The sequence below is a fragment of the Pinus tabuliformis genome, chromosome 9, assembly GCF_031772625.1.
Source record: "Pinus tabuliformis cultivar Carrire ecotype Pingquan chromosome 9, CPIR1, whole genome shotgun sequence".
Lineage (NCBI taxonomy): Eukaryota > Viridiplantae > Streptophyta > Pinopsida > Pinales > Pinaceae > Pinus > Pinus tabuliformis.
In genome coordinates, this window is record NC_142307.1 from 1406385942 (window position 1) to 1406458030 (window position 72089).

Below are 72089 nucleotides of genomic sequence, written 5' to 3' on the forward strand. Positions count from 1 at the left end.
TGCATAACATACACCCTTTTCATTTATCCTGCTACTTTAGTGCTCCTTTAGGGAGGCCTGTGGTTATCTACTGCATAATATTCAAAGCACCATGATGCAAATGGCCAAGTCTTCTCTGCAAAATTTCACCACCATCTCAACTCTGCACCTTATTTTCCATCTTGCTCAATGCAACACAGTATTCCACATCTAGCTTGTATAGTTTCTTCACATGAATCCCAATCTGCTTCACTTGTCTCGTGGCTATGTCTCTCAAAAATGCTTTCCCTTTGCTGAAGATCACATCATAACCATGGTCTTCCAAAACTGCAATGGAGATGAGATTTTTCTTTAGACCCACAACAAACATCACATCCTTGAGTCTGAGAGGGAAGCCCGACTCCCTTTGAAAGGTGAATGTACCAATCTCAGTCGCATTGTACCTTCCATCATCTCTCATATTTATGTGAATCTAGAGATATTTCTCCTCCAATCACTGAAAAATTCTCTATTCCCCATCATGTGGAACAAGGCGCAACTGTCCAAGTACCACAAGCACCTCATCATTGTGTTAGCCATGCATGCAATGAGGGTAAAGTAAAGCTCAAATTGTGAAGCCAAAGATTCACTTGATGCTCCTCCAGAGGCATTCTTTCTTGTCTTCTTGTGTGGACACTTGGTGGCATAGTGCCTGAATTCATTACAGTGAAAGAACTTGATTCTGGACAAGTCTTTCTTCTTGCCCCCTTGACTAGATTCTAGTTTGGATTGGGATTTCTTCCCTTTTCCCTTCTTTTCCTTTCCATCCAAGGCACAATTTTATTCATCCTCTCCCTTGGATGAAGACTCGTCTCTGATATTCTGCCTTATTTCCTCTTGTACCAAATCAGACTATAGGCATTCCCAATTTGGTAGTTTCTTCCTCTCATTCACTGAATCTTGGTATTTGTGCCAACCCTTGGGAAGGCCTAGAAGGGCTAGGATTACCAAATCATATTCTGCAACAGTAAAACCAACTTGACCAAGTTCATCATGACATTGTGCGAACTTTCTCATGTATGAAGGAATAGTGTCATTCTTCTACATCTTGATATTTCGAAGTTTATCCTTGAGTGCCAGCTTCTTATGGTCACTACTATTCTAGAAAAAATTGTCAATGCTTGCCAAATTGTATATGGAGTCTCTTTCTTGTGGATATTTGAGATGATATGATCTCGTAATCCCTCCAATATGATTCTCCTCTCCTTTGCAACATTCTTCTTCCATTCTACTAGATTCTGAGTATAAACCGTTGCTCATTTTGGGATGTCATTATCAACAAATTCCTTCAATCCATTATCTTCTATCATTGCTTCCATGCAGTCCTTATGAGAAACCTAATTTGAGATTCCCTCAAGGGCATACTTGAGTCTTAGTCCATAGAAATTCATCCTTCTAGCTCTGAAGAATTGATCCTGCAAATCTAATCCTCCTGCAATAACAACTTCGAAATTTCTTCTCTACCATGAATCATGCTCTGATACCATGTAGAAATTATGATGTATATTTGAAATTTCTTATGAAATTTACTACATCACAAGAATTGAAGCTATTCTACTATTCTGCAGAATTCAATTCACAATCTAGAACACAAATCATAGACATGCAAAAAGAAACATCACACATGCATGCAGATTTATCTAGGGGAAAGCAACTACTCAAAACTCCTTCCTATTTGTATCGCATTAATCAAATAATAGAGATGAATACATATGCTTTCTCAAGCCTGAGCACAACCTGCAAGTGTATAGTCTATCCCTTTACCTGATTGATTGACTCTGGCCAACACTTAGCCAATTTTAAAGCCCACCAAGCTCCTACTTCCTTGCATCGTTCCTTGACGAAATTAGGCCCCCTCAATTGGATTGCACAATTCCTCTATGTTCATCCTTTGACTGCATGCACCACCTGTACACTTCGGAATACTCTACAACTAATAGCACACTAACTTGGAATGTCCATCTCAACTAGGTAACTCGAATTCTCTTCATGCATCATTTATTTTGGGCTAAATGATAAGTTAATTGTTTGATGACTGAGTGTGGTTGAAGTTACACTTCCACAACTTGACCTTCCACTAGTTCCTCCAATAGTTATAACTAGTTTAACTGACCATAAGTCAATTTAACTGAAATAGATTGCTAAAAATTAGAAATCAAACATACTGACCTGAACTCAAGCTTCCCCAACTCAAATTAACTTATTTAACAAAGTGACAAGTTCCATGTCACCTCAGTTAACTACCTCCAAGATTTCTGCTGAAATGGTAATTCGAATTTTCTCTAGTTTGACCAAGGCAAAGTCAAACTAAGATTTTCTTGCTACATTTTCAACCCATGGATTTTTGGTAAATCCAAAATAATGAAAAAATAATTATTTTCCAAATGTTTAAAGTTTTCACTAGCCCACTTTCATGAAAAAATTTAAATTGTGTGTTACCTCCACATCATTTATCATACCAGTTAGTTAAACCTGTATTATTTATCATGCAAAATAAGTTAACCCTACATTGTATCTTGTGAAAAATATTATAGGTGGAATTTTTTTTGAGGAAAAATGGAGTTTAATGTATTACAAGATTAACCTTGCTTATTACCTCCTAGTAAGGATGCTAATCCATTTCTTACAAGGATACATTTTGGGGATGGTTATTTCATTGTCTCATAATACACATATTTGGGGGTGCTCTTTTATGGAACCTTATTCAATTTGACATTAACAACAAAATATTCACTCAGTAAGAGCTACATTGCTCTCAATGCCCTTGAGCAGAAAACTTTTCAGTGTCAATTTTAGGACACCTAAATGAATATTTACCTCTTTCACATGTTGATTACTATTATCCATGGCTTCTTCCCTTACATGTTAAAGTTATATTTTTTAGTTAATAAAAATTCCTGAAGAGATCCACTTCTAAACCATTTCCCTAAATCAATATATACAAAAAAAAAAATCAAAGGAAACTGTAAATGGAAAAATTGATATGTTTTGAACCAAATATGTAGAAAAAAACAATATTGCAAGAAATCCTTCAATAATTGTGGAGCTCTATGTATGTACCTTTAATAATAATAATAATAATAATAATAATAATGCTCATGGTTGCATGAAAACAATTAATGGAAAAATCAAAAGTGGTCACTCCAAGAAGGCTTTGCTAACACATACTCATGGAGGAAATACCAAAGTTTTGTGATTTCATGCCTCCCTAATGGGATATTAAATAAAGCTTCGTCCACCATGTTTTCAATATGCAAAATTTTCAAGGTTGTGATGTTGGCTAATTGATTCATTTCCCATCTTGTGAATATTGTTGTTTTTCATTCTTATCTTATCTATATCCCTTTATAGTGTTTCTTAAGGAAATACAAGTTTTCAATATTTTCTACTTTTGACTTGGAAGATATCATTTGAACAAAGAAAAATAGGTCAAAGACCTAGTTTGGAGATCACTAATATTCATAGAAATGTGTACTTGTACTTATACCCTCCTTGAATTAAAACTAACATAGATACATCTTAAATCTAAATCTATTTTTCGCATGGGGGGATCAAAAATAAATTGAGATGCAAATCTCTTGGTGCTTGAAAGACTAGGAGTTAATATGGATCTGCATTGGTGTGTGTGTGTATGTGTGTTAATTAATGCTTCATATTATTTTCTAAAATTTCTCCTTTGCATTACAATTTCTATATTTTATTTATAGGCATGTATGTTAAACATTTCATCCATTTTAGGTGGTGTTATGTTCCTATACCAATAGGTGTCATAATTTATGATTGACTTAGTTTATCTCTGTAATATGTACATACCTTTGCTTTCTGCAAATGTTTTCCATATTCAAAAAATTCAAAAAATTAAAAAATGTAAAGATGGTATGTCCTAAAAGAAAAATCAAAGGACAAAAAGAATAAAAAAAAAGGTCAAAAAAGATGAAAAATGAACCCCAAGAAAAGAAAAATACCATGAAAGTGTGCAAGCCCAAATGCCACTACAATTTACTTTTACGCATAATAATGATTGTGTGCAACTTGTTATTTATGCCACAATCCATGGTAATGAAATAGTTTAATCTTGATTATTCCATGTTTTGAACTTCATGTTGATAGATAGAGAATAAATATCTAACCAAATAATGTAATCTTGGCAGATAAGTAGATAGGTAGAGTGAATAAAAGGAGCTCAACAGTTTAATCTGAGCCCTTGGATGTAATAAGGATAGATTTAGATAGATTTCTATTGTAACAGAAAAGAAAAAGTTTTGATAAGGGTTTGCCAGCTTAAGTGCACCCTAATAAAGAGTAGAAAAAATGGTAGGATGAGTAGATGGGTAAGTAGTTGAATGGTTGCAGAATTATGATGAATGGTTAGTTAAAAATCATATCATATGCTTCATCATCAAGTTACTAAAGCATGGATGATAATTGAGTAGTTACAAAAAGTCAAATGGTTAATTTCCCCATTCATTTCACCCTCAATTTACTAATTTCCCACAAGTAAAGACAAAAGTACCTAAAACCTTAAGTTAAAGGGGCTCAGAGCATTTCTCTGACTTCTGGAGGGACCGGACCCTCGGCCCAATAACTTATAGGATCCAAGTACTAAAACCCCCTTACCAACATTCACCCCCTTCATAATTCATTCATTTCATCTAAAAATCCCTTTTCCTAAGGTGAAATCACCATTTGCCTAGGGAAAATAATTAACCCTACATAAAACCCCTTTTTTCCACAAAAAAACCCACAAAAAGGCATTTAGCCTAAGTTATAATGTGTAGGTACGAATTGTGTAAATAAATGTTCAACACATTATACTTAGCGCAAAAACCCACTTTTCCCCTTTCATTTCATATTAACTTTAATATTCACTATATTTATTTAACTCCCTAAAATAAACCCCTTTCCCGTATATTTATTAAATCCCATATGATAATATCCCGCCCGAGGTTTGAAATATAAACCTTACTTAGTAAATTAATTAAATGGATTAATTAGCCGATCAGCGACTAGTTAAGAGCCATAACCCTCCACCAAACAAAAAGGGGTTAATTAATCAAACAGTGATTAATTAATAACCTGTTCCACCAATCAAATTGTCCCCGACGTCATTAAGTTCCCTTAAACCACAGTTGCTATCCTATCGGACCCCTCCATTAACTACCCAATCAAATCACACCCCCGACCACCATACAATCTGACCCCTTCAGATCCGACGGCTGATGTTCATATCAGGTGGCCTCTGATGCCGAACGTTACCCGCCCGATGTGAGCGGTTTCATTGTTCACCCCGCCGCTACGTCACGCCCGATGAATGGCATTGGGCGACCCCCCCTCAAAACCACCCACAACTCATAAGCGGTGCGATGGCCCTTTCAATACCGCTTCCTTACCATTTCGATAAACTGCCCATCCGTTCATTTAATTGACTTTCATGCCATATTTCGAAATTCTGCCCGTTAAACCTTATAACATGAAAACCTGTGTTTTCATGGTTTTCGCCCGTTTCACTGTGTAAACCTATGAAACCTTCCAGTGCCTCCCTAAACCTCTGCAACACGATTTCACCATCTGTTTTCAGTCCAAAACTCCATTGTGACCCCTTTCCCAGTCATCCCTGTGCCAGAGAGCCATCAAGCGCCCTTCATGAAAACCTGTATTCTCTTGAATAATATTGAATTTTTTCAAGTTATCAAACTAAGATCAGAGCTTGGATAAACAGTTCTGATACTAGTCACAGAACTGGTTTATTCCAAGAATCAACAGAAAACCTCATTTAGAACTTGTGCTCAGAGGATGAACACAATTGTACAAGGAAATAGAAAAGAAGACAACTACACAGAGCATTGACAGTTAGAACAGAGCAACCAGACAGAGAATACAGTTACAAGGTAGATGAATACAATAAGCATGGACTTAACCTATATCCACTACCTGATGCTGATATACACAAGAACAAAAGAAATTACTGATTGAAATACACAGTAAATAGTAAAATATACAGTGAAGGTAAAAGGACACAGTAAAGAACAGTCAAAGTGTATTAGGGTTAAAGAGTATCAGACTGAAGACCAAGTCAAGTAAATTAGCTAGCATGAAGATAAACAACAGGGAAGACAGTTACAAAGCATAGCATACAGTTTCATGTCAAAGTGAAGATAGATGAAAAAACAAAACGGTAAAAGTAAACTTGGATGCAGTAAGGGTTAAACAGAGATGAAAAAAATTTCACAAGCAGCAATGAATTTTATCCAAAGTAAAAGTGAAAAACAGTTAAAAGAAATTTGAGGTTAAAAGATGAAATCAGAGCAGAAATGGTACATTCTTCAAAAATTTATTGTTTAAGTCATAGTTTTTCAGAAACTATTGTGGAAAATCCAAGAAGTATTTTAAGAAACTGGAGGAGGTTGTTGTTCCTAACAAGCCAATCTACAAAAACCTATCTCACTTTTTACACAGGTATTACAAAACATGAGATAAGTGCATATCTTCACAGCCTATTGTTCGGACTGTGTAAAGTCCTATTTTAGACATCTTTTTACAGAGAATATTGTGAACAGATGGAGCTGAATTTTTGGAAACGAAGAGAGGTTTATCTCAAAAACATCCTTATCTACAATAACCACTTTCACTTTTTACATATATAGCTTGGATTGATATATAAAAGTGTATCATTGGACCTTAAGTTTTCAGAATTTCTGGGGCAGAATGCACAAAGGAAGGAGACAGTTAGTGACTGGGATGCCTCATCATCACTTAAGAGTTGCTATAATATTCGAATTTCTCTTATTTTTCACCATAAATCCATAAAAGTAGTGCCAAATAGATTCATTAGTTTGGAATGTCCTTTATTTAAGTTCTATTAATGTAAAACAGTTTGAGATATTTGTAAAACCAATCTTGATATTTCTTCAAGATATTTCAGTTTAGAATTAGTGTAAATACTTCCTCATTTGAAGTATTCAGGGTGGATTAAAATACATTTGTGTAGACGTATTACTTTTGAGCCAAGGAGCTATTGTACTCAAGACTGGACTGGTTTTACTGGAAATGAAATAAAGTTGAGGACATTTCATTAGATACTTGTGCGCATTTGGAACAAATAAGTATCATTTTCTCATGTTTAAATATTGTATTGTCTTTATATTATGAAATATTTGCGTGTGTTTCTTATAAAATCTTAAAAGCAAACAAGGAATAATATCATCAGAATTAGCTTAAGTGTTCTATGTTTTAACTGTTTGCTTTATTTATGTTTTCTTCTGAACTACCTTGGTCTGGATATTCTTATGTGCCTCCTTACTTCCATAGTTTATCCCCCTTTTGGCCCATAGTACAAGATTCTTCATTTCCCTTTGCTACTGGCCATCCTTCCTTTCTTCATCTTAATCCATGTTAAGGATTCTTCATTGCCCTTAGCCCTGGTTAGGATTTTCATTCATTAAAACCTTCAGATTTTCTCTTGTCGTGTTAGCCTCCCCTGTGAACTCTTACCTCAGTGATAAATCAAATCCAGTTAAGCCTTTCTTGATTGACTCCATAGCCCAATGGCTTAAATATTTGCTCTGCCCATCTTTCTTTTTAATTCCACCACCCAATCAAAACAAACAACCCTGAACGTTAAGAACTAGCCTAAAATCCCACCCAAAACAAAGTTAAATTATAAAGAGAGAGCCCACTCTGGACTTAGGTTGGCTAGAACCTGAGTCTAAAAGATTAGGTTTGTGGTTACCTCAGAAATTTCTTTCTTTAACCTTGAGAAAATTCTGAGTGATAACATAGTGGTGACTCCACTGGGGAATGAACAAATCCTCAGTTGAAGTAAACCTTTGAGAAACCTAAAAGTTTAATTTAAAGCATCTTAAAGGATTGTCAGAAGTTATTGTGAACATTTATAAAAGAAAAGCATTTATAAAACTGTAAATCTAGCTTCAGGGAGAACTCATTACACCAGGGCTAACCCTGATCCAAATCCTCCCCCTGTGTTTGAAAATCCCAACCTGATTCCAAGAATCATCAGAAGACAAGAGAGTTCAGTCAGCCCTAGACATTTGTTTAGATCATATTCATGCCCTGTTGAGTGGATTTTCTTAGAAGACATTCCTTTTGATGAATACTTTGAAACTTGGTCCCAGATCCAGAATTCACCAGAGAACTTGAAATTCAACGAGCCAACTTGTCAATTGATCAAAATCTACTGAACTCCCCTCAGTCATCCCTTACCACTGATAGAGCCCCTGAACTTTCTGAAATAGCTTCACTTTCTTTTAGTTCACCATTATTCCATCACCTTTCTGAAGTCCAATCCACCCCACCATTCATTCCTTCACTTCCTCTTCAGCCAATCACTACTCAACACCCTACCACTATCTCTAATTCTTCCTCCACAAGCCAGACACCCCCTGTTACCCCAACTCCAGTTCTCACCTCTACCCAACCTAGAATCATGGCCAATAGATATGCTCCCCTTGTGATGCCTACTCCTCAAGGTGCTATGCCATAGGACTATCAGAGAAAAATTGTTACCTTTGATGGCACTGGAACATACACAACATAACAGCACACTAGGAAAATGACAGACTACTTTGAACTTCATGAGATTGACATAGTAGATGTCCAAATGAGAATCTTCATCCAAAGTCTGGCCGGAGAAGTGAGAACATGGTTTAGATCTTTTCCCCCTCAGAGCATAGATATTCTAGAAGTCCTTTACCAACAATTATTGAATAGGTGGGAGAAGAAGAAGAAGCCCTTCAAATTTTATCTGAATGTGAAAACCTTAAAAGGGGACCAAATGAAACTGTTCAGGACTATTGCACCAGGTTTAATAGTGTATATAATGCCATTCCACTTGAGCTTAGACCTCCACCTGGCTTAGCCCTGATCAAATTTCTGGATGGGTTTGATACAGATATGGCTTTTCAATTAAGAGAAAGAAATCCCCCCACTCTAGAAGAAATGCAGAGTGTAGCAGTAAGCATTGAAGCTAACCTGCTTGCCAAAAGAGCCAGAGTTAGAACTGAGAGAATAATACCCTTGAAAGAGGAAACTTCACCCTTTGACCAAAGAATGGATGCTTTGGCCAAAGGAATGGAAAGGTTGATGGACATAATAGAAGTTATTGAAAGGAAACCTCACTGGGATAACCAACAGGCTAATCTAGTGAGAAATCCAAACTTTAGAAAAAACCAAAACCAAAACCCTAGTAAAAATGGTCCTGATCAGAACATTAGACCACCTTTCCAAGAAAATTATGTTGAGACTTCTAACCAGGAAGACCCTAAGACAGACACTCAGATCAACCTTATGGGTTTAGGTAATGAAGAAACTATTTTTCTAACTCAGGATGATCAATAATTATACATGCTTCAACAGTTACAAACTCAAACAGGAGAATCTTTCGACTATAAGCAAGGGTATGAATCTGCTATTTTCAAGGTTCATAAACAGTACAACTTAAGAAGCAAGAAGAACCCTGATGTTCCTGATCATAATAAAAAGGAAATGCCTAGCCAGCCTAAGAAAGGAAAAGCTACAAATCAGAATCCTCCTTTCTAGACCACATCAAAATTGTCCTAGCCCCACCATTGAAGATGTAACAGATAACCAGCCTTCTAGTGAGCAGCCTTCCACTTTAGTCCCCCTCAAATGAATAGTGGAACAGTCCCCAGAAATCATATTAGAAAATCCAATTGAAAATACTCCTAACAATGAAAAAGAAAAGCACACACATGAATGCAGGTGTCAACAATGACATTTAAATGATAAGATGGACTACCGGCGGGTTGAGCAGCCATCTGGCTCACTGCTTCATCCTGAGAGCCCATCACAGATGGATTAAAAACACCTTGCAGGCGACATTTATTGACTCCGAAAGTTGTGACGAGCTCACCCCCTTCAATACCATGGCCCCTGCAAACCGTTCTGTTACTCCTCCCCTTCTCCATGGCATTTGTTCTCCTCAAGCGGTTGAACCGTGTATCAGAACTGCTACAGGCAGTCGCTGCCTGATTCTCCCTTGCTAGGATTTTGGTAATGGTTTCCATTTTATGCACTCCCGTCATTGTCTCCTTGATTGTGGTTCGCCCACCCCTGCTCATGCTCATCGTCGCCTTTCTTCCAACTCCTCCGATGTCAATTTAGCTCACATCTATGCCATGGCTCGCCTCAGGCACCACATGCGCAGTAGGAATGGAGGTTCACGTGGAATTTTTCACTGCTTGCAAGTTTCTACCAGCTCCACCTCTGATTCCCCGAATTCTACTACTGAATTTCCCAACCTGCTCATTAACCCCACTCACAGATACCCAAATACCAGAAGCGATAGAGGTTGGAGGGACAATGCTGTCCACATTAAGGATTTCCCACTCCCTCCTCCTTCTACCCCTCACAGCACTCAATTTCACTTCTGTAGTTCCTTAAATAGGCCTACAATCATAGCCACCATAACAATTTCCTTCGAGGAAGAGTCTGCAACGCAAGCTCCTCTATCCAGTAGTGGGAACAAGAAGAACAGGGCAGAGCCTAGTTGTCATGGGATTAGCAACGGGCAACAAGGTGAAAGCAGCAAGGCTCTGCACGGCAAAGCCAAAGCTGAGGACACTGGTAAGCGACAGATGGATGCAGAAGGCAATGTGGATGCTACACCTGCTCAAGGTCGAGGCGCGTCTGAAGAGGAAGATGATTGGTATCAGTTTGCCTGTTGGATTGAGGAAGAGCCAGCTCTGGAGGAACCACCAGCCTAACACGTGGCCTCAGGCAAAGTTCTCTGGCTCCCAGGTGGATTCGTCTCACTATTTTGTGGTTTTTTGGTTTCGTGCAAAGGTGTCTGGCTTCCAGGTGGATATGTTTCTCTGTGTCGTGGTTTTGTGGTCTGGCTGTGCTCTGTTTCTACGCCAAGTGTCTTGAATTCTCTGGTTAACTCTCCACCAGGTGGAATGTCACTCTGTTTCTTGGTTATGTCCCTGTCTTTCTGGTTCAAGCTTTGCATTCCTCTTTGTTCATTTTGGAAAACCAAGGTCTACTTTGAAACAATTGTTTTGGTTCAATGGCTGGTTTCCCCCATAACAGGGGCAGTCTTTAAAGCTTCTTGGACTGGTTTCCCCTCTGTTGGGGTAGTCCATTACAAACAACTTCATTTTGTGATGATGACTGATGCTTAACATCTCTGAAATCAGGTCTCTCTGTAACTTTTTTGTATAATATTAATAGATCAATATTACTTAGAAACAAAAAAAAGAAAAGCACATTGCTCAGAACTTTGGCTCTAAACTTCCAAATATTCAAACAGATAAATCCCCTCTACCTTTCAATTTGGGAGCAGAGGTGGCCAAACTCAAAATTTTAGTGCCTTTGACAGAATTGGTTAAACATGAAACCTACAGATCTCAACATAGAAAATTTTAGGGGCGAATGTTCGCCCTTTGGTGGAATTAAGGGGTTTTAAATTTTTAGTGGGCGAATATTTTGTATCATAGCACATTTTTACAAATCACCTCAAATAGCCCACCTTATTTTAAGGGAGAGGGTAAAAAAGGTAAATTTAGCCCTTGAAACTAGGAGTTACAACCTTCCATTCGCCCATTTTCAAGAATAGGTTTTATTTAAGTGAATCCTATTGGCCAAATACCATATTTATAAAAGAGGTATGGTAAATTAATAAAAATATAAATAAATGAGAGGTATGGTAAATAAATAAAACATTTTTTATATTTACTCCATAAGTCACCTTATATACATGCAAGGGTGTAAACAAATAAAAATATAAGTAAAGTGGAGGTATGGTAAATAAATAAAACGTCTTTTTATACTTACTCAAAAGGTATGGCAAATAAATAAAAATATAAATAAACTAGACGTATGGTAAATAAATAAAACCTCTTTTTATATTTAGTCCATAACCCTCATTCTATTTATGAAGGCTCAAGAAAGAGGTTTTATTTAAGTGAATCCTATGGGCCAAATACCATATTTGTAAAAGAGGTATGGTAAATTAATAAAAATATAAATAAACGAGAGGTATGGTAAACAAATAAAACATTTTTTTATATTTACTCCATAAGTCACCTTATATTTACGAACACTCAAAAAATGCGTTATATTTAGGTGAAACCTATGGGAAAAATACTATGGGACAAATACCATGGACTAGATTGTTATTAATACCATGCAAAAAAACATTATTAACCCTAATATTAGTATTAATAAAAATAAAAGTGGCACATGGTATTGACCCATGGTATTCACCAAAATGGCACATGGTATTGACCCATGGTATTCACCTGGAATGTAGCCTATTTAAATGGGAGAATTAAACCAGCATAGATCCATCTTTACTCTGGATCTACTAACCCCCGAGAGGTATCAAATATTGTGATATGCAAACTAGCATAGAGTGAAAAAATATTTGATCCCTCTCGGGGTTTGGTGGATCAAGAGTAATTTAATGTATGTTAAACATTTTAGGTTGGTTAAAATAAAAAATAAAATAAATTCAATTATTAATTTTATTAATTTTTGTAAACTACTAATAGTAATTTTTAAGCTCCAGGTTTATGATAACCCATGGTATTGACCCATGGTAATACCATGGTATTCATGTGAGCATAGACTATTTAAAGGGGAAATTCTATCATCTTAGATTCATCTTAATTCTGGGTCTACCAATTGCTCAGAGGGATAAATAGATTTCATCCCCCTAAGAGTGGTAGATGTGGAGTTAAGATGGATATAGGTTGGTTTTTATGATAATGAAGATATTAAATAGACTTAGTAAATTATATTGTAAAAACATCTTAAGGTGAATGGTTAAAGCATAGACATTGGACAAGTATATTTGTATACTTCTGTTTTAAACTGAAACAAATCCAGTGCTAAAAGGAATGGATTGATTGCATTAGTCATCCTTCTATAACTTTCCAACATATGTTGGAGTAAACAGATTGTAATTTGGGTAATTTTTCTAACTGCGAACAGGAACATACTTGTGTATTGGCAGGGTGGTTACGAGGTCCCTAGAAGTGATGAATTTGAATTTTTCTTGGTTTTATATATAGTATTAGGTTTTTTCTCATGCTTTCTGTGGATGACACGGGTGAATTTTATCCTACACCCACTACGTTATCGATATGTAATTTCAGTAATTTCGATTTCAAAATATATTTTAAAGAAATGCAATGATTTCATTTGTGTATTCAATAAACACAATATTCTAATGGAATTCTGCATTTGTGGTTTACCTATATAGATTCCATGGAGAAGTGTTAGTGGTGTGACATCAATTGTCCTCAAGCAGAGGCTTTAGTTTTACTCTTTTTGGAAGCAAATACTTTCTTCCAACATTTTTGAGTTCCATGAAAAAATTGAAAGTCCTAATAGTATTCAATTATGGGTTCAATAGAGACATAGTATTCAATTATGGGTTAAAGAGATGCACACTGAATGATCTATCGGCCTTATCTTCACTTAGTTTAAGACTATTCACTTGGAGAGCCTGCATGTGACCCCACTTCAAGAGCACAGTAAAATCATGTAGAACTTAGAGAAGCTATCTTTAAGATTTTAGTGAAGAATGGAAAAATGTCTAGGTTCAATAACAACCAGTCGAGCATTAAGCTTCCAATAATGCTAGTTTTGAACCTAGAGCACTTTTGTGATTTGGAGGAGATGCCCCCTCATATTTCTGACACATCTTCAGTTGTGAATTGGACTATTACTAACTGTCATTTCCTTCGAAAGTTACTTGATGACTTGGGGAACCTCAACTCTTTAAGAATGTTAAGGAAGGAAAGAAAGTACATTATGCTAAGTTCTCTTATGCTTTTCAAGTTTTTCTTGGATATCTACAACGTTTCAGGTAGGAAAGTACATTCTATTAATGAAAATTTGTCTTGATAGAAAGGCCCAATTTCAAATTCTAATGCTTTCAAAAAACATTGTATAACTGTAATGTTTCTAAAAGAAAAACATATTTTTTCAATTTAAGTATCATGATCCCATATTCCAACTTATTTTTCTGTAACCCATTAGGCTTTGTAGCTTTGAATAAATCCATGTCTTTTGATAAGATCCTCTTCCAAATTAGAATGCAGTATCCTTTTGGCAATAACCACGTACAATGTCTTGATTTTGTTATTGAGAAAATAAAGGTTGTGAAACAAGCTTGTGCCATACAAGGACTTGATTCATTGATTATGTATCAATTATGGCTCCTGATGTAATAATGTCTTGATTTTGTTGCTTGAAAATAGAGGTTACGCTTTACTATTTCACAGAATTTCTTACAATCTTTCCATAAGTATTGATTTGTAATCTCAGTCACTGAGGGATGACAGTAATGAAAAAGGTAATATTCCATGGTTTGAACTTACCCTCTTACTAAATATTTAAATATATAACCACAATTTAACTGTTAGTTAAAGGAATTGTATTTGATTTGTAAACAATTCATTGCTTGATTTATAGATTTTGATTTTTTCCCTTTTTTATTTTTTTCTTAGATTTGGTATGAGATATCTTCCAATATTTGGGTTCCCTAGTTTCCCCACCATAGCTATGAGGTTCAGATGCTATCATTAAATATTCTCATAACGTTACAACTTTTCTAGTAAGTGTACTTTGAAACATTGTTGTTGCTTTTCCATGGTGTTAATGCAAATAAGCACTACAACTAGTGCCATTATTTAGATTAAGTGCCAAAATCTAGGTGGTCTTGTAATGATGGAGTGATTGTTTTCTAGCTACTAAGGCCATATGCATTTTTATCTCTTATGTTTTCCTGAGATATTCAAATTCAGAATAAGAATTAAGGTCTCGTTTCCACTGTAGATTGCAGTCAGTTTCTTGAACATAATATATAGTAGATTATATTTTACTATTCAACTGTGGATGTGATCCCTCACAGGAAAGGAAATTCAAAGTGACTTTGATTTCACATTGATTTGTCAAAACATCCACACAGGAAAGGAGATTCAAAGTGACACTGATTTCACATTGATTTGTCAAAATGGAGGCAAGACAAAAGGAAACTTTGTATTCAACAATGCTCTTAATTTCATATGTACATGCATAGACATATTAGTAGAAAATATTGAAGGGTTGCCTAAGTAATATTTTCCATTCCACTACATTCTTTACAGCTTGTAAATAAATAACTCAGAACAATTCATTACACTACTTGTTATTCTTTATTAATCAGTGGTTAAGATTTTGATATTGAACTGGATAAGATTTTTCTTCCTTCTGTGAAATTGTGTGTTCTATAATGCTTCTTTTCCATTCACTATGTATAGCATATAAAGTGTGTCTAATGGAGTAGGAAGATTGGAAAGTCTTGTGATCCTTGAACTATGTTACAAGGCAGAAACCCAACGGGTCAGGGTAGGTGCATCCCCACAAAGGGGTCACAAATACCAAAGTTGGTATTGGCTAGTGCCTTGAGCTAGAAAATTTCCTTTACCCTTGTATTAACAGTGAATCTGGAGAGGATTCTAATATTATCTTTATAAGATTTATATTAGTTAAGATTGATGAATAAAATTCATGAGACATGAGCTAGGATGTCCTTGCAACGTGGTTGTTGATTATTGGAAGCTATGATGGCCATTATGTCAGGCTAGGTGGTCGCACTACCTTGATCGTGAGCACGATTGTGATCAAGATGGAAGACTTCATAGTCTAGATTGATTGTTTAACGGTGATAATTAGTGGGCTCATTCACAAAAGCTTCTATTTCACTAATCCTTTTTATAGAGTTGTTAGATTCAATTTCCAAAGGTTCTAATTACACTATAGAGTTGGGTTCTGAGAGAGTTGTGATTTACAATGTTAAGTATAGCAGCTATGACACTTGAATGAACACAAGCATAGTAGATGTATCATACTCTGTTATAAGCTTACCTGCATATTATAAGGGACTTGGTTGGATTTTTTATAATTTTATAAACAAGTTCCATTTTGTGGAAATGTGAAAAAAATAGTGATATTGCCACCATGTGGCTCTTATCATATATGGTTTTATACTTTTTCAAAAAATTCTCTAAGAGTTCACAATGCTAAGATTCACTAGGACCTTACAAAGTTTTATTATTTAGTGAAAGACTCACCAAGATCTTACAAGATTTTATAATTGAGTAAAATATTCACCATGCATGGCGAGAGATTCGCCAAAAAATTATATATACATATTATATTATTGATAAAATCGCCTTCCATTTTTCCTATATACCATGGAGATTCGCCCATTTATTATACATATAAATTTGGGGGGGTTCTTAAAATTTTCCCTGGATCTCAAATTAGTAAATCTCTAAACTGTGTTGAAAATGAAGATTTTGTGAATCTATTTGATGACCAGCTTGAGTTACTTTTCGAACCAGATGTTAATGGAAAGCCAGCTGAAGGAGGGATACCACCTTTCTACATCAGCCTTAACATCCACGACAAAATCCTACACAATGCCATGCTGGACTCTGGAGCCTCACACAATCTTATGCCTAGGTCTATAATGGAAAATCTCAACTAGGATTTTATAGAGGTATAATTGTAGAAATCCTTAACACCTTTTTAGAAACCAAGCTTGCTGCTATCCCTAGAAAACATAACATGCAAGCTCACAGTTTGGCCATGTTTGCTAGTACCTATAAGTTTCCCTTCCAGCCCAACCATCAGTACACTGCTGAGGTTAGGCACAGACCAGCTATTCCTGACAACTTAAAGAACTGGCAAGTATTTGAAAATGATAAACAGATTAACAATTTTTTAACTTTAGATAATGAATTTGTAAATACCAACATAGACACTGACATAGCAATAGATTTTGATTGCTCTAATGAAGTAGAAATTAATAAACTAGAAGAAGATCAAATAAAAGACAGACTTCATCCTACAAAATTCACAAAATTAGATATTCAAGATTTAAAACAAATGGAAATTGATGAAGTAGTTGATGATGAAACTGAAGTCATAAACCTCAAAGATAATTTCTTACCCAAGGGATTAACTCCTTTGGAGGACTTATTCGACTCAAATGATATTCCTAAAAAGCCTAAAATGGAACCTTTGAAATTAGACATTGACGAATGTAATATAGGATCTGAAAAGAATCCCAAGCTAATAAAACTATCAAAAACATTACCTCCCAATTAAAAACTGAAATATATGGAACTTATGAAGGAATTCTAGGATGTTTTTGCCTGGAGTTATGAGGACCTAAAATCCTATGATACTAGCATCATACAATAGACTATCCCTTTAAAAGAAGATCAGAAGCCATTTAGACAGAAGCTTAGAAGAATTAACCCTGTTCTACTACCTTCTATCAAAAAGGAAATCAAACGAATGTATGAAGCTAAGATTATTGCACCCATTAGGTTTTCAGATTGGGTATCTAATCTTGTCCCTACAAGAAAGAAAACTGGAGAAATAAGAATGTGTGTGGATCTTAGGAATTTAAATAAAGTTTCACTCAAAGATAACTATCCCTTACCTAAAATGTATCACATATTGCAAAGGGTAGTAGGTTCCACAAGGATCTCACTATTAGATGGGTTCTTTGGTTACAACCAAATACCAGTCCATCCAGATGATCAAGCAAAGATTGCTTTCACTACCCCATGGGGTACCTTTATGTATGTTAAAATGCCTTTTGGATTGAAAAATGCAGGGGCTACCTTTCAAAGAGCAATGGATATCGCCTTTGCTAAGGAAATCCATGATTTCCTAGTTATATACCTTGATGATATCACAATGTTTTCCAGATCAGATCAACAGCAACTGGATCATCTTAGGCAGGTATTTATTAAATGCAGGAAATATGGCATCTCCCTAAATCCAAAAAAGTCTTTATTTGGTTTGGAAGAAGGAAGATTACTAGGCCACATTATCTCTAAAGATGGGATCCGGATTGACCCAACCAGGATTGAAGCTATTTTGCAAATACCCCACCCCAAAAACATCAAAGAACTTCAGGCATTTTTAGGAAAAATAAACTTTTTAAGAAGATTTATCTCTAACCTAGCTGAACTAATTAGACTATTAAATAACATGTTGAAGAAAGATTCAGCTATTAAATGGACCGTAGAGGCTAAAAAATCATTCAAAGATATAAAATTAGCCTTGACACAAACACCAATCCCCATAAGTCCAATATTTGACAGAGAATTTATCATTTTTTCCTTCGCATCTGAACATAGTATTGCTGCAGTTTTACTACAGAAGAATGATCAAGGATTTGAACAACCAATAGCCTTCTTTAGTAAAGCTCTAAGAGATGCACCTTTGAAGTATAACATAATGGAAAAACAGGCTTTTTCTTTGGTAAAATCCATCAAATATTTCAGAATCTATATTTTGTACTCTCACATAGTAGCTCATGTTCCCAATGTTGTAGTCAAAGACATTCTAACATAGAATGGAGTTGATGGAAAAAGGGGAAAGTGGATAGCTACCATATTAGAGTATGACATAGAGATTAAACCTACAAAATTAATCAAAGGCCAGGGGTTGGCCAAACTTATGGCTGAAACAAATTGCCAAGCCCTGGGTATAAATTTTATTGCAGAACTAGATAACAAAGAGGAGATGGCGACTCCACAGATCAGTCAGGCCTTTTTAGATTCACCTTGGTATGCTGATATAATATATATTTTACAAAATTTACAAGCTTCTTCAGGGTTGTCCAAGACTAAAAGTAGGTTTTGAAAATGAAATCTTTGAAATTCTGCATAATTGATAATACTTTATTTTTGAAAAATCATGAAGGCATTTTATTGAATTGTTTATTAAAGGAGGAATCTGACAAAGTACTCCAAGAATTTCATGTAGGTGATTGTGGAGGAAACCTCTACTGGAAGACAATAGCTGATAAAATCCTCAGAGCTAGATTTTACTAGCCAACCTTGTTTTCTGATGTAAAAAAGTTTGTAACCTCCTGTCACAAATGTCAAATCTTTGAAGGAAAAAGAAAACTTCTACCTTTACCTTCGAAACCTATTTCTACTTAAAAACCATTTCAACAATGGGGTCTAGACTTCATCGGTGAAATTCACCCCCCCCCCCCTCTTCTGCTCAACATAGATGGATACTGACTGCCAAAGATTACTTTACAAAGTGGATAGAAGCCATTCCCTCCAGACAAGCCACTGATACTGTCATCATAGGATTTCTAGAGGCCAATATTCTGTCCAGATTTGGGTGCCCCAACAAAATTATCATAGACAATGTTGCAGCCTTTAAATCAAAGAGAATGATTGATTTCTACCATAAATACCATAAAACCCTTGGTCACTCTATAGTTTACTATCCTCAAGGGAATGGACTTGCAGAATCCTCCAACAAAAGCCTAATGAATATTATTAAAAAATTGCTAGAAGACAATAAGAAAACATGGAACAAGAAACTGATCAATGCTTTGTGGGTAGACATGCTTACAACTAAGAAATCTATTGGTACCAGTCCCTATCAGTTAGTCTATGGGATGGAAGCAGTTTTCCCTTCATCATTAGGAATCCCAGTGATGAAACTACTCCAGGAATCCCAAGTTGAGCCAAATGATATTCAGAGGAGAATCAATCAGACCATTCATTTGCAGCAAACCAGGGAGGAAGTATACATCAGAGCCCAAGTACTGCAGGAAAAACTCAAGAAAGTTTTTGATAAAAGAACCAAGGCAGAAGACTTCTATCTTGGTGATAAAGTTTTGAAGTGGGACTCCAGAAGAGAAGACAAAGGGAAACATGGGAAGTTTGACTTCCTGTGGAAAGGTCCATACATTATATATGCCTTTAGAGGTAATAATGCTTACTTTCTCAAAGAATTGAATGGTGCTGAGGTAGAAGGAGGACCAGTTAATGGTCAAATGTTTAAGCACTATGTTGATCCAAGTTACTAATTTTACCAGTTTCAGTTGCACATACTATATCCTTCAGAAAGTTTAGTTTGGATTGGATGGTAAAGTTTGGAGTTGAAGCTCGAAGAGAAGGCCCTAAGCTTCAAAAGTGTCACTATCATAAATATCAATAAAGAAGCAAAATAAAGGGAAAATTGCAGGGTAAAATCACAGTCTTTCAGAAGGCCATTGATCTACAGTTCTTGACTTTCCACCAGGGAAAGCCATCCCCAAGTGGAGTCACTGTTATGTTCCTATACCAATAGGTGTCATAATTTATGATTGACTTAGTTTATCTCTATAATATGTACATACCTTTGCTTTCTGCAAATGTTTTCCATATTCAAAAAATTAAAAAATGTAAAGAGGGTATGTCCTAAAAGAAAAATCAAAGGACAAAAAGAATAAAGAAAAGGTCAAAAAAGATGAAAAATGAACCCCAAGAAAAGAAAAAGACCATGAAAGTGCGCAAGCCCAAATGCCACTACCATTTACTTTTATGCATAATAATGATTGTGTGCAACTTGTTATTTATGCCACAATCCATGGTAATGAAACAATTTAATCTTGAGTATTCCATGTTTTGAACTTCATGTTGATAGATAGAGAATAAATATCTGACCAAACAGTGTAATCTTGGCAGATAAGTAGATAGGTAGAGTGAATAAAAGGAGCTCAACAATTTAATATGAGCCTATGGATGTAATAAGGATAGGTTTAGATAGATTTCTATTGTAACAGAAAAGAAAAAGTTTTGATAAGGGTTTGCCAGCTTAAGTGCACCCTAATAAAGAGTAGAAAAAATGGTAGGATGAGTACATGGGTAAGTAGTTGAATGGTTGCAGAATTATGATGAATGGTTAGTTAAAAATCATATCATATGCTTCATCATCAAGTTACTAAAGCATGGATGATAATTGAGTAGTTACAAAAACTCAAATGGTTAATTTCCCCATTCATTTCACCCTCAATTTATTAATTTCCCACAAGTAAAGACAAAAGTACCTAAAACCTTAAGTTAAAGGCGCTCAGAGTATCTAACTTCTGGAGGGACCGGACCCTCGGCACAATAACTTATAGGATCCAAGTACTAAAACCCCCTTACCAACATTCACCCCCTTCATAATTCATTCATTTCATCTAAAAATCCATTTTCCTAAGGTGAAATCACCATTTGCCTAGGGAAAATAATTAACCCTACATTAAACCCCTTTTTTCCACAAAAAAACCCACAAAAAGGCATTTAGCCTAAGTTATAATGTGTAGGTACGAATTGTGTAAATAAATGTTCAACACATTATACTTAGTGCAAAAACCCACTTTTCCCCTTTCATTTCATATTAACTTTAATATTCACTATATTTATTTAACTTCCTAAAATAAACCCCTTTCCTATATATTTATTAAATCCCATATGACAATATCCCGCCCGAGGTTTGAAATATAAACCTTACTTAGTAAATTAATTAAATGGATTAATTAGCCGATTTGCGACTAGTTAAGAGCCATAACCCTCCACCAAACAAAACGGGGTTAATTAATCAAACAATGATTAATTAATAACCTGTTCCACCAATCAAATCGTCCCAAACATCATTAAGTTCCCTTAAACCATAGTTTCTATCCTGTTGGGCCCCTCCATTAACTCCCCGATCAAATCACACCCTCGACCACTGTACGATCTGACCCCTTCAGATTCGACAACTAATGCTCATATCAGGCAGCCTCCGATGCCGAACGTTACCCACCTGATGTGAGTGGTTTCACTGTTCACCCCGCCACTATGTGGCACCCGATGAATGGCATTGGGTGGCCTCCCCTCAAAACCGCCCATGACTCATAAGCAGTGCGATGGCCCTTTCAATACCACTTCCCCGCCATTTCGATAAACCGCCCGTCCATTCATTTAATTGAATTTCAAGCCATATTTCGAAATTCTGCCCATTAAACCTTATAACATGAAAACTTGTGTTTTCATGGTTTTCGCCCATTTTACTGTGTAAACCTATGAAACCTTCCAGCGCCTCCCTGAACCTCTGCAACACGATTTCACCATCTGTTTTCAGTCCAAAACTCCATTATGACCCCTTTCCCAGTCATCCCTATGCTAGACAACCATCAAGCGCCCTTCATGAAAACCTATATTCTCTTGAATAATATTGAATTTTTTTCAGGTTATCAAACTAAGATCAAAGCTTGGATAAACAGTTCTGATACTAGTCACAGAACTGGTTTATTCCAAGAATCAACAGAAAACCTCATTCAGAACTTGTGCTCAGAGGATGAACACAATTGTACAAGGAAACAGAAAAGAAGACAACTACACAGAGCATTGATAGTCAGAACAGAGCAACCAGACAAAGAATACAATTACAAGGCAGATGAATACAATAAGCATGGACTTAACCTATATCCACTACCTGATGCTGATATACACAAGAACAAAAGAAATTACTGATTGAAATACACAGTAAACAGTAAAATATACAGTGAAGGTAAAAGGACACAGTAAAGAACAGTCAAAGTGTATCAGGGTTAAAGAGTATCAGACTAAATACCAAGTCAAGTGAATCAGCTAGCATGAAGATAAATAGCAGGGAAGACAATTACAAAGCATAGCATACAGTTTCATGTCAAAGTGAAGACAGATGAAAAAACAAAATGGTAAAAGTAAAATAGTAAAAGTAAACTTGGATGCAGTAAGGGTTAAACAGATATGAAAGAACTTTCACCAGCAACAATGAATTTTGTCCAAAGTAAAAGTGAAAAATAGTTAAAAGAAATTTGAGGTTAAAAGATGAAATCAGAGCAGAAATGGTACATTCTTCAGAAATTTCCTGTTTAACTCATAGTTTTGAAGAAACTATTGTGGAAAATCCAAGAATTATTTTAAGAAACTGGAGGAGGTTTTTGTTCCCAACAGGCCAATCTACAAAAACCTATCTCACTATTTACACAGGTATTACAAATTGTGAGATAAGTGCATATCTTCACAGCCTATTTTTCGGACTATGTAAAGTCTTGTTTTAGACATCTTTTTGCAGAGAATATTGTGAACAGATGGAGCTGAATTTTGGAAAACTGAGAGAGGTTTATCTCAAACGAATTCTTATCTACAATAACCTCTTTCAAGTTTTACATATATATCTCAGATTGAGATATAAAAGTGTATCATTGAACCCTAAGTTTGCAGAATTTCTGGGGCAGAATGCACAAAGGAAGGAGGTAGTTAGTGACTGGGATGCCTCATCATCACTTAAGAGTTGCTATCATATTCGAATTTCTCTTCTTTGTCACCATAAATCCATAAAATTAGTGCCAAATAGATTCATTAGTTTTGAATGTCCTTTATTTAAGTTCTATTAATGTAAAACCGTTTGAGATATTTGTAAAACCAATCTTGATATTTCTTCAAGATATTTCAGTTTAGAATTATTATAAATACTTCTTCATTTGAAGTATTCTGGGTGGATTAAAATACATTTCTGTAACCATATTATTTTTTAGCCAAGGAGCTATTGTACTCAAGATTGGAATGGTTTTACTGGAAATGAAATAAAGCTGAGGACATTTCACTGGATTCTTGTGCGCATTTGGAACAAATAAGTATCATTTTATCATGTTTAAATATTGTATTATCTTTATGTTATGAAATATTCACATGTGTTTCTTATAAAATCTTAAAAGCAAACAAGGAATGATATCATCAAAATTAGCTTAAGTGCTCTATGTTTTAACTGTTTGCTTTATTTATGTTTTCTTCTAAACTACCTTGGTCTGGAGATTCTTAATTACCTCCTTACTTCCATAGTTTATCCCCCTTTTGGCCCATAGTACAGGATTCTTCATTGCCATTTGCTACTGGCCATCCTTCCTTTCTTTGTCTTAATCCCTGTTAAGGATTCTTCATTTCCCTTAGCCCTGGTTAGGATTTTCATTCATTAAAACCTTCATATTTGCTCTTGCCGTGTTAGCCTACCCTATGAACTCTTACCTCAGTGATAAATCAAATCCAGTTAAGCCTTTCTTGATTGACTCCATAGCCCAATGGCTTAAACATTTGCTCTGCCCATCTGTCTTCTTAATTCCACCCCCCCGCCCCCGCAATCAAAACAAACAACCCTGAACATTAAGAACTAGCCTAAAATCCCACCCAAAACAAAGTTAAATTATAAAGAGAGAGCCCTCTCTGGACTTAGGTTTGCTAGAACCCGAGTCTAAAAGATTAGGTTTGTGGTTACCTTGGAAATTTCTTTCTTTAACCTTGAGAAAATTCTGAGTGATAACAGGTGGGATCATATATTACATGATGTCTCATTAGCATCAAACACATACATTACATATCTCCCTCATACTAGGCTATATAATATACTTTCTTCTTTCAATATAAAGAATCTTAAATTTTTCTTTTCCCAAAACTTATTGTTTTAGTGGATACATGTTGATATTGTTTCCTATGCATTACATTTGGATTCAGATTAATGTATTATTGGCATCTGAGTACTTGCAAACCCTACACTCTTATAGATAGAGTAAGTTGTCGTGTGTTTACTTGTGTGCAATTTTGAATTGAGCTTAAATCTGTAATAGTTGCTTCTCTTGTTAATGCTTAAGAGAAGAGAAGAAATCCTAGCTCTCATCAGATACTTGCGAGAATTCAAAGTGAATTTTATGAGGGATGCAGCCACTCATTTATAGTATTCATATCCAGTATCTGGTTATTACATGACCGGTGAGTGCCGGTTAAAAGTAAAGATTCAGGTACAAGTGGACAACTTGCATTATCTCATCCCTTAAAGTCTTTCGACATATGGGGACCGAATCAGACACATTATTACGAGCCCACTACTGCTTCTTCTTTAAGCCGAGGGTCCACTGCTTCACATGTGAGAAGGTCTGCCACGCAGTTGAGGTATTCAGGCTTATGTTCGATACCAAAGTCATAACCATCTAACCAGACTTCCCATCACATGATGTGGACATTATTATCGGCAAGTTCATGGTTTTCTTTTATCATGCCCAACATGATTTTGAGATCGGTTCGAACAAAGAATTTAACAGGTTTTAAATAAATCCTGAAATGAGATATACTTTTCTTGATTGTGAGTACTTCTTTATGGCTTGAAGGATAATTGAGTTCAGCTCCATGAAAGGTTCCTGAGGTGTAGCCATAAATCTCTTTAGTGCCATTTATGCGTTCAAGAAGAATGCCTCCCCATGCAAAATTTGATGCATCTGTTTAAAGGACACAAAATCCTTCATCTACCGGGAGCTTAAGAGGAGGAAGGTTCTGGACTTTCTCCTTAATGTATTTCACCGCCTGGGTCATGGCTTGGTTCCATGGGATTGGTGACTTCTTCAATCTTTGTTGCAGGAAAACTAGATTTTGGGCTTGTCCTTTATAGAAACATCTAATGTAATTCAGACTGCCTAGGAATCGTTGTAGTTGGGTCTTGTCTAGGATTTGCTCTGGAAAATTTTGTAGGTTTAGAAGAACATGATCTTGTAGTGCGATACTACCATTAGAAATCTTTAAACCTAAGAAACTTACATCTGTTACTCCAATTTCAATCTTGGATTTTGACAAAGCTAATCCATGTTTAACACAATGCTCACAAAATATTTGGAGATGTTTCTGATGTTCTTGGATATTCTTGGAACAGACAAGTAAATCATCTATGTAGATAATTAACCAATCTATGCCATGGAAAACATCTTCCATTCTTTTTTGAAATTCACTAGGAGCATTCTTTAAATCGAAAGGAATTACCTTCCATTGATATTGTCCATGTGGGACAACAAAGGCCATTTTATAACGATCTTTAGCAGCTATTCCAATTTGGTAGAAACCTGATTTAAGATCGAACTTGCTGAATATGTTACATCCTTTCAGTTTTTGGAGAATTGTTGCTTGATTTGGCATAGGATATGCCATATTTTTTAGCACTGCATTTAAGGGCTTGTAGTTGATCACCATGTGAGGTTGGCCTCTTTTGATCTCTGAATGCTTGTTGACATAGAATGCTTGGCATGCCCATGGGCTCTTGGATGGTTCGATTAGGCCCTTGTCTAAGAGATCTATAATCTCTTTCTGATAGTAATCCAACTTGGTTGGACTCATTAGAGTAGTTGATGCTTTATGTGGTCTGATTTGTATATCATATGCATATGGTAGATCGATCACATGATTTTCTCATGCCTAGAAAACATTGGGGATATCTAAAGTACACTAGTGGATAATATTTTAAGAAATTTCTTTCAAATAATATTGACGATGGGCTGTGTTGAAAGAAATGATTCTTTATTTTTTTTGGACTTCTGCATGCTTTGGCTATTCTAGTTTTTCCTTGTGAGGGACGGATAATGTACAAGAAGTTTTGAGAGGAATCTGTACAGGCTTACCAGAAATAGTCATGGAAAATATGAGTTTGTGGTAGTCAATAGAAATGGGAGACCAACGGGTAAAGAATTTAGAACCTAAAATAATGTTGGTTGGGATGTCATCAAGTTTGAGGAATGTACATTGAACTGGATGGTCTTGGATGGATACAAGGAAATCAATTACCTGATGTGGGAGAGAAAACATTGAACCAGTAATGCTGGCACCGCCCTCCATTGATTTCTCCCAGTAGAAAGGGGGAATAGAAAGATGGCGAGCTAAATTAAGTTGAGTGCCCAAATCAAGTAAACAATCTAAGGAATATGGTTTACAATCGGGGGGAAAGGTAAGAGGAATATACAATTTAGGTTGACTGGTGAGAGAGAGAGACTTACTAGGATAAAGTGCAGACAAATTAGGTGAATCAGGTCGTTGGGCATAATCTAGTGTAGGTGAGACAGGGGAAGATTGTTCTGGACTGTCTAGAGCCTTAGTTGCTAGATGGTCGAAATCATCATCAGAGGATTCAGCAAATTCTTTCTCGAGCTGGTGCAATTGTGCTTTGAGTACTTGGATTTCTGCAGCAAGGGATCTGATCTTTGCTTTCTTGTCATGGATCTGCATACGCATGGATGTGTAGGAGGCATGCTTGACAAGTTGTCACTCTGGATGCTTGGCTGGATGGTCAGCGTATAACTCAGTCGGATGCCAGTAGGAGGGAACAGAATAGGCTATCTCCTTCTCCTTTTGTTTGGTCGTCATTTAGCTGGATGATTGAAGTTCTGGATGGTTTAAAGTATTCATGGTGGCATCGATTTTTTTTATCTCATCATGAATGTTCTTGTAGAGATTTATCTACCGTGGCAGTGTTTACTCAAGCTTTTACCTTAAGTCTGCAAGCTTCTTGTTAGGCATAGAAAACATACAAAAGTGGTAGGACTGCAAACTATCTTCATCATCAGAACTGCCATGGAAACTAGGAACATGGTTTCCATCTTCTTCTTCTGCCTTAGAATCATCTTCTGGATAATAAATTTCTCTAGTAGGGTCTTCGTCATAATCATAGTAGAACAGATCCCACATAGTAGGTTCTAAGGTATTTGTGAATAGAGCTGCTAGCTTTGGCTTCCGTGCTTTTTGTGGACATTCATTTGCCCAATGACCTTCCTTATTGAAAATAAAACATTAGACTAATTTAGCCAGAGTCTTTCGGTATCGAAGGAATGGTCGTTTTTTCTAGAAAGGCTTCTTGTAAGCTTCTGGCTAAAACTTACTATCTGAGGACCAATGCTTCTTGTGTAGATCTTTGGATTTACAAGAGCATTTGGGGTCACAATTGAAGAGTACCTTACCCCAGTTGGGCATTTGGCCAACTGTTGTGAAAATATTATTTGAAAAGATCTTGTTGTACTCCTTGAAGTCAGTCATAACACGTTTAGCTAAACAGTGTTCTTCAATGACTTTCTTGATGTGGCCATGGACCATTGCTAAGGTCATGCCTGACAGGGAAAGATGTTTGTCTTCAAAATATTTGTTGATGGTGATGGGAAGAATGCCAGGCATACTCTAGATATACCTCTTGAGGTATGCTGTATTAGCATAGGAATTGGATCGAATGAGCCAATCCTGCATTTGACAAAAATAATCTTCCATAAGACCAAGATTGCCTAACTGGTTAGACATAAAAAATTCATTGTAATGGTCTGGATCTTCATCAATTATAAGGTCAACAAACTATGCACGTAGAGCAACTAGCAACTGAACAACAGGATCGTTATGGCCAAGGCTTCTTGTGCTTTTGTGGATGCGTAATGCCACCATGTATGTGCTAAGCCACAAAATCCATTGATAATGAGTTGTGCAATGCTACGGAGAGAAAGGGTAGGGTCATCAATCTGTTTTTTCGTTTCCCAGCTATTGAGGAGACTCATTGCATTCTCCAATTCGATCTTAGGCTGGAAATTTGGAAAAAACATGGGTTCTTGTGGCATAGCTTGGATGGCCGCACTCATAGCTAAAACTCCAGTCATTGTTACTGATATAGGACGGGATGTTTTGCCAACTTGGGTAATCTGCAAAGGGATACCTGGTTCTTACTTAACATAAACAAGGAACTGATTTATTTGGTCCTTTGAAAGGGCAGGACCCTTTTCTTGCACCTATTGCAAGAAGGATGTTGTGACCAAAGTAGCTACCTCGATCTCTTCTTCTTCGACTGTTTGAATCCCAAAATTCCAAGTAGGTAGCTTATGACTAGCTATGCTAAAGCTGAAAGTGTGTCTAAGCTTGTTCTTGGGATTATCTATAAACATAGCCGACTTTGATGGTCTATCCAAAATAGAATAGTCGAGGGTCTGAACCTTAGATCCTAACTTCTTGATGATTGGGGTAGTTATGGAAAAAACCTGAGATATAGATGCCAGCCTTTGGTCTAGCTTTGTATTGGTTGCTGTAAGGACTGATATGTCAGCTATCTTGTGATCTAGCAATTCTAATCTTGCTAAAATCTTCTCGCACAATTCCTTTTCTTCAGAGACTGCATGTTTAACCTTAAGGACGTCACTATGCAAATCATCAATGTTCTTTGACTCAAGGTCGAGCTGGAGATTTGCATAGTTAAGTTGTGCAATGTTAGTACCAAACGTAGTGGTTGCTGGTACTATGGTGTAAGGGATGAATTCCCTTTTCTTTTGACCATCATCATCAAACTATCAGAAAGATATATAAGGCAAGTTCCTTCCTAGAGTGTAGGATTCTTCTCTCGTGCTAACTTTGATACTTTTAGCTATTTCTTCTCGCGGTAGCTGAGTGAGCATGATAATGTGAGGTCTTTCTAGCTTAGTAGTAGTACTAAGCTTTTGTATCAGCTGATTGTAGGCTGGACACTGTTGGTGCTGACCTTGGTGTTCTGTAGTAAGCTCTGTTGAAGAGCTTGTGGGATGGTTTTGGACCATCTCTGCAACCTTCTCTCGAAAGGTTGTTTGAACTTAGGTTGGTAACCAGAAGGATTTCGTAGTAGCATTAAATGGAATTGGGCATACTTTGGCAATCTTCTAGCTGTCTTTGAGTAAGGTTGATTGGTGGTATTGTTCATATTTGGCTTCCTAAAGTTCAGGATATTGGATTCCAGTCCATTAAAATGTAATAGGAGTTGTAGATTTACCAGAACCAGATTCCACCTCACTTATGAGTTGTGAAGTATGACGGATATGGGACTATAGTGGGGGCATGCTGTCATTGCCAAATCAAACAACAGTGAAAGTTTAGAGTTGAATTATTTTAGATAGGCGTTTCATGTCAAAACCTTGGCGATGAATATAAGCTTGAAGAAGGTCATAGATGTAAGGGTCATCTAATGACACAGAAGACTTGGGATAGACAGTACCAAAGGTAGGGCCGTCATGCAAAGGACTGGAAAAGCCTCCTATTATGGCATCGTCTAATTGGTTATGCCAAGTATCTATCACAACACAAAATCTATTGATATTCATGGATGGTTGAATGAGAGAGTTCAAGCCAAAATGGATTGCACCCAGATGGCAATATTTGAAACCTTGGGACTTTTCCCAGTCGATCTGTGACTTTTCAAGCAAGGGGATTTGGGTTCATCTTGAGATGTAAAACTTACGTCAACAGAATGAAGCCGAATCTGAGATAATATTGGTGGGATTTTCCAGTTTGGGTCTGGGTCGGTTTTAGAAATAGAAATAGTAGAAGTCGAAACTTCTCTATAAGAAGACTTTCGGCCTGTGAGAGAAACTAGAGGAGTTGGTGCTTCAATCTCTACCTGGTTTATTGTTGATAAATTTTAATCCATTTTGTTCTACACCTAAATGCCTTGCCTTCCACCTACAAAAACCTTCATGTTCCAAAAATCCACTCTTATTAGAAGACAAAAACATTGAAATTGTGTTCTTGTGATAACTTTCCCCCCTATTCTAAACACATGTCTGCTATAAACTCCTAAAAACACTATATGTACATAAAGAATCAAAATAAACCAAAATAAATAAAGGAACATATCATCATGTTGTGAAACAAATTCAAGTGTATCCTAATGTTCTAACCATGTGCTCACCTTGTGCCCTTTTCTTCACAGGTTCCATGCTAGTATGGTATCTTTCTTCACTAAACAAATCAATCCTGATGGAATTTTCCTCTAGGTTCATTACTCAAGAATTTAACACTAACAATTTAGTCCAAACATTTGTTTGGAGTTGCTTCAAATTAGATTGTTTCTAGTATCCATGAGAAGTTGGATGGACTTTCACACATTTTCCTCTACATATTTTCCATGGTAGAGATTGACCAATAATGCTTCAACAGAATCAATCAAGTGTGTCAACAAACCATTGAATTAATCGACATCCTAAGATTGACCACACAAAGCTGCCATAACATAGTGGTGATGCTTCAAACTAGAAATTGAGATGAAAACAAACCACTTCTATTCACAAAAGTGTATCCTCAACCGCAACATATGTGCAACTACACTTCTTCAATAATCTCGGCTCCTTCTGAACCACCACCCTAAGCCAATGATATACCAAAATCCTACATTCGTTTATGTGGATCATCGAAATCCAAGAATTATCATGCGAGAGATACATAGGGATAGGAGAATTAACACCAATAAATTAATTCTCTACCATCACCGAGGCCTTCAACACTAATATAGTCTCATCCCACCCTTTGAGATTTAACACATGATGCCACTTGTAAATTCCATTCATAACTTCTAATCTCCATCTCTTAAAGTGATTTCATAGATGAGGATTAATTCCCTTTAAATTGCATGGTTGTGTTATTAATTTTGAAGACCTTCCCTTACCTATTTGTGTTGACCTTCGAGTTGAGTACACAATATTGGCTTTCACCTTTAAGGTGTGTTCAAAGTTCCTTATGAAAAGAGGTTTTGTAAACCTTATATTAATTTTTATTTTCTAACTCCATGTTTAGGGGATAGGAGAATGAAAATTCAATCCACGGTCGAAAACTAGCTTCCCTTGCTCCAAAGTATCTCCTTGATTAGCCATGGAATTTGTTACTGTGTTTAACTATCTCAAGACATGGAAGTGTTGGACACAGATTGTCATTGTGTCAATATGGAAATATTCGAGGAGCAGATAAGGACGAGAGGAGCAAACAGAGCCGAAGAAGAGGAGTGAAGAGCAAAGGTGACGATGGGAACGAGAGATCAAGTCTACGGGAGTGTTAGCAGTCTGGTGGTGAGACCCTCAGACAAAAAATGAGGAGGAGGGAACGATTACGAGCCCGGAGAGATCAGGCACGAGGCACCACGCCGCGCCAACAGTCATGGCCGTGCATACGATCATGCTACTTTTGGTGACAGATTACCTCCGTCCTTAGGATACGACATGAAAGGATACAAAACTTCAAGTACTACAAGTTCTGATTCACCATTGAGACATAGGAAGGTAGAACCATATGCACATGATTATGATCGCAATGGACGTGACTTTAATCGCAATGGATGGCAGATACAGCACGATGGGCAGATCCAACGGTCGCGGGTGATAAAGATGCATGCAGGTTAACGAGAGGGATGCGGGCCATCGAATTAGGGTGCGGTGGATCCAATGGTGATTGGGAGAGAAAGTCGCACGGAGGTTAATGGCCGGGGGACAGGCAATTTCGCGGGCGGGCGATATTCCTCGCACCGCCTACGGAGCAACGGCGGTATCCGTATATGGCCGTGTGATCCAATGAAACAACGACATGTGGCCAGTGCGATGGGAGCGAAACCGCTTTCCCTGTGGGTTATCGTGGGCGTGGCTTGAGGGATGAGGGCTAGCAAACGTCGTTAAATGATATGGTGGATGTGATCGAACGGCTGGGATAATTGCACATGTTTCGGGGTTGATGCGATAGAGAAAGCCGCAGGCCCGAGATTTTTGTTAAAGCTTAGGGTTAAGCATTGGATGATATGAATACCTTGTGACCACTATTCAACCTAATTGCAATCCATCTTGAATCCGAAGTGTTCTGCTGCGATTGTTCAGAAATTTGGGCTTATATCTTTTATTATCAGTAGTCTTTCAAAGGTAGAAAATAGAGACATCTACATTGTTTATTGGTGCTACCAGCCGAAGCCTCTTTCAAAATAATAATTTATAAAATCCTTACCTAATGGCTTTTAGACAGCTCAGCATTCATCGGCATATTGCCAGGAAACATCTTCACTCACCAGAGAATGCTAGTGGGTCACTTTTTGGCCCAGCTTATTTCTTTGAGTCATACTCCAGATTAGTCCCACAAGTACCCATAAATTCCTCAGAAGGACAAATAGAAGACAAAGACAATAATGAGAAGAATTGGTCACAACGATCAAGGAGGGAAGCTGAAATATCAAGCGAGTTAGAGGAAACAACAATGACTGATGAGGAAGCCTAAGAGACGATGTAAGCATAAACGAATGGACAAAGGCATGGGAATGTATAAAACAGTAGAAACAGAGAACTGTTGGTGTGGTTATGATGGTGAAGAACTCGAGGGTGAGATAGTAGAAGCAGCAGAGGCTGTAGAGGCAGCAGAAGCAGTAGAGGTAGGAGAGCAAGAGTGAGACAACCTCAGCTGAATAGAGTGCAGCAGCATACCTGTTTATACCAAGGTTGGGTTGGAGACCAAGAGGTTGGAGCCTCATAACTGAACAGGACTAAAGTCATTGGGGTAGGTGCTCCTAAGTGCATAACCACTGCAAAATAGAGTTGGTGCTCTGGAGGTTGGAGCCTCATTGAAGTCCAAGTTGGAGCTTGGCAACTATTCATAATCAGATTTATACTTATATTATATCTATTTCTTTGCACTGTCTTGAGTTTTAATAAAAGCATTAAATGCAGTTGTTGATTTCTGTGTTCTATGTATACATATACATATACATATCTATATAGGTTGTTGGCAATCACTAGAACAATTAAAAAAAAAAAATAGTAAGAAATACTAATTCACCCCCCCCCCCCCCCCTCTTAGTATTTCCAACAATTGGTATCAGAGCAGGCTTCTTCATACTAGCCTAAGAGCTTGAAGAAGGATCCGCAGCCATGATGAGAAAAAATGAAGCATCAGGAAGACCTCCTTTGTTCAATGGCACTAACTTTGGTTTCTGGAAGAAAAGAATGACTTACTACTTAATGTCCCTTGGACCTGAAGTCTGGCATTTTGTTCAAATGGAATACAAAACTACTTCCAATCTTCCAACAGACCAAGATGAAAGGAAAGCCTACATTGCAAATGCAAAGACCATGAACTCCATCACTAGTGGAATCACTGATTCCGAGTTTACAAAAATCATGCACTGTACCTCGGCCAAAGAAATGTGGGAGAAGCTAGTTGGCTTGTACGATGGAGACTCAAAAGTCAAAAAGGCAAAGCTTTAAACTCACAGAAGACAATTTGAAAGTTTGAGGATGGAAGATGAAGAAGATATTGCAGCATACCTCCTCCAAGTAGCTAAAGTGGTAAATTCCCTGAAAGGATTGGAGGAAAAAGTTGAAGAAAGTACCATTGTTCAAAAGGTATTAAGGTCTCTTCCAGACAGGTTTGACTCCAAAATAAGTGTTATAGAAGAAGCAAAGGATCTAGATACCCTCAAAATGGATGAACTCCATGTAATTCTCACTGCCTATGAAATGAGGAAAGGTGGCCGAAGCTCCAAAGATGTAGCATTCAAGGCCTCAAGGTCAAAGAAGGGGAAAGAAAGGAATGACTATAGTGATGAGTCATATGTGGAATCTGAATTGGCTCAATTTCTACGAAATCTGAAGAAAGGATCTAAGCTTAAAGGCAAGTATCCTCTTATCTGTTTTAAATGTGGTAAAATAGGCCATTATGTAGCAAAATGTCCTCAGAAACATGATAGTGATGATGAAGGAAATTCTAAAAGAATGGCACATAAAAAGAAAGGGTTCAATAAGAAAAACTTCTTCTCCAAGCAAGATGAGTCTGATGAGGATGAGTTTATGGTCATCAAAAGGAAAACAGATGAGGAAAGCGATCATGATGAAAGCCAAGAAGCATTATTCATGGCACTCGCAGATGATGATGACTCAGGGCTGGAAGGAAATGTAGATGAACTATTAATAAGTGCCATTGAAGAAAATGAGAAACTACGGAACAAAATCATTTCTCTCAAAGTGGAAAACGAGGAAATAAGAAGGAGAGAAGACCTCTTGGAAGTAAAGCTTAAAGAAAAGGAAGAGACTTGTGAAGAACGCGAGACCGAAATAGTGTCTTTGAGAAAGGAGTTGGAGCAAATTAAAAAGGGCTGTAAAAGCTCTCAAATACTTGAGACTATTCTGGAATAGGTTTCAAAGTAGAATCCTCAAGCACTAAGAATAATGCGAAAAGCTATGCCAATGCACTTTCCTGCAATCCAAAAGATGAAAAGTGCACCCCAGATCCCAAGAATGAAGAGAGAATCACTCCAAAGAAGAATGTGGAGTTGAATCATGGACACTACAGCAAATACAAACTTGTACTCCACCAAGGGCCCACGCAAATCCAAAGAACGAGGGAGGAGTAATTCCCAGGAAGGAAATCGACTCAAACCGTGGTTGCTTCAACAAGTACAAAACCATCTTTCTTAGACGCTGCTTTCATTGTAAAAACTTCGGTCATCAAGCCAGACATTGTATGGCTCACAGAAGTGAAAAGACAAAGCTAAAGGACAGAATAATCAACTCATATGCCCCCAAAAGGCAGGGACAAATCAAAACCTTTAATTCATTTGATCCCTTGACCAAATTTGATCTGATTTGCTCTTTCTGCTACAATAATGGACACTATGAACAAGACTGCCCACTCAAAGGAAGAAAGACAAGTAGCAAGAACTCCAGCATGGACAAATGCGGCCTGGCTCTATATGCTCAAAATAATGGAAACCAGTGGTTTATAGATAGTGGGTGCTCCAGACACATGACAGGAGACAGAAGGAAGTTTGTCTCACTGAGCAAAAAGGAAGGGAATGTGTCCTTTAGAAGCAGATCTGGCAGAATTGCAGGAAAAGGAATAGTTACTCTGATCAATGGAAAAGGAAAAGCTCAAGATGCTCTGTTGGTTAATGGACTCAAACACAAACTCTTGAGTGTCAGCCAAATCTGTGATCAAGGACATAAGGTTGTTTTCAGCACCAAAGACTGTGAAATAAGGAACTCTGCCTCAGGGAAACTTGTGGCAAAAGGGGTGAGGACACCAGAAAACATTTACATTCTGAACAAGATTCAAGAAAATAAATGCTACCTGAGTCAGAAAGATGAGAGTTGGCTGTGGCACAAGCGACTTGAACATACAAGCTTCGAAAATCTGATCAATATCAGCAAGATCAAAGCTGTAGGAGACATCCCAAGGCTGTTCAAACCAAATCAAGCAGTATGTGGTCCATTTCAACATGGAAAGCAGACCAAAATCAGCCACAAGACAAAGGAACACTCTACATCGAAGCCCTTAGAGATCATCCATGTAGATGTATGTGGGCCAACTTGAAATCAAGAACTCCAAGGAGAAAGGTGCTTTGTGTTATTTGTTGATGATTATACTAGAATGATGTGGATATATTTCATAAAGTATAAATCTGAAACTTTTGAGTGTTTCAAGAATCTAAAAGCTCTTGTAGAAAGTGAAAAAGATTCAAAAGTCAAGTGCCTCAGAACAGACAAAGGAGGAGAATTCACATCAAACGAGTTTAGTGAGTTCTGTAATATTCATGGAATTAAAAGGGAATTCTCGGCTGCCAGAACACCTTAGCAAAATGGGGTAGTTGAAAGAAGAAACCGAACAGTACAAGAAATGGCAACAACTATGCTATTAGCAGCAGACTCATAGCCCAGATTCTGCAGAGAAGCAGTAGGGACAGTTGTCTACACACTGAATCGAACTCAATTAAGACCAAATTGTGATAAAACTCCTTATGAGCTATGGAAAGGAACACCCGCTTCAGTGAAGTACTTCAAGATCTTTGGAAGCAAGTGCTTCGTAAAAATAAATGATGGTTCACCAAGAAAGTTTGATTCTCGGGTTGATGAAGGGATATTTCTTGGATACTCTACACGGAGCAAGGCTTACAAGTGCTACAATTATCGACTGAAGAAAATAGTGAAAAGCATTGATGTAAAGGTTGATGAAGATCTTCCAGTAAAGGAAATTGAAGAACATGAAGATGACTCTCTTATTGAAGAAGAAGAACCTAAAGAAGAATGAATAGATGAGGAAGAAGAAGAAGAAGAAGAGGAAAGAGAACCACCTAATACCCCTTCTAAGGCTAAGTATGTCCAAAGACACCATCCAAAAGAGCAGATCATTGGCGATAAAGATGAAGGTGTGCAGACCCGAAGAAGGATAATAATTACACCCAAGAGAAAAGTCATTGCCCTCCTATCTATGATAGAACCAGAAACATTTACAAAAGCAAGTAAGGATCCTCATTGGGTAAAAGCCATGGAAGAAGAAATGACCCAAATTGAGAAGAACAAGACATGGGAGTTGGTACCTCGTCCAAAGGACAAAACCATAATAGGAACCAAATGGGTGTTCAAAAATAAAATGAATGAGGAAGGACAAGTTATCAGAAACAAGGCAAGACTTGTCTGCAAAGGCTATTCACAAATTGAAGGAATTGACTTTGAAGAGACATTTGCACCAGTGGCCCATATGGAAGCTATCAGGATATTCTTGGCATTTGCTTGCTCAAAAGGATTCAAAATCTATCAAATGGACGTGAAATCAGCATTTCTAAATGGGGAACTCAAGGAGGAAGTCTACATGGAGCAGCCAGAAGGTTTTGATCTAACAGCAGGAAAGGACTTAGTTTGTAAGTTGAAAAAGGCTTTATATGGGTTGAAACAAGTTCCTAGAGTTTGGTACGCAAGACTAGATCACTATCTACAACAACAAGGCTTCAAAAAGGGAGTGGCTGGAAGCAATCTATACATAAAGACAGATCAAGGTAAGTTACTAGTTGCTCTTGTTTATGCCGATGATCTGATTTTTACTAGTAATAATGATGAAATGAGCCATGAATTTTCTCAAAACATGTCAAAAGAGTTTGAGATGTCAATGATAGGAGAGCTGTCCCACTTCCTTGGACTTCAAATATCTCAAACTAGAGCACGATTGTGTATATCTCAAACCAAATATCTAAAAGACATGTTCAAAAAATATGGAATGGAGGATTATGCACCCATGAGCACACCTATGACCACAAACTGCAACCTCTAGTAGATGCAACTCATTACAGGTCAATGATTGGATCCCTTCTATACCTAACAGCTACACGACCAAACATAATGCAAGCAGTAGGAATGGTGGGAAGATTTCAATCTGTTCCCAAACAATCCCATTTATTAGTTGTAAAAAGAATTCTCAGATATCTGATGGGAACTTCTGATTTTGGTCTTTGGTACCCAAAGGACTCAACACTGACTGTAACTGCATACACCGATGTTGATTGTGCTGGAAGTATAGATGATCGGAAAATCACTAGTAGAAATGCATTCTTCCTAGGAGACTGTTTGGTATCCTAGTTCAACAAAAAACAGTCATCCATATCATTATCCACAGCCGAAGCTGAGTATATTTCTGCAGTAGACTGTTGTTCTCAGATACTATGGATGAAGGAAGCTCTAAAAGATCTCGAAATATGTACAGATCAACCAATTTCCGTCTATTGTGACAACACAAGTGCTATCAGTCTCAGCAAAAATCCTGTGATGCACTCAAGAACCAAACACATACCAATCAAGTATCATTTCCTCCATGAACAAGTAGCTAAACAAAACATCATCCTGGAATATATCAGTACTAAGGAGTAGATAACTGATATTTTCACAAAACCTCTTCCTCAAGAAGAACTCGAACATCTGCGTCAAAAGATGGGGGTTATTTCTTTATCATCACTCAAGTTCATTCATAAAGATGTCGTAGGATAGGGGGAGTGGTTTGACAGGGGGAGTCCATATGCATCCCTTTGTCATTGATGTCAAAGGGGGAGAAAGCAGAAGAATATTTCCATCAATAACAAAGGGGAGATTGTTGGACACAGATTGTCATTGATGTCAATATGGCAATATTCGAGGAGCAGATAGAGACGAGAGGAGCAGACAGAGCCGAAGAAGAGGAGCGAAGAGCAGAGGTGACGATGGGAATGAGAGATCAAGTCTACGGGAGTGTTAGCAGTCTGGTGGTGAGACCCTCAAATAGCGAAGGAGGAGGGAACGATTACGAGCCCGGAGAGATCAGGCACGAGGAGCCACGTCGCGCCAACGGTCATGGCCGTGCATATGATCATGCTACTGCTAGTGACAGATTACCTCCATCCTCAGGATATGACATGAAAGGATACAAAACTTCAGGTACTACAGGTTCTGATTCACCATTGAGACATAGGAAGGTAGAACCATATGCACATGATTATGATCGCAATGGACGTGACTTTGATCGCAATGGACGGCAGATACAGCATGATGGGCAGATCCAACAGTCGCGGGTGATAAAGATGCACGCAAGTTAACGAGAGGGATGCAGGTCGTCGAATCAGGGCGCGGTGGGTCCAACAGTGATCGGGAGTGAAAGTCGTGTGGAGGTTAACGGCCAGGGGACAGGCGGTTTCGCGGGCAGGCAGTATTCCCCGCACCGCCTACGGAGCAACAGTAGTATCCGTATATGGCCGAGCGATCCAGTGAAACGGAAACATGTAACCGATGCAATGGGTGAAAAACCACTTTCCCCGCGGGTTATCACGGGCGCGGCTTGAGGGATGAGGGCTAGCGAACGTCGTCGGATGATATGGTGGACGTGATCGAACAGCTGGGATAATCGCGCACGTTTCGAGGTTGATGTGACAGAGAAAGCCGCGGGCCCGGGATTTTTGTTAAAGCTTAGGGTTAAGCATTGGATGATATGAATACCTTGTGACCACTATTCAACCTAATTGCAATCCATCTCGAATCCGAAGTGTTCTGCTGCGATTGTTCAGAAATTTGGGCTTATATCTTTTATTATCAGAAGTCTTTCAAAGGTAGAAAATAGAGACATGTCCGTCGTTTATTGGTGCTACCGGCCGAAGCCTCTTTCAAAATAATAATTTATAAAATCCTTACCTAATGGCTTTTAGACAGCTCGACATTCATCGGCATATTGCCAGGAAACTTCTTCACTCACCAGAGAATGCTAGTGGGTCACTTTTTGGCCCAACTTATTTCTTTGAGTCATACTCCAGATTAGTCCCACAAGTACCCATAAATTCCTCGGAAGGACAAATAGAAGACAAAGACAGTAATGAGAAGAATTGGTCACAATGATCAAGGAGGGAAGCTGAAAGATCAAGCGAGTCAGAGGAAACGACAGCGACTAAGGAGGAAGCCTAAGAGACGGTGTAAGCAGAAACGAATGGACAAAGGCATGGGAATGTATAAAACAGTAGAAACAGAGAACTGTTGGTGCGGTTATGGTGGTGAAGAACCCGAGGGTGAGATAGTAGAAGCAGTAGAGGAAAAAGAGGCAGAAAAAGCAGCGGAGGCTGTAGAGGCAGCAGAAGCAGCAGAGGCAGGAGAGCAGGAGTGAGACAACCTCAGCTGAATAGAGTGCAGCAACATACCTGTTTATACCAAGGTTGGGTTGGAGCCCAAGAGGTTGGAGCCTTAGAACTGAACATGACTGAAGTCATTGGGGTAGGTGCTCCTAAGTGCAGAACCACTGCAAAACAGAGTTGGTGCTTTGGAGGTTGGAGCCTCACTGAAGTCCAAGTTGGAGCTTGGCAACTATTCACAATCAGATTTATACTTATATTGTATTTATTTCTTTGCACTGTCTTGAGTTTTAATAAAAGCATTAAATTCAGCTGTTGATTTTTGTGTTCTGTGTATACATATACATATACATATCTATATAGGTTGTTGGCAATCACTAGAACAATTAAAAAAAAAAATAGTAAGAAATACTGATTCACCCCCCCCCCCCCCCCTCTTAGTATTTCCAACAGGAAGAACTCAGTTTTCTCAATTTTCATTGTTTGTAAGATAATTCATTGAAGGATTGAAGGATAACCTATTCTTTGTGACTCTTTAGCTTATCACAACTGACAAATGATAATCATTGATTCTCCCTAGATTGTTAGTTTCATAGTCTTCCTTTTCAATGCGATTTGTAGGTCCTACCAAAGTGCTAAGTATTTAGCTTGGTTATTGGATGCAAAACCCAAAACCTAGTCATATTTTTCTTTGTTTGTTCATAGCAGAAAAGAATAACCCCTCCCACTCTTGCCACCCCCATCATATGTTACACTCTTAACCTCATTTACTAGGAATGATATTTTATCCATGGTTTCATCCATCACATGATGAAACCACATTTTTGATGAAAAATCATCATGTAGTCTACTTATAATCCATTTCCCAAATCAACACTTTCCAAAAACCTTGAAGGAAACAATAATAATGGAAAAACTGACATGTTTCCAACAAATGTGTTGAAAAAAGGGAATATTTCTAGTGATCCTTATATGTTTGCAGAACTATGCACATTTGTCTTGAAAAATCATAGCCATGTAATATATTGAAGACTAATGTACACACATGAAAACACATATTAAAAGCTCAATAATAGAACTGTTAAAGTGATGAATTCGAGGAGACTTATTTTGATACATAGCTATGGAGGAAGTTACTAAGTTTTATGCTTAACTATCTTTCTAATGAGATATTTTTTTTTAAACCAGAATGAGAAAATATGTTAAGTAAAAATATGTGTGTGGAGAGAAAAATTTAAATCAAAGTATATCATATTAGAAAGAGTGCTTTCTAGCTGACTTAGAAATAAGATATCTTTTGATCAAACTATAACTTCAAAATGCTAGCTTGAGACTACATCAAAACTAGACAGTGGGAAAGTGAAAACTTTCAAAAATTCCAAAAATCCTACAAATTTTGAATTACTTACTACTTAAACATCACGAAGAAAAATAAACACATATGGGAAAAAATCCTTTCCTTATCTATAGTTGGTTCATTTTTCTAAATAACAAGTTGAGGAGAGATAACAAAGGTACATGCTGAGCAAGGTTCGAAGCAATGTTGTCCCAAAGAAAGATGAAGTTATTCCATTTTCTAATGCAGGGTAAAGATTTCATCCTACAACTTATTTATCATATTGTAATGCTCTAATGATTTCCATAGAATAAGTAATGAAGTAATGCAAAGCACCCATGAGTTGAGATTCAATTGGAGAGCAAGAATTTCCTCCTACTTGTTTTGCAATTTTTTTGTGTAGAGTCATATTTTGGTCTCAAGCCACAATTTTGATTCATGGTTAAGTGAGTTTTTCCAACTCAATTTTTCTTCACCTTCGAGTACCCCCGGATTGCACTGTTGGTTTGCTGCCTATAACAAAAAACTCCCTCATTTTAATTCAAAGGACACGAGATCAACATTCTATAAAAAAAGATATCATGCATTACAAACCACCAATCAAGTAGACTATATTGTAATTTCCCAAATATATATCTTCATCTCTGTAGGTTTTAACCCTGTACATAAATTACCTGCTTATGAATTCTAAAACACAGAAAATAAACAATGCGAGAGCATAACACATAAAACACATATACACAGAGATTTTCCCTTGGATCCCAAAACTGGGACTACCAGCTTGATTTTCATTATTTTCCTTTCAATGTTACAATACATATTTATACATGCCGAAGAATCCAATACCATGGACCGAAAACCATCGCATCCAAAACCATGTGCGAAAAATCATGCACAAACCATAGGTAGGTCCGCCCAACCTAATATAGGGTCCAAAAACAAAATTTTCTGGGGCGCTGCCCCGGACCCCGTAGAGTGGGGTTACCTATACCCCTCAAATCCCCTGTTAACCCCCTCCCCGCTACACAAATGGTGCAATGAAGGGGGGGCTCTGCCCCCATTCTAACCCACCAGTTCGATTAGTCGTGGAAAGAACATAACACAACCCAAAAATCTCCAAATTTATATATGCCTTCATAAAGGTAGACTAATGCCAAACCTAGTAGGAATATAGATTCATATACACCATACAAGCCAACATATAGAATTACAAAAAAACCACCATGCCACAGATATCCAAAAATATAGAGAAAGTCAACATTAAGAATATGACCAAGAGATAAGAGTCAATATGAAGCACCAAATGTAATAGTAATTTCGTTGTGCTCAATGTAAGTCAAGTGTCCAATAAATTTCAAAGCTCCCAATCCATCAATTGCCTGTAGCTTTAAAATTAGAAAGAATTTTGTGATCATCTTGAGATGTCATTTACTGCCACTTCCATGCCCTTCTCAACGTTGGAATGTTTCTTGATTTTTTGGCCCAAACAAGCTTAAGTGAATATGAACCCGATTTCAAATCACTTGAAATTATTATGGGGAAAATTGGATATTTCATACTCTTGCACATATCGTTATCGAACTTGATAGACATTCACACAACAAAGAAATATGTGCCATGGGTTGCCAAAGGTGGTATACAAGAGTATCATTCATAATTTTTCATAATCCCTTATTTCATCTTCTATTGCATACTTGGTGAAAGGAGAAGAGCCATTAGTTAGGGCCCATAACTCACTTCCAGTCCCCTTGTTTTCTAGAGTATCCTAGATCAACATATCGATGAAATTCACATCATCGCAAGACATATACCATGCAAGACATCCTAAAGATATTGAGTAGTCCTTTCTAATGAGATATACAAGAAAGAACCCTCTTCCATTTTTTTCATCTCTCCATTCCTTTCTATTAGATCTTGAGGAAAAAAAAGCTCGTTGTTTTCTTTCTCTCCCTTTTTTTGGGTTTGCATGAGATCTTTAGAAGAGGAATGAACCAATGAAGGAGTTGGTTTGGAGAATACCAACATATGTAGAAATGTATATCTACACTCTCCTTGATTTAATATGAATATTATTATGTTCCTTTCCGAAAAATAATTATCTAAATGGATGTATATTGATTTTCTTTTCTTAATGTTGAATTTTGTTTTTTCTAATGTAATTTTAATTTTTGAGAAATAATTGTAGATTCTTAAGTTGTCCAAATAAAGTGTAAAATGATGCATGATTACTTTTGTGTATATCTTGAAGTGATAATTTATCACAATTTGTTTCTTCTACTACTAATACTCAAGGAAACAAAAGAGAGGAATGATACTTTAGGAACTCATACTACATGCATTTCTTTCTCCTTCTCTTGTTCTCTAACTTCAAGAAAGATTCATTCTCTATTATTTGATGCTTTAATTTTTTTAATAAAACTCAAATATGACATGTTCCATAGGTTTCTAGACCATTTTGATTGTGTGGAATATATCCCATTAATGCCATGAATTTTATTTGTAACAATTACACTTACTCTCTTATATGTGTTAGGGATTTGGGGAGCATATATTTGGACAGAAAAATAATATTAGATAGAAAGGGTGATTTCGTTGATGCTATCCAATTATATCAATGTGAAGAGATTGGTTCCTTAAGGCATCATCCTTATAGAGTTTTCCATCACTCCACTCATTTCTTTAGAGATCTCCCATAGGTTAGCAATGATACATAGGATTAGTAATATGTCCAACTCCAAATATGTTTATCCTAGGTATCTATATCTAGCATGCAATTCCTTTGTGCATCATGTAAATTGTGGGCTTGACTCCTATTTACATGCTAGATCCCATTTGTTACTTTTCCTAATTGATATTGATATTGATATGACACCTATGCACAATGAGTATGATCCATACCTTTCTAAGAAGGAGGTAAAAAAAGGAATTCAATATGAGATCTATAAGCATTTCCTTCAATCCATGTAATTTGAGAATTGATTTTATATATTCGCTTCAATGATGAGTTGATCAAACCTTTAAAGTACACAAACTCTAGTTCCAATGCAATCTAAGAGTCTATTTGGCATAAATTATAGTGTGTTCCCATCATCTTAACATTAAGGTAGGCCACCATTTTCCTAAGAGTTGCATACTTATTGGATTTGTTTTTTAGATCTTAGGACCAAGAATATTTTGCATTTATATTAACCCTATAATAGTAAATAAAATGGTGGTTCGTTTATATCTTTAGTACTTTCCTTTCATGATATGTTTGGTTAAACCATACATTTTCTAGAGACAAGTCTTCCATAGTGACATGCACCAAGGTAATTACTTCCTACTTTGATATGACCAAAGGGGGGCATATATGGCATTAAATGCGTATAATATGACCTTATAGAAGGAATATTTGGGGTGGGGGGTATATTTGGAGTGAAATGTATATGTAATGGGGTACATGTATGTGTAATAGTAGTTGGTCTATTAAAGGCTCCACATGTGCACTGAGAGACAAGGTATATATAAAGATTATGTAGTAATTATAGAGGGGAAAACTGATTTAGATATTTAAATGTATTAGGGTACTTGCAAGAGGTCTTCCTATTTTTTAAGGAGTTATTGTGTAACTTATCTCGGTTATCTATATTGGAGTTGTGCTCCCTGCCCAAATTTGCGTACATGGTGTGTACTTTGGTTTCTTATGATATTTAAAGGTATTGGCCCATAACATTTAGTTTCATAACACAAATCCCCTAGGTTTGACTCCTTCAAACGAGTCATATCAATACTTTTTCTATAATGTGTTTTTTAGGAGTCTCATAAACATAGTAAAGTGTTTGTGGCAAAAATTTTAGATTCTAGTTCACTATACATTTGGAAGTACAGACTATGGAAATCATGGTTTTTTATTATTCTTGAAATTAATCACAAAATTGTGTTTTTTGTAAAATAGTTATATATGAAACTAGAGAAGTACAAATTGAGTGCCACTAGTTATGCTAGAAATACGATAGATCATCGTATTTCAATTCACATTTCAAAAATAGATCTAAGAAATTGGACAGATGGAAATCCATACAGGTTCAATCTCTTGAAAGGGACAAAAAAACAAGTTTTGGTAATTTTATTGTAAATTTCTCATTGTACATAAGAATTTGGTCAAATACATGGCATTCTAGATAAGACATATCAGTGTAATGTAAGTTGAAATTTTAGACTTAGAGGGGCTTAAATGTTGGAGTCACCTTAGGTGGAAGGTTGGCTAGCAAGACAATATCTAAATCAAAGTTTTAAAAGGTATGCTAACTTGAAATTAGCATAACTTTTGATTGGGATGTCCAATTTGATATTATTCAAAATTTGTTGGAAAATAGGAGAATATGTTGGAAAATGCATAATAACTCATTGGTATCATCACTGTTAAGATATTATGGATGTAAGTTGAGGGGTTTGGATAGAACTCAATTAAGTAGTGGCAATGCCTAAATTTAGAAGAGATGGAGATGAAAATTACTTTAGGAAAATTTTAAAGCTCAGAAAGGAAACTTGGTTCGTTAATGAAAAACTAACGAGGGAGGCTAGAATATAAAGAAAAGAAAATGAGGATTCAATGGATGAATTGGAAAATAAAAATGAAGAAATAAAAAGGTTGAATAACCATAATATATAACTTATTAACATGTTAAGAATGTGAAAATGAAGTTAAATAGTCTAAACTAAAGAATACATATGAAGATATTACTAGAAAAGTTCAAGAGGGCACTGCCAAAATACTTGAAGAAGAAATTCAAGAAGGTTGAAGAAGCCCTAAAGATAGATGAGGTAAAATTAGAAATGATATCTAGAATTGAATAAGAAACATATTTATGGAAAAAATCATCATTCAACTTCAAAAGGATAAGGAAGACGGGATTCAAAAATATCATTAGAAAATACTTAAAGAAGTGGATCTTCAACTTGACAATGTCAAAGTCAAATATGATGGAATTATCTCGAAAGCAGGTAGTATTAAAGACTTAGCATAAATGATAGAAAATTATATTGTATTTGAAAAGAATACTAATGATATGGATGTGTATAATGAATGAAAACCATTGAATGTGAAGCCATATTAACACCCTCATTAGAAGGAATGATTTCAAGGATGACAAGAAGATTGAAATCAACATTATCAAGGAAAAATATGGAATACTCATCCATATTCATGGAATATGGCATCACAAAACCATTATTCAACATGATATTATTAGAGACTAATAAACACAACAAATTGGAGAAGTTAAACAATAATACAAGGAATCAAAAGAAAGAAACTTATGCCTAAACTAGTTATCAATGATTAAGACCAAACAAAATTGAGGTTGGATGGATGGAACATCATAAATGGAAAGAAGAAAGGATAAAAATATTAAAATGTATAATACTTGGTTTCATCATATGTAAAGTCTTTAACTACAAAACTTTGAGGACAAAATGTTTTGAATGAGGGTACTAAGATATGACCCAGAGGGACATATGTTGCATTAAATGCATATAATATGATCCCAAAGGGGGAATATTTGGGGTAAAACATATATGTAAATATACATGTAATAGTGGTTAGCATAATGAACAATCCACATGTGTAATGACAAAACATGTATATATAGAGATCGCGTAGTCATTATTGAAGAGAAGATGTGATTTGGATGTAAGAATGTACTAGGGTATTTGGAGGAGGTTATCCTATTATTTCAAGGGTTATTGTGTAACTCATCTCTCTTATTTATATTTAGTTGTGCTCCATGCTCACATTTGGTGTACATAGTGTGTGGCCAAGGCTTTGATGCCACGTTAAGGTTTTATATTACACCAGAACCTACCGATGTTAGTAAATTTCCAAATCATCAACATCACCGTGAGTGGGCAGTCAGTCCCACGTTCTTAGGGTGGTGATTAGTCCATGGGATTTATTCCTATAGGTGTTGCAATTCGTCCAATAATAAACTTCAGTCAGTGTTTAACCCTAATGATGGGGAATGTGATCAATGTAGCTACAAAGAAGGTGTATCTTTACCAACATTGATATACTTGGACAAAGTAACTATTGGTGATGCCATCAATACTATAGCTCATGGTAGTAGAATTATGGGAAGAGGAAGTGTCTTTCATGAGCATGTCATGGGATTTAGGATTATAGTACCCAATCCTATTAAATGAGGTTATGTAAAAAGTTCATAGCCATTCATCCAAAAGAGTAGGAAAATGAAAAATATAGAGGTGTTGTATTGTCCCTAGATGGGATGTTAGGAGTAGCTCACAAATCACATTTTCATGAAATTTGATGCTTAAGTAATCTTTGTTGGATGTTGATGGGGTTGAGAATATGATACTAAGTTTTGAGAGAAAGAACAGGTTTTTTTATGCATGGTAGCACCCTACATATCACAATGTGCTTTCTGGGAAGATGGATCATGTGGGTGTCAAAGTTGGTGGAGACAGTGTAAACAAAACGTTATAGATTGGCCAGTTCACAACAGTAGTAGATGCCCATTAGCTTGGAAAATCGTGTGTGTAATTAGATTTGACTAAATTTTCTCTAGCATTTAAACTCCTTTTCATGGGGTTAGACGAATTAATACATGAACAATTGGTCCACATATAAACTAAAATAGTTTGGTATGCTTTCTTTAACCTATATGAGTAAATGTTAGTGAAAATAAAGTTGATGTGTTGTGTCTGAGTTTAGGAAGTAGAAATAAAAAACTTGAATCTGAAAGCGTGTGATTCCTCCTAAAAAATCACAAGTTTCAATCTAGAGGAGAGTGAAATATCTACACCTCCATAAACTTTAGTAATGAAATCACTGCATTGTAGAAAATCCCTTATCTCATAAATAAAAGCTTTGCGAACACCAATTTAATATTTAACTTAACTATAAATTATTATTATTATTATTATTTAATTAAAATATTATTATTATTATTATTATTTTAAAAAATTAAAATGGAATTATAACCAATATCCATAATGCTTAGAAAAAAAACAACAATCAGTAAATAATAATCCATCATCACAAGTCACAAATGATAACATGATAGGAAAGAGAATGAAAAATGATGTGTTAATGCTATGAATTCATGACAAAGAGTGTTCGAGAGGCTATGATTTCTAAATATTATATTGAATCACGAATAATTGTTATGAGGCCCTTTAGCATCAACCCTTTGCCACGAACTCCATGGGACTTAAACAAAGTGGAACTTAATGATAAGAGTACCAATTTGTTTTGATTTTATAATTAAATGATGGCAGTGAGTGGACATATAGCCACCACCACCTACTAGATACAACATTTATTATGTGGTTTGAAGGTAGGCAAACCATACCCCTCTGCCAGTGTCATGATGCATGCTCATCCAATCCATGCCACTACTTGTATTAGGTATACTTTGGAACATTCCTCACCTTTGCCACTACTTTTGTAAAGTTTGGAAGATACCTTACACCAACATATAGAATAAACATAAAACAACTGCAACCACTGGTTACAATACTCCAAGGAATCAATGACACCATAGCTCATGAAAGGACAAGCACGTTTGTACCCGAACCAAAATATTGCAGTCATAAATATTCCATTTGTGAGATATGCAATAATTTTCAAGGTTTCCCTTAATAATTTCTTGCTTCCTTAATTCTCCACAAATATCATTTATTTAATCAATTAAATAATGTTGTTGTAAATACTTTCCTTTTTCCACGAACTGCTCTCCGCTAAACTGGTCAGCACGTACATTCATGCTAGCGTTAACCACCCAACTCAAGGTTTCCATTTGTACACATAGGGTTTCTTCAAAATTTTCAATTGAATGGAGAAAATATTTTAATGTTACATTGTTAAGCTCTCAAAGATAGATTATTGATTTTTTTTATTCTTTCGATTAAAATAAAATTCGGGTTTGATATGTTTGGTGAATTATGCATCCACCAAGTCGAGTGGTTAATGCCCTGTGGCTAGGCTAGTGTGGTAGGCTATTAAAGTTTACTCACACTTAAATCTTTGGCTCATTAGAGGTTTACTTGAAGTTGGACAGTCCCATCTAAAAAACTTCACTGCTCTTGGATTAAATGTATCCTACGGAAGTGTCAACCATATGAACTACATTGTTGGTAAATAAAGTTGAGGGTGAAGTGTTTAGAAGTAACTCCATGTGTTAGGACAAGGAGGGGTTCACATTTATAATGTGAAATCCTTATTTTAGAAAATATTATGAATTAAAATTACTTTTAATTTGTTGATTGCAATTAGGCTTTGCTTCAGTGGTTAGGAAGATGTGTTTAAAGACATTTAATAAGGTGAAACTTTGTTTAAATAGTTTTTACTAGAATATTATTGTAGAGTTCTAATCATTTATAATGAAATATAATGATGAACAGTAATTATTTTGATATTATTTAAGTTAGTAATATTTTTTCTTAATTAAAAAAAATGTTTGAAATTAAAGGTTCTTTTAATTCTAGTAAATATTAGCTTTGCTTCCCTTATATGCAAATTTGAGAATAATTTTGTCCACATGGTCTTTTAGGAGTTACGATAGTCACCCTTCGAGAATAATTTTGTCCACGTGGTCCTTTAGGAGTTACAATAGTCACCCTTTGAGGGGTTTTATAAGTCTTCTAGTGAAGACTATTGTGAATGGGATGTTATTCACTTTGTAGGCATTTTTCAAGTAGACAACATCAACTTTTGTGATACCTTTAGGTATTTACTATTCTCTGTTCTTTTTTTTGTTTTTTTTAGATTGTCTTTGAATTTGGTCTCTACCCTTATTTATTTAAGGAATCATTTCTTAACAACTAGTTTCAATTCATCTCTACACATTATTTGTTTTAGACATGTTGTAGATCACCTTGTCTAACATGGGATATCAACTCTTTAGCTAGTATTTCCACCTTTCATATTGTGCACTTGTGCTTAATTTAATGGCATCCTTAGTTTGAAATAACTTGAGCATCAACACAAACTAGAATTCACTACTTGTATGATTAGGACTAACAAAGCTTAAATATTGGGTGCATTCTCAAACATGAATTTGATGTTATTTACAAACCATTTGATATTCCCCTTGTTGCTAGTATAAGCAAAGATAGGTTCCCTACTCTCAATGTTTCCTTAGTGTTCACCATTGATGAGGTACTTGTGCCAAAAGATTTTGTAATCTAACATTTCTTGAATTCTAGTAGGGTATGCCTCTGTTTCACTTTTTCCAAATGAACATATGAAAATTTCAATCTGTTAGTATAACTCCTTTCATATTGGTTCCCAATAGAGGAAGAGCTCCATGATATGAGATAAAGCCCCTTAGTGTCATGAAGACACTAATGAACAAACTAATAAAGTAAGAACATTTGCTTGAAAAGGCACACATCTTGTATAGTAATTTATTTTGATATTTATAATAAATTACAAAATTGGGGAAGTGGTTAAAGTGCACTATAACAACCCTAGATTAAAGTTTCACATAATAAAGGATAATAAAGGAAAAATAATACCAAGGTCATGGGACATGTATTCCAAGTTGAATGTTGGACAAATATTATAGTGGGCATCACTTGTGGCTTAATAATGGTTATGGAAATTAGCAAAGGCAAAGAGGTAATAAATGGCATTTAATTGTGAAAATAAAGGAAAATAGGAGAAAAGGAAGGCGAAGAGACACAAATATGCATGCAAGGAAATTAGAGGGAAAATGAAGGAAAATGATGAAAAAAGGGACATCAATAATAATAAAAAGGCCTTAGATAAATTGTTCACAACTTTTGTCCGTTCAGTTTTGGCTCTCTCCTTTCAGTTGAGAATTTAGCATTCACTTGGATTTGGAGAAGGAAGAAAAAGGACAAGCAAAGGAAAGCAAAGGAGCACAAGGTGAAGGTTGGTTCAACAACTTCAGTAAGAAAATTTTGCAAGTAACAAGTTGCATGTGTGATTTCCTTATTGGGATGTGAATGCATGGTACATGCATTTGTTTATTTGGTTCATTTGTTGTCATTGGGATGGGTTTCAGCTAGTTTAATAGTGGTTTAGCCTTACCTTTCCATTTCCTGGATAGACATGGTGTGATGGGATTCATTCTTGGTTGAGCTTTGGACTGCTGGAAGGTTTTGGAACCAGGTGAGGTGGTCTAAGGAAAATCCCAAGGGTTAGGGGTGGAAATGGTTTTCTCTAGGAAGTCCTTGATAGGTGGGTGGAGATAGGAAAATTATTTAAGGTATGGTGAAGAAATTCTGAGGCATCCAAGCTTGGTTTGGTTTTTTGATCTCGAGACCGGTTTAGGTGAGATCACGATAGCTTGAGGGTGGAGGTGGTTTAACTTGTGGATTCCTTGGTTGAATATGTATTGGTTTATCCCATGAGATCCCATATTCATGCTTGGAATATGGAACACGGGTGATTGACTGAAAGAAAGATTTGGTTAAACCCAATCTATGGTCGGGTGGTACGTGGAAGTCCCTAATTTGGTTGGCTTTGGTTAATATGAGCTATTATTATAATGTAATTAATGAGCACATGTACTTATTATTATGTGGATTTTATGGTTGCTTTGACATGGTTCTATTCTAGTTATATGCTAGTTATAATCATGGTTCTATGATGTGCTCTAGTTAAGGTTGTTGTCCATGATTTGATAGTTTAATCAATTGTTGATGAATGCATGGGCTGACAAGTGTTGTTGCAGCTAACTTGCGAGGACATTGAGCCTTGGTGATTATTAGATGAAGTTTAGAAGTTTATGATCAGATATGCATTCATGACCTGTAACTTTCATGTATACCATATGTTTAATGAAATGTATACCATGTACTAGGCATGTTCTGGTCAAGGTCTTGCTCAAATATTGATTGTTTAGCATTATTATCATCATTTTCATGATTCTGGAATAGTTACATGAAGTTCTGGGTATTGGTCTAGAGGATTTCCTGAAAAGGTGGCATAGATCTCATGACCACATTCACATAATATGGGATTTTTGTCATAATTGCATACAATCAAGCTTATGGGTGTGGTTGGAACCTCATAATCACATGCACAGTGTATCAAGAGTGTGGTTGGGGTGTTAAGTTAGTGAAAAAGAGTTCCAGCTTAGGGATTGATCACTTGGGGTGGTTTTCAAGCTCATGAGTGATTTGTAGTCCTTGAGGGATGTTAGTAAGATTTCAGTTTGTGGGCCCCACTTCCATAACTGGAACTTGGAGGTTGGGTCATGTCATAGTAGCACTCAGCTCATGTTTAGCCTGGAGAGTTTGTAAAAGCAGGTAAATATGGCAGGGGTGGTTACATGGACCATGTATTTGGCAACAAATTAACAACTTTTTATTTAAGATAATATCAAAGAGAAAAACCAAATTAAGTAGGACAAATACAATCCATAATTACATTTATATGGGTTCCCATATCATTTCCTTCATGTTTAAATGGGAAATGTCCTAAGTGTCCTCCCTATTTAGGAATGATTGTATACATGTTTGAACTTGATCTTGGTTTTTATTTCCATTCAAGAGAGCATTACATGTTTTAAGGGAAACATGTAGTGCCACATGGAATGAGTCGATCTTGCAGACAAGATAGACCTTCCTAGAATCTAACGATATCTAGTGACAAGCAAGCCAATCAAAAACTATCTTTCTCTAAATATGCATTTATAAACAAAGGCAAACAAGTGTTTAGGCTTACCTTGGGTCCAATGCAAGTTTGTGGAAGCCTCACTCCTTTGATCCAAATGAGCTCCCTTGTCGCGAATCTGTAAACACAAACAAGAAAACAAATTAAATAGCACCTGAAAAGCCAATATCATAAAGCATACTTAACATGATGATCAAGGAATTCATGAAACAAATGACATAGGACAATTTGTTGAGAAAAATGAATCTGATTGTATTAATTCAAATCAAAGAAGAACTTTACAACCTATGCCTTGATGATGCACAAGCTCCTCCTAGGGTCCAACAAGAAGTCTCCTCTACTTTGACAAATTTCACTCTCTTCCCAATGAAGCCAAAAAGGTATGTGATCTCTCCTCTCAAGCTTAACTAGGAAGTCTCAATTCCACCAGCATTTACCCTCAAAAATGTTCAGCTTCTAACCTCCCTAGCAACCAGCCCAATTCCTTAATTTATAGTGCAATGGAGGGAAGTTACTAGGTCCTCCTTCAAAGGGATAAAGCCCTCCTTCAAAGGGATAGCTCCTCTCATCAAGGGATTAGCTCCTTCTCTTTTGGGATGCATGAACCACCTAAGAGCGACCTATCCACATCAAAATTCCTTCTAGAATCATCTAGAATTAACCCAAAGTGAGTTTTTTAGAATAAACCTGCGCCTTTTTTACTTTCATAGGGTTCCGCACCCACTCCCTTAGGGACAGAGCGGGCAGGTCCGCAGTTTTTATGAACAGGGGGTGCGGGACTGCAGGCAACAGTGAGAGAAAGTGCAGAACCAGAGCTTTGTTGATTTTCAATGTCTTTCTCTCATTTTCAAAGCTTGACTTGAAGAGCTGAGGTCTGAGACTTGCTTAGGAGGACAGTACAAGTGATGATAGACCCATACTGACTGCAAATAATCATGGTGACGATATTTTTGTGTAACAGATTGCCCCCTAAAGTGCGAAGTCTGTAGTAGATGAGGATTTCATTTATCATTTAGGAAGAGTGAAGTACTTTATCATTTCAAGGATCATCTTGTGGAGAGCCCGGTCGGAACCTGTAAAAGCATTCAATGCAAGATATATATATGAGATCATATCATCGCTGAGGTAGGCATTCCCATACTCAGATCAAAACTGACTTAGAAAACTAACTACTGCTCTGATATAGGAATGATCTTGTAATACATCACAAGTATAGACACATGTAGACACAGTATGGACGCAGCCATCTGTTTATGAATAGTCCACAATATAATGAATACAAAATTCCTGGATTGCGGAAACTAGATCCAGGGTCTTCATTTCTACTTCCCGAAACAGTACGATTCTGTCCATGCGAATGAATGTGTTGAAGTCGAACATGGTAGAAACCACTTGATTACCAGTCAATGATGTAAATTGTTAACAAGTGTGAGAGAAACCACCAGTGATGTCAATGGTTCTCAAAGTACCCAGTACAATCCATAAGATGTGAATAGATGTGTTGATGTCGAACATGTCACGGAATCCTTTGATCAAAGGTCAATGATGCAACCTATCGTCAAAGGCGAGAAACCTGCCATTGAGGCATGCAGATCCCAAGGTACTGATGATTTCTAGATCATCTTTCTAGATAATGAGCTGAAGTCGATAGAAAGTGATCCGTCGCAGGCAAGCCCACAACACGAAATCATAGATCAAGTTGAAGAAATTTAGTTGCAAGGACTGACTTAGGGATGGTCAAGATGGATGACAGATATTTTGCAGATGAAAGGCTTTATTGGCAGTTACCTCTTGAACACATAACGACACAACAGATGGTTTGGTGACAATTGACCCAAAGTTAATACCCAGAAACCGGCTGAAGACTTTCAAATGTGGTTTGATCAACTGTTAGGCAAAGGATTTCCCAACCCAGGTGAATAAAAGTGTCATGTTCAAGAGTGGTTACAAAGTATGACAAACAGGCTCATTTTTCTCTCTTTTCCCCCACCATTTCTGGCAAGTACCTCTTTATTTTTGACAAGCTTGAGGAGGATAACATTTGCTTGATTATAAGCTCATCCTTCGGATGAGTCCAACTTAGTTTGAATTCCAACCCTAAGAAGGAGTGGTTCGTTCCTGTTTGTAATTGAATAGGTCCTTTACTGTTAAATTTTAACAAGTCCAGTATAGGAGAAACTCGCCGTTTTTCAATTTTAGAGGGTCTGAAAAAACTTAAGAAGACTCCAGGGTTGACCTTTTTCGTAAATTTGTGTCTCCCAAGCCCGAAAAAGTATAAAATAATACTTGAGAGAACCACTTGATCTTTACGACCAAGGAGTACTTTTCGTAATTAGTGCCCCTGATCCGAAAAAGTAAAAAAGCGATCAACGACACGTCGTTTTATAACCAATATCAAATTTGAAACGACAAAAATCTGGCAATCTTTTCATGTTTTTACGGTCAGAAAAGAGCTGTAAGTGGACCGTCTTTTTAGTTCTGTTTTAACGAGTTAAAAAGAAAAACTTGGCGATCTTTTCATGTTTTAGGAGTCAGAAAAGAGCTTAAAGGTGACTCTAAATGTTTTTTCGTCGAAAATGATCGATTTCGCCTAAACAATCCGTTATCCTGAACAAAAATTGCAAACATTACTCATACCTATTTGAGATGGATAAAAATGCTGCAAAAATTACCTTTCTAAAGTGAAACATAAACAAATTTACAATTCATTTATTCAAAAAACTTATAAAAAGGGCTTTCGTCAATTCATTTTTACCGTTGAAGATTTGGGTGAGAAAATAGTGCTTTTGTTCAGAAACTTCCCGTGAAGATTGCAAAAAATCCATCTGTCGGAATCGAACGTCGTCTCCTCCAGGTAATCCACATCATCCTACTCTTCAATTTCAACCGTTTCAATTTGTGTTTTAGGGTTTTATTTCATTTTTTAGAGGGTTTTTAGGCTAGAAACCCGCGCGCGGGGGCCCGCAGGCATAACACTGGCAGCCCGCGGACCCCGACTTTTTCTCAATGGGGAAAAAGTCAGGGGTCTACACCTTCCATGAAGGCAAGGTGCGGACCCACGCACTGTCTCTAATAGAGAGGGTGCGGACCCCGCAGCAAGGGTTTTTAACCCAAAAATTCTCAAAATTGACCCAAACAATTTAATTTCTTGCATTCTAATTTGCCTTTTTGTTGGATGTAGAGTGTACATCATGCTTGATTGGCAAGAATGGGAGCATGAGGACGTGGATCTTGCCGCGTTGAATCACCAACCTTCGATCGATGCATTGAAGGCATGCGGCTTGTACAAATTCTGGGCCATACCTGGCATGAGGGCCCAGGTGGACTTCTTGCAGTGGCTGGTAGACAGGTGGAGCATACAGGACCAGTGCTTCTTCATTGGTGGCCACCAGCTCGAAATTGAGCTGGCAGATATATACTTTTTGACCGGTTTGCCTAAGAGAGGTGAAGACTTGACTCTATTCGGGACTCAGCCAGGTGGCCAGTCTGTCGATAGCCTCCGGCTAGAGTTCTGCAACAGCCAGGCTAGAGACAAAGGGATAGACATTAAAACCATATCCCGTCCTGAACTCATGGTGATTGCGTTTACTGTTACCAGACTTTGCGGGAGTGCCACACTACATATTGCCACCGGATCCCAGATGCGGATGGCAGTTGACTACTTTCGAGGCACCATCTGCAACTGGTGCGATGTTGTGTTGGCTAATGTAAAAGGCCAACTGACCAGAGCCAAGAACGGACCACTGAAGACCTTTGGTTATGGGGCTTTGGTTGTAAGTTTTGGTCTGGAGAGGGTTCCAATGTTGGTCCCGCAGCACCTTACTGTTGGAGCTGGGCTTCCTTGAGAGCCCAAACTAATGCGATGGGTCACAGTTATGGCCTGTCATCCTGACGAGGGGACAAAGGTCATTCGATTCAAACCTGAGTATTTCCATTGGTTGGAAAACCAGGTTTTTGCTATTCAGGACTTCCCTTATGCTGGGGTAGATTTTCACGGTGACCCAAACATGGCTCTTCCACCAGGAGAGCAATGTGATGACTCAGGTAAAATCATTTTCAACATTTTCCTATTTTAAATTTTTTTGTTTTTATGTCGTCCCAAAACTGATAGTAAAAGTTTCAATGCAGATGTGGGTCCACAGCGACCAGCCGCTCTCCGGCCTTACGAGAGGAAACAACTAGCTACAGCGGCGCTAGCCCCACAGGACAAATTAGCAGAGACCTTGGCCGATTTGGAGAGTCATCTAGAGCGCTTGACAGGGGACATTCCAGAGACCGACATAGATGACATCTCTCGTCGACTACAGCGCTATGTGATTGAGGTCCCAGGACCTTTTAGGAGGTTCCTTTGTAAGGTGGCCCGTATAGTGGTTTCTTATCGAGATCATCACCAGTGATAGGATGATCGCCTATTGTAGACACATATGACATTTTTGCTTTTTGTACTTATCATTTTTGCCGACCATAAGGTGTTTTTCAACCTATGATTGAGGACGATGTATTTTTTGACACACTCCTATATATATCACTATTACCGGCTTATCTTGTAAATCATGTTATGGAATGCTTTTAAATTTACATGTATGATTATTGCAAATGTCTACTTAACATTCGAGAAGCAATTGCATCTGCTAATGTATTTAAAGATCTTGGAATATGCTGATATTCAATATAATCAAATTCACGTTCCAAGAGACGCACTCTCAAAAATAATCTCAATAACACTGGATTTCTAATGGCATGCACTCTATTAAGCTGTAATACAACGAGTTCAGAATCTAACCTCACTATCAAACTCCGAATCCCAAATGAAATAGATTCAGATAATAACTCAATCACTGCACTATACGCGGCAATGTTGTTCGTTGTTTGACCGAGGCTTACCCCATGTAGGAATTTACAGGGTAAGTTCCTCAGAAAGAATACCAAGAGGACACCGCTCACAACCAGATCTCAAATCAATACACCAGTATTTTTGACGTGGTTAAAACCCTCAGAGTGCAAGGAGGGAAACAGTCCACGGCCTGTCCCAACGTGGGTACAGACAATTTATTAATCAAAGAATGAAAATTTACATAAGCTTCTCTCATGCACAGATTACCCGAACAATGACCCTCCATGCGCTTTAAATAGAACTCATGGACCAATCGGGTGTCAAGCCACGGATCAAGTGTCGGTAATACCGAGGTGAGAGTGAACCGTCGGATCACTACATATCGTGACCGTCGGATTGTAAGTTACAAAATGTACAACGGTAAAGAAACACACTTTACCTAACTCTAACCTAACTCTATACTAGACCAAGTTGAACTTAACTATATCCTATGTGTCGGAATATCCTAACATCCCCCCTTAAGAACAACTTGGGATAGGATTGAAGGATTTACAAATATGACACAATAGGAGAAGGAAGGAGGCACTAGAGCCTATCCCCCCTTAGTGACAACTTCCTGAACTCCAAGCATATATCGAAGTTTAGTGAACTTCGCCTCTGTGAGAGCCTTTGTGAAGATGTCTGCAACCTGATCATCTGTGGGACAATATTGCACTTCAAGAACATGGTCATGAATGAGCTTTCTGATGAAGTGCATGTGTAGTTCAATGTGTTTGCTGCGCTGATGCTGGACTGGATCTTTGCATAGCTGAATGGAACTTTGATTATCACACCAAAGTGTGGTTGGATGCTGCTGCTCAAAGCCAAACTCTGATAGGATCTGACGAAGCCACAAGGCTTCCTTACTAGCTTCCACGGCACCACGATACTCTGCTTCTGCTGATGAAAGAGAAATGGCAGCCTGTTTCTTACAAGCCCATGTAATAGGTCCTGAACCAAGAGTGAAGACATAACCAGCAGTAGACTTCCGATCATCAAGGTCACCAGCCCAATCAGAATCAGTGAAACCAACTAACAGAGGAGCTGCTTTGGCACTGTAATGAATCCCAAACTGTACTGTACCTCGAACATAACGAAGTATTCTTTTAGCTGCTTTCCAATGACTTTCACGGGGGTTTTGCATAAAACGAGCAACAAGGCCAACAGTAAAGGAAAGATCAGGACGAGTATGGGTTAAATACAAGAGTTTTCCGACAAGTTGACGGTATAAGGTAGCATCAACTTCAGGAGAAGTACAAGAGACTGAAAGTTTGACTCCAGACTGAAAGGGAGAAGTGGCTGGCTTACAGTCTTCCATGTGAAAATGACGAAGAATATCACAAGCATACTTGGACTGGGAAAGGAAAATACCCTCTTGGGATTGCAAGACTTGAAGACCGAGAAAATAGTGTAAGTGTCCTAAGTCTGTCATTTCAAATTTCTTTTTAAGGCTGGACTTCACATGGTTTATAAGGTTGGGATCACTACCAGTAAGAATAAGATCATCAACATAAAGAACAAGGATGATGAGAGAGTTGCCCACTTTCTTGGTGTAGACAGTATTGTCAGAATGACACCTAGAAAAGCCAGATTCTAAAAGAAAGCTATCCATTTTGGCATACCAAGCTCGAGGAGCTTGCTTGAGGCCATAAAGGGATTTCTTAAGTCGACAAACGAGGCTGGAGTCTGTTTGTATGAAGCCAATGGGTTGTTCCATATAGATTTCTTCCTGCAAGTCACCATGCAAGAAGGCAGATTTAACATCCATTTGATGGACTTCCCATTTTAAAGAGGCAGCAAGGGAAAGAACAAGGCGGATAGAGTTCATTTTGGCAACTGGAGAGAAGGTTTCAGTGTAGTCAATGCCTTCAACCTGTGAAAAGCCCTTAGCAACTAGACGAGCTTTATGTTTATCAACTTTCCCATCCGGTCCATACTTGGTTCTGTAAACCCATTTGCATCTAACAAGTTTGCGTCCCTTTGGTAGAGGAACAAGATCCCATGTATCATTTGTCATCAATGAATGATATTCTTCATTCATAGCTGTTTCCCAATGTGGATGGCCTGAAGCTTCTGCAAAAGTGTCAGGATCATGATTTACTGGAGCTTGAGCCAGTAAAGAAGAGGCTCTTTCAAACTGAGAACGTGTACGTCGCTGATCTGTAGGATCACCGGCAAGATCACCTGCTGCATCCCGAGTAGCACGGACCCATCTTGGAAGTTGAGGATCCTGAGAAGGTGGGGAAGGATTATCATCCTCGCTTTCATCATCAGAAGAAGAAATGTTTTCAAAGATAGAAGAGATAGGAAGAGGTGGCACATCCGCCGGACTAGGCTCGCAGGCCGATTTATTTTCATCAAATTTTACATCTCTTCTAATGATAACATTTTTGGACTTAAATGGAATAAGTCTATAGCCTTTTACATCTTCAGAATATCCAACAAAAGTACATTTCTCACTCTTAGGTTCTAAGGCTTTATGCTTTTCATCTGGAATATGGGCCCATGCTTCACTTCCAAACACACGAAAGTGACTTACATCTGGTTTAATGGAACTCCAGGCTTCTTCTGGAGTGATATTCTCTAGAACCTTAGTAGGAGTGCGATTGATTATATAATTTGCACAATTAATTGCTTCGGCCCAAAAACTAAGACTGAGTCCTTTAGATTGCAGCATACAATTAGCCATTTCCTTTAAGGTGCGATTTTTCCTTTCAGCTACACCATTTTGTTGTGGAGTGTATGGAACAGTATGTTGCATTTGAATTCCATTTTCGGTGCAAAAGTTGATGAATGCATTTTTAACATATTCTCCACCATTATCAGTTCTTAGCTTAAGAATTTGATGTCCAGATTGTTTTTCAACGAATGCTTTGAAGGCCAAAAAGGTGGTAAATACTTCGCTCTTGAGTTTTAAGAAGTATACCCAAGTGCGTCTGGAGAAATCATCAATGAAAGTTAAGAAGTACTTGCAGCCAGAGAATGAAGCAACAGGAAGAGGACCACATAAATCACTGTGCACAAGCTGTAAAGGGGCTGAGGCGTGCCAAGAGGCACGTTTGTCAAAACTGTCCCGATGATGTTTTCCGAGTACACATCCGGAACAAACACCATCTTTGCAAGATACCATAGGAAGACCTGTCACCATGTTTTCTTTACATAGATGCTGAAGGGAGCGATAGTTTAAGTGACCATACCGCTCATGCCAAAGTTTGCTCACTTCATCATTATGAGCAACAAATACTGAGGGAAGATGGGATGACCCAAAGTTGTGAAACTTATACAACCTTTTGGAATCATCAGCAAGACCAGTAGCTAGAATCTGTTTAGGATCTTTTAGATCCTTGATTACAACATCATGAGGTGAAAATTCAACAATTTTACCTTCACCTGAATGAGTTATCTGATAGACAGATAGAAGGTTGCAGGATAAGTTTGGAACACATAATACATCATTGAACTGACCATTGTCTAGATGAACAGTTCCAGTCCCTACAACATTAAGAGATCTATCATCACCAACATATATATTTTTGGTGTTACAATCATTTAAAGAAGAAAACATGGCTTGGTTTTTGGCCATGTGACAAGAGGCTCCAGAATCAATGAGCCACTCATGAGAATGAGAAGAAGAAGAAGATACATTTAATGCATAACCAGACTGAGATGATTGAAGATGACATGCAGAAAATGCCGTTCCGGAAGTTGAAGTTGAAGTAGGCTCCAGATGGATGTTATGTTTCTTCATTGCGGCTTCCAAGGCTTCCATCTTCTTAAAGCATTTAGATTCTAAGTGGCCATCTCGATTACAAAAGGTACAATGTCTGTCAGTCTTCTTCCATTTGTTTTTATTGGTCTTGTCATATTGCTGAAATGATCTTTCATCTTGAGGCTGAGTTGGTTTAGGACCATTCCTTTGAGGATAAGACTTCTTAGGATTCTTTGAATTTGGTTGCTGCTGGGCGGCTAACGCTTTCGAGGAAGAGTTTCCAAGATTAAGAAGACCAAGGTGTAAGAGTTTTTCTTGTTCTCTTATTAAGGAATCACAAAAGGAGTCAAAGGAAGGGGGCTTGTAGTCTTTGCCTTGACAAATGAAAGCTTCCCTGGTAGAATGGAAAGTGGAAACAAATACAGAGTAGGCTGGTCCCAACTTAGTAAGGATGGAATAAATAAGGTTACCATCTTCTTTCTTAACTTTAACACCTTCCAAGAGATATCTAAGGGTCTTGAATTTGGACAAGAAATCTTCAATGCAAGAAAAATTATTAGGATCCAAAGTAAGCAACTCATTCTCAAGTTGATGGGCTCTAATTTCATTTTTAATCCCAAAAATTTTAGCAAGTTTTTCTAATGCTTCATGAGGAGTTTCAATTTCTGCAATGTGGAATCTAAGATCAGGAGAAACAGACATTCCTATCAAACCACGTGCTTGATCTTGTCGATTTTCCCATTTTTCGGCCTTGTCTTCATCTTTGGGTTTCTTCTCTTGGTCTGTGGCTATTCTGAAGAGACCTTTACTTCTAAGTAAATCTCCCATGTAGGCTACCCATTGGAAGTAGTTAGTGCTGTCAAGAATGACTTGGCATGGACTTTCCATTTTTTGAAAAACAACTGAAGCTGAAGATGCTGAAAGTAAGTGGTCCAATGGATAGATCTCGAAAAAATAGGCGGTTTTTAAAAAAAACGGCTCTGAAAAAGGCTTCCGGATGAAGAAGTTATGGCTTTTTGAAAAAAAAATTGTTGACGTTGCCGGCAAAGTGCGCGAATGTGCGGGAATGAAAAAATCCGCCCCCACAAAATGGAGACTTGAACCCAAGACCTCTACTCTCTTAAAAGGTCTTTGAACCAATTGATCTATACAAAATATTTGAGAGAGAGAGAGAGAGAGAGAGAGAGAGAGAGGGGGGGGGGCCTCGATTTGCGTGCTTGCCTTGGGAAGACTCTTTTCCCCTACAAAACACAAAACACAAAACCCAACACGAATATCCAAAGAAAAACGAACCTTACGGCTCGAAGTTAGCTTTAGCCAAAAAACTAGAAATTTTAAAAAAAATCTCAAAGTTAGCTTTTAGCCGAAAAACTAAATATTTTTCTCAATGTTTCTGATTTTCCGAGATCACACTAAGGTGCAGGGAAAAGAGCATACGCATGAGAAAAATCCTTTCTTTCTGTTTCTGATTTGCCCAGATCACACAGAGTCGCAGGGCAAAGAGCATACGCAGAAATGAAAGGTATAGATCCGGAAAAAAAAAAGGCTAAATAAACCGAAACCGAAATAAGCAGAGAGAAAATGACAGTAAACTGCAAAAAAAACACTGTATACCTCCCGATCTGAAAAATGACGCAGCTAGGGCTACCGGAAACCTTTTCGCGTGAAACGAAAGGGGTTCCTCACTGAAACAGATGCTCCGAACGCAACAGAGCAGTCCTCTCGGCCCGAAAGCAGTCAGAAATAGCAGATCTAGGAAACGACAGCCGCATGCAGTTCTACCGGCTTCAGATTTGGATCACCAACGGACGCGGCCCTCAAATAGCTCTGATACCATGTAGGAATTTACAGGGTAAGTTCCTCAGAAAGAATACCAAGAGGACACCGCTCACAACCAGATCTCAAATCAATACACCAGTATTTTTGACGTGGTTAAAACCCTCAGAGTGCAAGGAGGGAAACAGTCCACGGCCTGTCCCAACGTGGGTACAGACAATTTATTAATCAAAGAATGAAAATTTACATAAGCTTCTCTCATGCACAGATTACCCGAACAATGACCCTCCATGCGCTTTAAATAGAACTCATGGACCAATCGGGTGTCAAGCCACGGATCAAGTGTCGGTAATACCGAGGTGAGAGTGAACCGTCGGATCACTACATATCGTGACCGTCGGATTGTAAGTTACAAAATGTACAACGGTAAAGAAACACACTTTACCTAACTCTAACCTAACTCTATACTAGACCAAGTTGAACTTAACTATATCCTATGTGTCGGAATATCCTAACACCCCATGCATAGATACCAACTCGTCAGAGGGCAAATAGGTAACCCAAGCTGCGGAAGAAATGTTCCGTGTATTATGACAACCACCATCAGCGAAACCAATGTATGTTTGGAGAGGCATCGACATCTGCAATATCAAGAGTAAAACCAAGATAAGCAAGAATAATGACGAAAAACACTCTCTAAGCTAAGCACACTTTTTAAACTAAAACACACCAGCTAAAAAGAAAACTATCCTAACTAAAAAATCTCCATACCCATTCTTTAAGCATAATACCTCTTCAGGTAAAGACCATTTCTGGGTTTACCTAAAGAGTCCCCGTCAAAGTCTACCAATTCATAGGCCCCTTTTGCTAGCTTTCGCTTGACAACATAGGGACCATGCCACATAGGAACGAATTTTCCAGCGCCTAATTTATCATTAGCTTGATCGTACAATAAGACTAGATCTCCTTCAGAAAAATTTCGAGGGGTCACATTTCGATCATACTGAGCTTTAATACTTTTTGCATGAGTTTCGATCGCCAATGCAGCATCACGTCGATTCTTAGCTAATTGAGCCAAGTATAACAAACGTTTTTCCTCTGCGGAAGTGGCTGGAAGTAACTTGATGGCCATTTTCAATGACGGGATTTCGCATTCAATGGGTAACACAGCTTCCAGACCATAAACTAGTTAGAAAGGAGTGAATGCTGTTGACGTTTTTACTGAGGTTCGATACGCCCAAAGCACTGAAAATATCATGTTATGCCAATTCAACCGATGAATCCCAATGATTCGTTGGATCATGATGACTAAAAATTTGTTGATGGATTCAACCAGACCATTAGCTTGTGGATAATAAGGAGTTGAACTATCGTGACGCAAGCCAAGCTGGCCTGTAAGTTCGGTCATCATAACGTTTCGAAAATGACACCCATGATCAGTGATAATCGCTTGTGGAACACCAAACCTAACAATTATATGATTGAACATGAAAATTGCAGCTGTTTTGCCGTCTGCCTCAAATGTAGGCATCACCTCGGCCCACTTGGTAAAATAATCTACCGCAAGGATGATATACGCATGCCCCCCGGCCGAGTGAGGGTTACATGTAATAAAATCGATACCCCATTTCGCAAAAGGACCAACGGAAATTATAGGGTGGAGAGGAGTAGGTGGAGCGCGCATCTTTTGATCAAAAATTTGGCAGTTGTGGCATTTTCGGACTGCGTTAATACAATCTTTAAACAAAGACGGCTAGAAGTAGCCAGCGCGCAATATCTTTTGGGTTGTGGCATACCCAGACATATGACCGCCACATGCTCCAGAGTGACAGTCATTTAGAACCCTTTCAGCTTCTTTGTAAGTTAAACAACGTCGAAAAACAGAGTCCACCCCACGGCGATAAAGAGTATCTCCAATAATTCTGAATTGTTGGGACTGGAATCGTATTTTTCGACGTTCTGAACTTGAAATTTCTGGCCGAAAGGATTGGGTCTGGAGATAAACGATGATATCCCCATACCATGGATCTAAAGTGCTGATTAGAAACAAGGATTCGTCCACAATGGGCTCCTCCGCCACAGTTTCCATGCCAGCACGCGGGAAGTCACACATTAACTCCGCAAAAACTAAAGATTTCTTAGACTTAGATTTTTCAAATTCCAAGTTGAACTCCTGCAGGATCACAATCCATTTGGAGTACTTGCCCCCTAGCAATTGCTTGGTCAAAATGTAGATCATAGGGTTGCAATAAGAAATTACTGTAGTTTTACGTAGTAAAATGTAGTGATGAAAACGTTGGACAGCTTGAACAGCTGCCAATGCCAATTTCTCCACATGTGAGTATTTTAGCTCAGTTGGATTTAAAGTTCGACTAAGGTAATATATCACATGTTCAGTACCGAATTCATCTTCCTGAACTAAGACCATTCCAATGGTGGAATGAGAGGCGGTGAGATACAAGAAGTAGTCCTGGTTGTAGTTGGGCGGATGCAATAACGGTGCATGGGTCAACGCGTGTTTTAATGCATCAAAATATTTCTGAGCTATCTCATCCCAATAGAATGGAGTATTCTGTTTCAACAACCGGGTAAAACCCTTTGTAACCTCAGCGTAGTTAGGAATGAATCGTCGTAAAAAGTTTGCTTTCCCTTGCAAACTTTGGAGTTGGCGAAGACTCGAAGGAGGAGGCAATTTGACAATAGCTTCAACCTTCGAGGGATCGACGCGAATGCCAGCTTTCGAAACAACAAACCCCAGCAATCGACCCGTTTCTATACAGAAAACACACTTGTGTGGATTCAACCTAATCCGATAATGCCTACACCTCATGAAGATTGCTCGTAAATGGATGAGATGATCAGCTCGATGTAATGAATGAGCAGGCAAATCATCGAGATAGGGTTGCACAATGTGCTTGATGTCATGAAACGCATAAGACATGGCCCTTTGAAAAGTTGCCACGGCATTCTTGAGCCAAAAAGGTAATTTGCAATAAGCAAATATCCCCCATGGACAAATGAACGCCATTTTTGGTTGATCGGCAGGTAGAATATTGATTTGATTGTATCCGGAAAAACCATCCATGAAGGAGAATATTTCGCTGCCGGCACAATCATCAATGATTTGATCGATATAGGGAGTTGGGTGATTGTCCTTTGGACAGGCTCGATTAATGTCCCTATAATCGATACATATTCTTATTGTCCCTTGTTTTTTGTTAACCAGAACAATATTTGATACCCAATCCGTTAACGGAATCGGATAAATGAAACCTGCTTTGAGTAATTTTTCAACTTCTGCTTTAATAGCAACAGCCTTTCTTGGGTGAATCTGACGCAAACGTTGCCGGACGAGTTTAGCGTCCGGGTAAGTCTTGATTTCATGAACAACAATTGCGGGGTCAATTCCTAGCATTTCCTCATACGACCAGGCAAACATGTTGCGGAATTCTTGAAATAGGGCCTTATATATTTGAATTTCATCTTCTGTACACGAGGCACCTATATGAATGTTTTCAACAATTCCAGGCTTACCGAAATGTCAATAGGAATAGTTCGAGAGATGTTTCCCAAATTTAACTCTGAATCAGGATTTTTCATTGGATTATGAGGTTCCTTGACATATTCAGTTGTAAAAATTGATGAAAAATCATTTTCAAAATGATCATTCTCGGGTAAGAACGAAGATATGTGATGGAGATCTTCCCATGGTAAATCATCTACACATAGGATTTCACAAATTTGATCATCAGAGTGAACAAGTTCGGAAAACGTTGTTGAACCTGAATTTGATGTGAAAAGTGATTCCTCATGGACCACATTCATTAAGTCAATTTTGGTTGAAGATGGGTCGGTAAACGATTGCACGGCCTCATACGCAATTTCATATGGACTCAAAGGCATAACATCACCAAATGAGTCTTGTTAGTGTCAGTCTTTCCAACCTTCCTCCAGTGATCAAATATGCTCTTACAAAGTGATTTTGAAGTTTCAAGGTCAAATTTTGTCATTTCAGTGAGTCTTCAAGCAAAATTTGGTCACTAGGCATTAGGTTTAGGGTTTGCTTTCACTCTTTCTAAAGTTGTCCAAATGTCAGTCTATGTCACTATTCAGCTGAGTCTATCATCATTCATATTGTTTTTATCATCATGTCAAGTTCCATTGGGTCATTTTACAACTTATTCATGCTTCAGTTGTGCCTAGGTAAGGTCATTTCCCTCTCCTAGGGTTTTGAAAGCTAATTTCTCTTGGACGGCCAAATCATTAGCAAAACTTGTATCCAGATGTTCATACACCTTCCCCTATCCTTAAAGTACCTTATAAAATTCTTCCCATCACTGAGATCCCCCAAATTCCTCATTTTCGCACAAACCCTAGTTTCTAGCTACAACCTGGCAATTTTCTAGGTTGGGCCTGTGTTTTGCCCTTTTAGACCCCTTCCCCTCACTCAATCTCTGAGATTCCACTTTCCCTTGCTTCCTAACATCCCTCCCTACTTCCAAAAATTTCCCCAAGAATTTAGAAGCCCCCTATCCCCTTCATTTCGCACCATTTCGACAAAATTCCTTGTTTCACACATCGGGACAAGTCGCACTCAAATGATGTTCCAGAGCAATAAAAGATGAATTTTGGAAAACTGAGAGAGGTTTTTGTCCATAACATGCCAAGGAAGAAAAACCTCCTTCACTTTTTTCACAGGAGTCATGGTTTTAAAGAAATGTCAAAAATACCGGCGAGAACGAAGGTGCTCCAAGGACGGTTGGCCAAAGCACAAAAACGAAGGAAAACGCCCGATCCACTCCAAATTTTGGCCAAAGCCTATTTGACTGAGCATGGTACTTGATTGGGGACTCCCAGCCCAAATTTCAAGAAATTTGGAGAAAATTTTGTCATTTGTGAATTTTTTATGCCAAACACAGGTTTTCTCCATTAACGGGTCTCACCCCCCGCGCGACCCTTCATCCTGGCAACTCCATTTTGCAAAAACTCAGCATTTCCAGATTTTTCATGAGAAGTTACATATGCTCATCAATGGACAAGAGATTTTATGAAGTTTTGGGCCTCCAGAAAGTCAAAAAACAAGCAAAAAATGACTTTCTGCCACATTTTTGAGACACAGAAAGCAGTCTTGGGAGATTGCAATTTTGGAGGGGCAAATGACCACCAAATTCAGAAATTCTAGTTGGGTTGGAAAGTAGACTCACAGAACTTTCCAACAAGCCTACTCTTGCTCAATTTGGCCACCTGAAAGTGCCCCAAAAGTGATCCCAAAGGCGCGCGACCCGTTAGGCAGAGGCGCGCGACCCGTCAGGCAAACTTCTCCAAATTTCAGTGTACAGCTCAGAAAAACGCAGTTTGACCCTGTTTGACTTTTTGGGGTGGATTATTATCCTCTTTGATGTAATTAATGTACTTTTATGACACTTTTACTCTTATGTACCTCTTCTAGAAGATTCATTCATGAAAAAGGTGAAAATTAAATGAATGAATTGGTTTCCTAGCTTATAGAGGCAAGTTGTTTTGACTACCTTGTTTGTAGTGCTTAGTTTAGAAGTGGTTGAAACAGCTCCTAGGATAGTGAGCTCGACCCATGGAAGCAGGGAAAGAGGTTAGATGATCTATATTATGTACTTTCTTGCTCATTTTCATGGTTGGACTCTTGAGGGAGAAGCTATCATTGTATTATTCACTGTATTTCTGCAATTTTTGGCTAAGGAAGACTAGGGTTTTGCAGTCCTTTTTGGGATTCTTGTGGTTACATGTATTGATGGTGTGTTTCTCTATGTACTTGTAAGTGTGTTATGTGAATCATTTCCTTTCTTTTCCTTCTGCACATTAAGCAAATGAAGTGTTAAAGTAAGAATTCATGGCTGTCATGCTCTGCTTTTAAGTTTGTTTAATTTCAATGTTTTCTACTGTTTAAGGAGAATTCAAAGTTAATGTTTGCTCTCCTTAGCTCCTCACCTGTCACTCCTAACCACCCACCTCAATCAAAGGCATCAATACTGTCTCCTACCTCGCCCCAAAGAACTCCCTGCAGAAACTGTGTCCAATCCCCGCACCCAAAATTGCCATCCCCTCAATTTGCCACCAAAAACCCTAAAAACCCTAAATCAACCCTTTTGATCATTTTACTAGCCTAAAATCAGTGTTACCCTATTGGTCATCTCATCCATTGAAGATCTCACCGAGATAGACCAGAGAGAGCCCTCTCCCGCCCCGTAGGGCTAGCTACGAGGCGAAGTGGTTTGATGTTGCCTTGAGGTTTACCTTTCTCAGCCTGAGGTGAAATTTCAAGCGCTAACAAGTCTATCTCAAATTCAGAAGGTACGATCCAAGGATCATCATAAACAATGGTGTCTAACGAAATCATATGAATGGTTGCAAAAGAAGACGATGCGTTGATCAGAGGAAAAGGAAAAGTTCCTAGTAAACCAACATCTTTAACTAGTCCTACTCCAACATCCTTATACGGGATAGTCGTTTTACCAACATGCTGAATGCTTTCAGAAGAGGCTGGGTCAGATGAAAAGTAATCCAACTGGTCTACTGTTACGATATTTCCATTATGAGGAAACTTTATAACCCGAAAGACCGATGAAACGACAGTTGTCATTGCGTAAGACCAACTACAACCCAAGAGAAGGTTGTAATCTAGAGGGGCATCAACCACCTCCACATCTAGATTAACAGTTTTTCCTTCAACCCCTATAGGTAAATCCTGTAGAATGCCAAAAGGATGAAACCCACGGCCATCAAAGGCCTTTAGAATCGTCGGGGATTGATTTAGTGAAGGAGAACCAAAAGATCTCCAACACTGTATCGACATAATACACGTTGAGGCTCCCTCATCAATCACAGTCCTATGAATAGGCCTGTTTTTGACTATCACTGGGATCTGGAAAGCCATTTGATGAGGTAAGCATGGTGTACTATTTTCTAGATTGAAAATTATTAGGTTCGAGTCCTGAACGTCAACAGCTCCTATAGCTGACAAAAGTAATTTACGCTGTGTTGGACATGATTGCAACACTTCCAAAGCCGACATTTCTGAAGGTGAAACAGCTAAATCCTCAACAATGTTATAGTTCTGAGCCGCTCTCGCATGTGGATTGAAAGCTGACTTTCGAAGTATACCCTTGGCGGGCGGTTTGATTACCAAGTCTGGATTAGGTTTCTCAATCTGTAGTGGATCGAAACTGGGAGCTGAGGTTGATGGGTTAGAATGAGAAGATTCTGCTTCTTTACCATCAACAGGACTTTTACTACCATAATCATGCGATCGAGTCGCAATCCTAACATGGGACATCATCAGTATGGGTTCTTCATTGGTACTCGAGGAAGAACCTATCATCTTACTGTCTTGACTTGGAAAAGGATCCTTCAAAACAGCAGGCGTTTGGGAACCTTTGACAATCTTCGAAACCTCTGCATGATGAGGGCAGTCTCTTGTAAAATGCTCTTCATCACAAATGAGACAAGGATAACGAGGTTTGTGTTTCTCATCATTTGATTCCACTTTTTCTGGTTTCTCTTTTGAATTTTTATCCGTTTTATTTTTCTTCTTCCCTTTCTTCTTACCACCGGATTTGGATTTGGCTGTAGATGACTCTACAACATGAATATCAGCGGAAATCTCTGCAGAAGAATCTCCTGTCGGGGAATCTGGCAAGGTTATGATAGGAGAAGAATTCTTGGAAGACTTCTTCTTACTTTTGGTGTTAACCATACCAATCATACCATCAGCGGCATGAGGGCCTGAAGGAGCTGTAGCGATTTGATTTTGCTTAGGAAGATCGGGGATTTTCTTGTGTAACGTACCTGACTGAGTATAAACCAAATCAAGGTACTGTGCTTGAGCAATTACTTGCTCCTCAGTAATGACTCCGGCCTTAGCTACATCCTTAGTGATCTTTGGCAATAAAGATTTTACAAACCATTCAGCTAAGATCTGATCCGGAATAAAAACCTTCACTAAACGTCGTCGACGTCTCCATTCATGAATATGATCTGAAATGTAAGTGGATGTCGACTGCTTTAATGAAGTTAGTAATTCCGTGCCATTGTCATATCTGATTGGCAACTGAAAATGAGTTAAAAACGAGGTAGCTAACTGACTAAAGTTATAAAAAGTGGCTCGCGGTAACTCAATGTACCACTTGGCCGCAAGACCAATTAGAGTGCGCTGGAAAAGCCTTAAATGGATTGAATCATCTGAAATGGAGTTAGACGCACACCAGAGGTGATAAGTCATCACATGGTTCGGCGGGTCCTCTCCTGATTTGCCTTAAAACTTAGGAATATCACTAGGCAACTTATTCGGCATTGGCGGCCAAAACAGAAGATAGTTAATGGGATCGTTCATTAGGCGCGACAAGTCAGGCAAGTCCAAAGTTGCGATAAACGGTAACTGACGATTAGGGTCCCTAAAACTCTGGGTCATGAGACCAGCCCCAGGAGGAGGATATCCAAGATAACTAGGAATAGGAATTGCATTTGGGATATTGTATCCTCCCGGAAAACCAGGATTAATCGGACCGTACTGGGGTTGTTGAGGTTGCTGATATGTGTACCTAGGGTACGGTTGATACTGATAGACTGGCTGCTGCACAGCAGGACCGAATTGGTACTGTCCCTGGTACGGTTGATAAGTAAATTGTGGTTGACTTGTGACAACCGTACTTGAACCAGGTTGTCCTACAGGCATCTGAACCGAAGTTTGAATTGTGGATCCAGACTGAGGTAAATATGTCTGAGGAGTAGATACAGGAATAGTAGAAACCGGAGCTGTCGATACTCCAGAAGTAGGTGGGGTAGATTGAACAGATGTTGCAGCAGTTGCAGCAGCCGTTTGAGGCAGAGTACGAGGCGTACTAGGCCCAGGCTGAGAAACTACCGAAGGTACAGAAGTTTGAATAGTAGACTGGACAGG